The sequence below is a fragment of the Cryptomeria japonica genome, chromosome 3, assembly GCF_030272615.1.
Source record: "Cryptomeria japonica chromosome 3, Sugi_1.0, whole genome shotgun sequence".
Classification (NCBI taxonomy): Eukaryota; Viridiplantae; Streptophyta; class Pinopsida; order Cupressales; family Cupressaceae; genus Cryptomeria; species Cryptomeria japonica.
This window is the reverse complement of record NC_081407.1, coordinates 661737649-661809737: the sequence shown is the minus strand read 5'-3', so window position 1 is coordinate 661809737 and position 72089 is coordinate 661737649. Positions and strand designations below refer to the sequence as shown.

The 72089-nt window shown below is 34.9% G+C and overlaps 1 protein-coding gene across 2 annotated transcripts; it reads right to left on the bottom strand.

Moving 5' to 3' along the window:
• Nucleotides 1-38045: 38045 nt before the first annotated feature.
• Nucleotides 38046-48608, bottom strand: LOC131068418 (UPF0014 membrane protein STAR2). Of its 2 annotated transcripts, XM_058003606.2 has the most exons (4): nt 47901-48607; nt 38956-39201; nt 38455-38802; nt 38046-38368 (listed from the first exon to the last, which is right to left on the bottom strand). In XM_058003606.2, exons 1-3 carry the CDS (start codon nt 48174-48176, stop codon nt 38488-38490), a joined length of 837 nt encoding a protein of 278 aa, XP_057859589.1. In that variant the 5' UTR covers nt 48177-48607; the 3' UTR covers nt 38046-38368; nt 38455-38487. The 2 variants fall into 2 exon arrangements, with proteins under 2 accessions (XP_057859589.1, XP_057859590.1); XM_058003607.2 differs by having other exon boundaries at nt 38359-38802; nt 47901-48608.
• Between the last annotated feature and the right edge of the window lie 23481 nt (nt 48609-72089).

Sequence of the window (72089 nt, the reverse complement as noted above, 5' to 3'; positions counted from 1 at the left end):
GAAAAACAAAGTAAATATCTACCAAAAATCTATATACACTCCCCCTTAGCTTATTTCTCCCAATTTGACATCAAGAAAAAGGGCATAGTATTTACAGTGAACAAAAATAGAACTATAAATATTCCCCTGAATAAAGTATCCTCCTATAAACTATACATAAGTACTCTTGAAAGGAAAAACACTTCTCTGCAACACTTATACAACTCCTCATGTCTAATCAAAATTATCTTACCGGTAATGCAACTCACTTAGGTTGAGATAAGATACCCTTATAGATATCTATGAGTTTTTTTGAGGTGGATTTTCATTCATCTGATGCAGAGGTAACAAAGTGACTCTGACATTTAAGAAATAGAACCTCTACTACTCCAATATCATCCAACTCTTTCATCTTTTGTTCAACTTGTACCACATCACTCAAAATTGTAGACAAGGCCACCAACCTCAGATCAATAGTCTCCCTTAATAAAACAAATTTTTTTCTTTATTTGATTCCCCTCTTCCTGTAGTAAATCCAATTTCAGATGAAGTTGACCAATCTACAATGTTGGAAGTGTGTATTTCTATGGTTGTCATTTATGTCAAACTTGTTGTTCCAAATAGATGTCGGTTTGGAAGTCTATGGTGCAAAGATATCTTACTATGTTGGTGTTGAAGTTATTCTATTTGTTGTTCTACAAATGTTTTGGTTCGAAAATTGTTATTGATGTTGTTTGATGTGGTTATCTTCATTGTATATGTTTTGGTATTATGGATATGTGAGTTTTGTTGTCCAAAAATATTTTTGTGTTCTCCAGATGCTGTGGTATGTTTCTTAGTTGGATATGATATTCTGCATTAATCCTATCTTTTGGTCCAGATAAGAATTGTGAAAGGCAATTCAATGTATTATGGGTCTCACCATAGCATGTGGAGATCAGGACAAAATTTATTTGAATTGAAAAATATTTTTCAGCTCATTTATTGTCTATATGGACATGTTACACTATGGGTTACATTCCAATGTTTTCATATCAATGGATTGGACTTAAGAAGATGTGTTTTAGTTCCCTCTTTCTCCTAGAATGGATTTCAACATGTGTATTTTTGGTCCAAAAGGTTTATATTTCTTTTGGCAGACTTGGTTCAAGCCTTGATGATCTATCTTGTATAAAAAAAATGTATGTGATTGAGTTGTGTAGATGGCATCTAGAGTGTGATGTGGAGATAGTCAACAAAATTCAATGAAGAGAAGAGAAGAGAAGAGCCATTGTCTTCGAATGATATGCAGATTGTTTGAGATTGTAGTAGAAATATGAGACAGTGTGTTGATAGATGAGGTCTGCATTGTGTGTGGTTATGTTGGTCGCTTGATGCAAAGTTCAAGGACAACTTCATGATTAGGAGATCCTTCTTTTCAAATAAATTTGTTTTATCTTGCCCTATTGTAGTTAGCATCAGGTTTGCAAGTCATTTTTTTTCTATCTTGTCCCAAGAGCAGTTAGTCTTGGATAGAAATTCTGGACCAATGAGCTCCTTCATTGTAATCTGATATACATAGTGGATATATTTTGTGAGTAGGTGCTCACCATGGTTTTTCCCTATTTTGAGTTTTCCACATACAAAATTTGGGTGTCGATGTGTTGATTATGTGTTGTTGTATAAATATTATGAGTTATTGCATTAATTTTGGTTTAGACTAATTAAGCCCCCCTCACAGTCCTTTCTTGGGTTCAATAATTGGTATTAGAGCAAGATTCCTCTTGAGTAAGCTTAACCACTTGAGGTAGATCCGTAATGGCATAGGACTTACATTACAAAGTTCCGATATTTTATGGCACAAACTTTCCATATTGGAAGGACAGAATGGAAGAATATTTGGAGACATTATAGAATGGAATATAGAGCATCATTTGAACCAGATATACATATAAGGAAACTTGCAGCCAACTTTATGACAAATTTCACATAGCCCAATTTAAATTTCAACTAAATAAACACATAGAATCCACATGCAAACAATAAACAACATACCCATCAAAGATGACACAAGATATACCCTAGGAAAACCCTCATGAGGGAAAAACCCAACCTCCAAAGGAATCCATCACCGTGTATTATTTAGCAATGTAACACTACAATACAATTGTGAAAGCTTATGAAACCCATCCATCATCAAGCCATCAACAAGCACTCCATTTGAACAAACATGTAACCTCACATCTCATCCCATGCTTCCAACCTCCACAAATGCTAAACTTGGCTAGCCTGACTAACTCAAACAACTACCCTTGTTGTTGCTTTTATAAACACATGCTTCCACAAAACCACCAAGTGGTATTACATCAAAACCATGTACAAATACCATGGGCTACCTACCCCCTTGGCCTGACATCTAATATTAGGTACTTTATCAAATTATCTTCCCCAATATTAAATAAATACAATATAATATCCCAATGTTACAATACAACTCATCAAGTGGTTCCAAGAATATTCCCAAGGAATCTCTACATGTTACATGTGCATGTGCAACATCAATTAAATAAATATTACATTACATGTCCATGGGAAACTCACATAATAAATAAATATTAAAATTATAAAAATTATTATGCAAGGTGTAAAACAACTATTTTCCCAACAATACACCCTCGTAGGGTGGTCCTCAAACTCTAGATGAGATAAAGTTACAAGAGACTAATGCAAAATCTAGAGCTATAATTTTTAGTTGTATAAGTGATTCAGTGTTTGGAAGAGTAAGAGGACTAAAATAAGCCAAAGCTACATGGAACAAACTATGTTTGGAATTCAAAGGAGATCCAAAGACAAAACATGCTATGTTGAAGAATTTAAAGCAAAAGTATGAATATATGAGAATTCTTGAAGATGAAAGTGTTGAAAACTATATACATAGAGTGACTAAACTTGATGATGGTATTAGAGCTTCTAGTGGACATTTGGAAGAAGGTGATGTTATGCAAAATATCTTGCTAACCCTTCCAAAATCCTAAAAAGCAACAAGGTGTACCATACATGAAAGAAATGATGTAAGCAAGTATACCATTATTTAGATTACCAGTACATTGGCATCTTTTGAAATTTCAGAAATGGAAGAATAGAAAAGAGAAAAGAAAGAAGTAGAATTTAATGTTTCAATGATCCAGAATACAGTAGAGATATGGATGAAGCTGAGGTAAACTTTGTGAGAATATTGCAACAAGGCACTAGAAGATACAAAGGTAAGTTAACTTTGAAATATTTTTATTTTGATAGAATTGGACATTAGGCTTCTCACGACACTTACAACGAGGACTATAAGAGACTGAATGATGATGACAAGAAAAATAAAACTAGAAGACGCAACTATAATAGAAGAGAGAAAAAGAGCTTATGTTATATAAATAAAAACTCATCTAAAGATGATCTTGATGATGACTCAAATGAAGAATCCTTATTTTTGGAAATTGAAGAAAAGAAGAATGCATTAGAGAAACCAGAAGAGGAGAAAACATTCAAGACTTTGCATGAAAAAATAGAAGCAAATAAATGGATCATTCACTCTGGATGTTCAAAACATATGACCAATGACGAAGACAAGTTTAATAATCTCAAGAGATGTGATGGTGGATCAATGAAATTTGTCAGAGAAGATGGTGCTAATATTTGAGTTATTAGAAGTGTTTCTATTTATGGTAATAATAAAACTAGTGATGTTTATTATGTTTAAGGATCAAGACATAGTTTGGTAAGTGTTAGTCAGATGTGTACAAGTGGCTATGAAGTTGTGTTTAGTAGTACCGCATGTGTTATCTGAAAAGAAAAGACTATTAAACGGGTTGCAGAAGGGATTAGAACAAGTGGAAATGTATACTACATCAAGGATAAAAGAGAAAGCAAATGTTTTCTAACACAAATTAATGAATGTTGTTATGGCACAAAAGGGTGTGGCATATCAATTTTGATAATATGATTAAGATTTGTAGATCTAAAGCAGTTAGAGACTTACCTAGACTTGTGAAGTCTACTGATGCAGTGTGTAGAGAATGTCAATTAGGGAACCAAAAAAAGAGAAGATTCAATAATAAGGAGTATTCCTTTATGAAGCCACTAGAGTTGATTCATACAGATTTGTGTGGGCTTACAAGAACAAGACCTAGTTAAACGTAGAGGTATTTCATGTTACTTATGGATGATTACTCTAGTATGACTTGGGTTACATTTCTAAAAGATAAATCTAAGGCTTTTGATAGATTCAAATTTTTCAAATCCATGGTTGAAAATCAAGTAGATGCTAAGATTAAGTTCTTAAGATCAAATAGAGGAGGAGAATTCACTTCATTGGAGTTTGATAATTTGTTTGAAATACATGGGATTATAAGGCACTTTTCTACTTCGAGGACTCCTCAACAGAATGGTGTTGTGGAAAGAAATAATAGAATAATTATAGATATGGATAGGACTTTGTTAAAGGATTCTAATCAAGCTAATGTGTATGGAAAGACACAGTACATACTACTGTATATCTTCGTAATAGGGTGCAGATCAAAATAAACCATAATAAAACACCTTATAAACTATGAAATGGAAGACCGCCTATGGTGATATACTTTAATAAATTTGGAAGAAAATGTTATATTAGAAGAGATGATGATAACCTTGGGAAGTTTGACACTAGAGCAGATGAAGGGATATTTCTTGGATATGCTACAAATAGAAAGGCTTGCTGGTGTTTCAACAAAATCCTAAAAAGAATAGTACAAAGTACAAATGTAAAAGTATGCGAAGAGTGGAATCAAATTAAACCTAATATTGAAACCGAGGTGGAGATTATTCAAACAATTGCAGAGAAGACAAGTGATTCAGAAGAGAACAAGGAGAAGAAAACAACTAAAGAAGAAGAAGAAGAGGAAGACACAGCAAAAAAACCTGCTTAGTATGTCTAGAAGCATCATTTAGAAAATTAGATAATTGGATATAAGGCAAAAGGTGTTCAGACAACAAGGAAAATTGCAAAAGTGCAAGAGGTCCAACTACTATTTTCTATTAGTGAATCAGTTTAAGACTTATGAGGAAGCAAGTAAAGATGAAAGTTAGGTAAAATAAATGGAAGAAGAACTAAACCAAATACAAAAGAAAAAAACTTGGGAGCTGGTACCAAGAGCAGTGGACATGAATGTGATTGGAACCAAATGGATATAAAGAAACAAACTAAATGAGCAAGGATAAATCACAAGAAATAAAGCAAGACTAGTATATAAAGGAAATTCACAAGTGGAAGGCATAGATTTTGAAGAAACTTTTTCTCTAGTAGCAAGGATGGAATCTATATGCATGTTTCTTACATTTTTTGTCTACAAGAACTTTAAAGTTTACTAAATGAATGTCAATTTAGCATTTTTGAATGTAGACCTAGAAGAAGAAGTATACATTGTGCAACTAGAAGGGTTTAGACTATCAAAAGATCCGAATATGTTGTACAGATTGAAGATAGCATTGTATGGGCTTAAACAGGCACCCAAGTCCTAGTATGCAAGATTAATCAGGTATTTACTATGACAAAATTTTAGGAAAGGTAGGGCAAATAGAAATCTTTATTTCAAGATTGATGAAGATAAGTTACTAATTGTTATATTTTATGTTGATGACATTATATTTGAAGGAAATGATAACTTATGTAAAGAAATTGCTAAAGAGATACAGAAAGAGTTTGAAATGTCAATGATTAGTGAGTTAACTTTCTTTCTTGGATTACAAGTTATTCAATCTAAAAAATGGAATTTTTATCTCACAAAGAAAATATGTTAAGAAATGTTGAAAAAAATTGAGTGGGATGGATATTAAACTTTTACAACACCTTTGAATGTTGGATTCAAGATAATTAATTATGATGAGTCTTCGAAGGTTGATTAGAAGAAGTACAAATAAATGGTTGGTGTAAATTGTATTTGATAGGGTCTACACTAGATATCATGCAGGATGTTTGTTTGGTGGCTAGACTTCAAGGTAATTCAAAAGTGACACATGAGAAGGATATAAAAATAATTTTCAGATATTTGAAAGGGATTGTAAATTTTGGACTCTGGTACAAAAAGGGTGAATATTTCATGTTAAAGTCTTATACTGATGTAGATTGGGTTGGAAGTATTGGTGACTAGAAGAGTGCTAGTGGTGGTGCTTTCTTTTTAGGAGATAGATTGGTCTTGTGGTTTAGTAAGAAATAGGTTTTAGTTTCTCTATCTAGTGCTAAAGTAGAATACATTGCAGCAGTAGCATGTTGTGCTTAGGCAATGTGGATGAGACAAACACTTAAAGATATCAAGGTAACATATGATGAAGCAATTCCTATTATTTGTAACAATAAAAGTGCAATAAACATTTTTAAAAATCTAGTTATGCATTCAAGAAGAAAAAAATTTTCAATCAAATATCATTTCTTAAGGGAGAAGGTTGTTGAGAAGAAAGTTTGGTTGGAATATGTTTTTACAAAAGAAGAGGTTGCAGATATTTTCACTAAGGAAATGGAAAAGGATACATTTTAGTTTCTTCGGGAGAAGCTTGGGGTTGTTGCCCCCCTTCTAACTAGGTGCATTATGGAGGTGGATCTTTCTAGGGGGAGCCTTCATGACTATTTATTTTCCTAGATTGATGTTGTGGTTGTTTTCAAGGGGAGCAGTGGAGTGTGTGTTGGTGTTGTGGCCTTTGACTTTGATGGCAAGGGGGGAAAGAAAGAGGAAATTTACTTCAGAGTGAAAGAGAATGTAATTTCTGATAGAGCAGTATGTTTTGTGGTTTGGTCAAGTGTTTCTATCAATGATAAAGGGGATATTGTTGGAAGTGTGTGTTTCTATGGTTGTGATTGATGTCAAGCTTGTTGTTCTAGATAGATGTTGGTCAAAATTCTATGGTGCAGATATATCTTACTGTTTTGGTATTGAAATTATTTTATTTGTTATTTTGGAAGTGTTCAGGTCCAAAAATTGTTATTAGTGTTGTTATCTTCATTGGCTATGTATTGGTATTATAGATATGTGCTTTATGATCCGTAAATATCTTTGTGTTCTCTGGACATTGTGGTATGTTTCTTAGCTGGATTTGATATTATGTGTTAATCCTATCTTTTGGTCTAGATATGATTTGTGGAAGGCAATTTGATGGGTTATGGGTCTCACTGTAGCATGTGGAGGTCCCGATAGGAGTTATTTGCATTAGAGAATATTTTTTGGCTCGTTAATTGTCTATATGGATACATTACGCTATGGGTAATATTCTAGTGTTTGTGGCTTGATGGATTGGACTTAGGAAGATGTTCTTTGGTACCCTCTCTCTCTTAGAGTGGATCGGTGTGTGTGTGTGTGTGTTTTTGGTCCAAGAGGTTTATTTTGGTTTTTGTCAACTTGGTTCAAGCCTTGATGATCTATCTTGTATATAAAGAATGTATGTGATTGAGTTGTGTAGATAGCAGAGAGTGTGATGTGGAGATAGTCAGTGAAATTCAATGAAGAGCATAGAACAAGATTTGTGTTTGAATGATATGCAAGTTGTTTGATACTGTAGCAAAAATATGAGATTGTGTGTTAAGAGATGAGGTCTGATTTATGTGTGTTGATGTTGATCACTTGATAGAGAGTTCAAGGACATCTTCATGATTAAGAGATCCTTCTTTTCAAATAAATTTGTTGTATCTTTCCCTGTTGTAGTTAGTATCAAGTTTGTAAGTCATTTTTTTAATCTTGCCCCAAGAGGAATTAGCCTTGGATAGCAAGTTTGAAGTAGTGAGCTCCTTCATTTTAATTTGATATACATAATGGATATATTTTGTGAGCAGGTGCTCACCATGATTTTTCTTTGTTTTGGATTTTCCATGTAAAAATCTTTGGTTTTAATGTGTTGATTATGCATTGCTATTTAAGTGTTGTGAGTTATTGCATTAATTTTGGCTTAGATTGATTCAGCCCCCCTCTTAGTCCTACCTTGGGTATCTTTCTCCATGTCATATGCATTGTTCATCCAAAAAAATTATGACTCAATTGAGTCCATTTGTGCTCTAATATTCTTTATATAATCTAACCATTTAAAACTATATTTGTACAAATCTATAACTTCATCAATACTAACTTTAAGTTTCTCTAGATTCTCCTACACAGCAAAGTGTTAGCATGATTAAACTTATCAATAACCTTGGCTATTCTCTTCTCATTGAATCTTCTAAGTGCCTCCTTCGCTACTTTCTTCTCCAGGTTATCCAAATAATCTTTGAAAGAATTAGTTAGTAGCTTTAATTTTTGCAAAGGATGTTTCAATGTCTACCTTTGTCAATACATCATGGTTTCACGGCATCTTCAATAAGGCTAGACTTCTTCATATGTTCTTGCATATACTCCTTTCTAGCTGATGTACTTAGTATATCACTTATTGGAAATTTTTGGAGGGAAGAAATATCATATAGATCAATCTGCCCCTCATGAGTTAGTACCTTCAATAGTTGCAGAGTCACAACTAGCTCAAATTGTACTTGAAGACAAGCTAGGTCTTTGAATGAATCAGTAACACTTGCACTTCGACTACTAGAAGAATCCTCTTGCTTCTTATCTAACTTTTTAGTAGTATCCTTGGCTTTCCCAAAAGTATCTTCTTCATTCTTTCCTTAATCATAAACCTTTGTTGTAGCAATATTCCCATTCTTCTCTTCATCTTATTTGGTATTCTTCTCATTTCCTTCTTCTTCAACGTTCTCCTCTACACCAATCATCTCTGAATTCTCCTCACTTTCCTTCTTTGTTTCCACATTAAAATTTGTAGACTTCTCTAGAGGAGAATTATTTGTCAAAGGGACTTCAAAAGTATCAATTTGTTCACTAGAACTATATTCTAGACCAACATCCCATGAAGGGACTTTCTCATCTCTTACAGCACCTTCTTCTTTTATTTTTCTTATTATTTATACAGTGTATTCTTTTAGTCTCTCTTGACATTTCATATTTTTCTTATTTTGTCATGCTCAAATGGTTATTAAACCTCTATTTTGTTCTCAATTCTTGTGATTGTCTTTGTATTATTTTGCCAATCTTCTCCTTAGTCATCATGAAACCACTCTGTCTAATAGCTTACTTTCTCATATTTGATTATAACTCCACATCTTCACTTCTTTTAGTCAAAGCATCTACTAGACACTCCTGAAGTTGATCTCTAATGTCCCTCAGTGTATAGTTGTGCTTCATCATATACAATATAATGGGTTGTTCAATAATATCTTGATTGTATGAAGGTATATCAAGATATGGCTCTTCAATTATGTCTAGTGCACCATGGCACTCTATGGTATTTAGGATAGTGTATAAATCATAGGGATCCTCCTCATCTAACTTTAAAAGGAGCGTTCTTTGACCTCTTAGATTCTCTCTTCACTTTTCCCTCTTCCTTATCTATTTTCTTAAAGCTCCCTTCTTCTTCAATCTCCATAGTTCTCTTTTCTCTTCATTTTACCTCAAAATTCTTCATATGTTCTTCTTCATCTTCATCATCACCATCCTCAATGTTTACAATCTTTATCTTTTTTATGCTAGTCTTATTTTTCATTCTAGATTTTTCCTTCTCTTTGGAAGTCTTTGATTTCTCTAGAATGTCATTATTAGTTATTTTTCTTCTTTGGGTAGTAGCTATAGAAGGTGTAGGAAATGCAATGGAAGTAATAGTAACTCTACCAGACCTTCTTTGACGTGATTGTGTGATTATGTAGAAGCAATAGTAGATGGCACACCAAGCTTCTCTTCCAAATCACTTTTTATCTTCTTAAACCATTCATTCACTTCCTTCTTATTTTCAAAATTTTCATCTATTCTCTGCTTGATTATTTTCTTTGTTCAATTTCCTCATAGATGAAAAACATTTCTTCATAGGGATCAACTAGCTTCTTAAGTAATAGGTTTGCATAAGCCACCCATTTAAGTCCGGAGACCTCATATGGTAATTTTGGAATCCAACAAGTTCTAAGTTAAACGTGCCCTCCATGTCACAATTATCCTTATCAACCATGAATATGATTATTTCTTTGTAGGTTTCCACTACTTTAGCAAGTATCCTATATCTACTGTTCATTTCATCTTGAAAGTTTTGATAAAACTCCAGTAAGTAGCATCATTATCTTTCATGGTTGGGTAGTTAAGCATGAGACTCCTAATATGTGACCCAACTGGAACATTTTTTTCCACACTATGTCTTTTCTCTAAGACAACTCTCTCAAGAAATAAAAGATTAATAAAATGATAAGAAAACCATATCAAAATGGATATTTGGATTCTTTGGTTTTCTTTAGATTCTCCAACAATTGTAGTCTCAATAATTCACACAAGTCAAATTTCATTCTCTTTCACCATCTGATAAGCCATGTAGATGGTAGTAGCAGATGTGGAGCCCTCTCTGTTATTTATACATATTTTGTACACAATCCCCATTTATGCATTTCTAACTCCAAAAATTTTGATATCATCAATTGTGAGTGCTTTGTTGTTAAAATACACTTTGGTGAACTTTGTGACTACAACATTGTTGATAGTTTTTAGAGTTGGAACCTCTTTGGTGGAGTACAAACCAATAACCTCTCTAATAGATTCTTTTGTGACCAAGTAAGGTTTTCCAATCCAAATGAAAATTTTGTGGATTTTGCTCAAAACAATTTGTACCCTCTTTGCTTCTCCAAAATAGGGAAAATCACTCCATACATCAAATTCCTTTTCTTTCAAAATGACATATTCATGTTTTAGCTCAAAATTACTAACCACAAAGTTGTTCTCTCTAAAATCCATCAATTTCATGTGATTATATTCTTCCAATGGTGCATGAATATAGATGTGCACATTCTCTCTATGAATTATTTTAATGGGTACTCGTGAAAATGCACCGATAGTATCATTAGCACTAGATTTGTGTGGTCTTTTCTTGAATATTTGTTAGGGTTTTTCTACCACATCAATATCCATAGGAGTGTCCATTATCAATAAAGTTTAGGGTTTGCCAAAAAATATAGAGAAATACCTTAACATAGATGGCTAGGGTTTGCATAAAAGATCACACTTGTAACTTCTTCTTCACTCCAAAAGCTTTTCAATCACTTGTATGCTTTGAATGAGGTAAAAAAATAACCAAATACAACATAAATACAACTCCCATCAACCCTATGAATCTAGCATTGAATGCACTTCACCATCAACAAATTTTTACTCTTTTTTCGGATAGCAACATGTAGAATACTTTGCAATCCTCCGCAATAGAACCATCTTCTCCCAAAATTGCATCAGCTAACTTAGCTTCATCACAACAACATGACAATAGCTTCTTAGATCAACATGCTGACCATTTCAGTAACTATGCTTCACAAGGATATTCTACGAGTAAAGCTCCCCCTTAGGTAATTATCTTGTTTAGTTTTTGGAAGAATTATCTACACCATCCTGGGGTATAGATCCATCACATGTCTTTCTTTCCTCTTTATTTCCATCACTTCATTTTTATTTACCCTATTTTCTTGCTCAATATTAATCTTCCTCTATGGGACAATAGGCCTAGCATTCCTTCCTATGTACAATGCATGCACTTTTTTAATGCAATTGTAACTTGTAGGACCATGTTGCAGACTATTTCCATTCCTTCTAACATTGGATGTGCACTCAATAGCCTTGTGACCAGATTTGTTGCTTGTATAATAGTAACCATTGAAGGATTGAGAATTTCTAGCATTGTTTGCATTCATGAAATCATTCCTAATCATTCTAGTTTTGCATTCATTAGCTTTGTGTCCAAATTTGTTACAATCACATTGTTGGCCATGAAATGGTGAAGGTATTGAGGACCTAAATGAATTCTAATTCATCTTGCTTCTAAATTCAATAGCTCTATGTCCAAACTTATTGCAGGAAAAATATTACCATTAAAATATTGAGAATGCTTGGTTGGTGAAGTTTGATTAGGGACTAACTTCTTAAAATTCTTCTTGTACCTTCTATTTCCCCTTATTATCCATAGACCACTCTCCTTTCTCAAATCCAAGACCACCCTTGTCCTTTGTTGTTTTCTACACACTAAGCATATCATTTATTACTTCACTACTACCTTTGATTTTTAGCCCTTTTTCAATTTGTTCTTTTGCATACTTCAATTCATTTTTCAATGCAACTTGGTTTCTAGATAGTCAATAGTCTTCTTTCCTTCTTCAATTTGAATCTTCAAATTGATTATGTCATCTTCTGCCTTCTTAATCTTATCATCACATTGATTTATTCCTTCCTTTTCATTTTTCATTTTTCCAAATTCATCTTCAACTATCTTAATTTTTTCTTTTCTTTCACTTTTTTCTGCAATCAGAGACTTTAGCCTAGCAATCAACCTTTCTTCTTTTGTAAGCTTGTCCTAGTATTTTCTACATTTATCTCTAACATCATCCAAATCATCAAGAGAAATTTTGATTTCTCCTTCTAGATCTATTTCACAATTAGCAGGATCAACATCTCATCCTTCAGGTTCTTTGGCATCTAAATTTGTTTTCAAACTAAACTCCTTATGTAGGCTTTCTTTGGACCACATGTTAGACAGGATCTACCTCAATTGTTAGATTGTTACTTTAGGAACCTTTCTCTAATACCAATTATTGAATGGACATCGACTGTTAAGAGAGGGATTGAATTAGCATGTGCTAAAACTCATCCCTCCATTACCACTTAATCGTTCATTCATTATCTCTTAAAACAATAAATTCAAATTTGCATAAATAAAGAAAGGAGTGGAGAATTCACCACACAAAGACACTAATAATTTTATGTGAAAAACCCAATGAAGGGAAAACCATATTAAGGATCAACTCACAATATATGAAACAAGTATTACAATGCTTATTTAGGCACACTACCAAGGAAGCTAAGTGCCACCTAGACTTGTAGGCTAAGGCACACTACCCTAGGGCAAGATACAAAGACTTGCAGATTGAAGATCATTTCTTTAGGGAAATATATAATCTCATAATTATCACAATATAACAATGAAAAATATTAGGTGAACTTCTATAGAAGGAGTATCTCAAATGAAAAAAGTGTAGTCTTAATTTTGAATTTGTCACATTGAATTCACACATTTCATCAACAAATATTTGTACACTTTTTATCATCAATGACTACTACAATTTTCTCAAATGATTTGTCCCTTATATATATCCTTCACAACATCTATAACATCTATTAGGTCAGTATAATAGGACCCAATAAGTGAAACGTGTGACAAGGCATTGGTCGGACCTAAAACACAATTCATCGTCACAAAGATAGGTTATGGATCAACCCAAATCATAGTTAGCCTTAACCGGATGATAAAACACCTCCTAAGAATGCTCCAATCCAACAAAAAAATAGGTTAGGATCAACCACTATCATTGGATCATATTGAGTCATCATCATACAAAAAATGCTTATCTAAAGACTTATCCCAACACAAACTAACATCCAAAAATACAATTTGGACCACAAAACAAGATGTGTAACCCATAGACACATGTCCTCCATTTGTCTCCTTAAGTAGCTAATCACAAAAATTTGATGTGCAAGTAATGGATTTTTGGTTTGACAAACTTTGTGTGGAATAGATAGATTGTATATCAACAATAAGCAAGAAATCATTCACCAACACACCAAAAAACCTTAAATTCTTGTCATAGGTCCAAGATCTTATCTTTATCATGTCCCCAAATTGACATAATTATATCTTTTAATGCAGGATAATGTGAAGCATTCTTTCATATGACCTAAAATTGTTCCATTGTCAAATTGGTCCCAAAAGATCAAACATACATAGCTTTTTCAATAGGCAATAAAATCAATTGAAAAATTGATAGCATGTATAACATTCATCACCAAACTAAACTCTAGATCTACACAACCATATGGTTGGACATAGTGAAATGTAGAGAAAATTATTGACCCTTAGTCATAGTGAAGCTCACAAATCCAACACTTAGTCATTTTCTTCAAACCCTCCATAATGAAACTAAACTATGATAGAATCAAGACATCTATAAAATATGTAAAGTCTAGACGAAAGCATCTCCATTATGGACATAAGATATGACATGAGAAATAACACCTATCATATACTCCAAACAAATATGTTGTCCACTAATAAACCTCTGGATTAACTTTTGCAACAATGACCAACTTACCAAAACGTATTCCAACATATTGTCATCTAAAATACCCATACTACTACATGACAACACATATTGTCAGACATTAGTGTTGACATCAATGACAAAATACATTTTCAACAAACTCTCAATAGATAAATAAGTATCCAACATGGTCATATTTGCTACCTCTTCCCTCTCTCATTTTTTGTATATACTCACTCTTATCTAGTCTTAGTATTCTATTTTATTGCATTCTAATTACATTCAACAAATTTTGCTCTTAGATTCTCCTAAAGCTATTTTTCTTCTTTAGAATTTGTAGTTCTGTCTTGGAGGCTAACTTGTGTTGTTATTTTGATCATGTATCATTTACATTCATAGATTTATATTTGTTTGCACTAGTTATTCTAGGTTATTCATCTTTTTTAGATTCTAACATATAGCCCTTATAATTGACCTCATTAAGGTATCATAGAGTGGTTTTTAATGATTTATCTCCTTTATCTTATAAAATTTAACACTTTGTTGTCTTTGGTGGATAAATGCATATGTTTACTTTGTGTTCAACCTCCCATCTCACTAACACATTCAAAACAACTAAAATTAAATCCCTTTTTGTATTGTGTTGGTGTTATTGTCTTTACTTCCATTTATAGATGTGTGCAATATCATTAGGGGTTATCAAATAAATATTTTTAAACTCTTTACATAATTCTCATTGACATTTATGAAGATGCATAATACTTGTATTATCAAACCAACATATAATAATTTAGTGACAAACAAATAGGAGTTTTATATGTGATGGGTTGTTAGAATTGTGTGAATATTGTTGTCATTGATGTCAAATTAGTTATCCTTTTGGACCAGACAACATTTATAGTTTATTATTGTCAATCTAGTTTAGTCTGGATGTTGTATGTAGTTGGCGTATGCATTTTATGCTATGAGCACCTGTTGTGCCTTCTGGTATTGCTATGACATGTCATGCAATAAGATGGAGTTGATATAATGGAGTGACTTCCAGAAAATTCCTATCTTTGAAATTTTGAATTGTGCTTACATTAATTTTGGTGACAATTACTCATCCCGACATTATCTATTTTGGTTATATCAGGTGTATCCTTAGTACGTGTGGAATCTATATTTTGGAGTTTTTGAGATATCATATTTGTGTTTTGTGATAATGGGTCAGTATCTATGGGTCTGAATGACCCCATCCCATTCCAATAATTAAGGTATATGCATCAGAAAAATAATTATGCAAAAGGAAGCATGTAAAGATCTTGTGAAGGCTGGCTCAATTGTCACATTTGTATTCAAGGTTTTATTGGGTAATGTGTTGTGCTAGGCAGACATATTATCTCGATGTGTAAGCTTTCCAGTATATATATATATATATATATATATATATATATATATATATATATATATATATATATATATATATATATATATATATATATATATATATATATAGAAAGTATGAATAGAAGATGAAAGTAACAAAGAAAGGGAAAAGAGTAGTATGAAGTAGTGTGTGAAGTGCAAGGTGCACAACGAAGGCAATTGGTGCAAAGTCAGAGTGCAGATTGTGTTGCAGTATTGCAGTAGTTCTTTATTAGACTTGTTGCAAGTACTCAAGGGAAGTAGTACAAAGATCTTTCACTAGAACTGTTGTAAGATTTGTGTATTATGATCTGAGCCTAATCTTGGAAGTGATCTCATATATTCAGAGATGCAATCCTTTTCAGTTCATTCTTACTTGTCCAGTGAGCATTCCAGTAGTAAGTCATTTTTTAATATCTGTAGTGAGCATTCTAGAAGTGAGATGTTCTTGTAATCTGGCAGTGAGCCACCTGTTGGCAACAACAATGAAGGAAAACTGAGGGGGGGGTGAATCAGTTTTCACCGGATCAAGAAATCTAAGCACAACTACAAATATGATCAACTACATCAAGAACAAAGATAAGCACAATAACAACAACACACAACACCAAGATTTTGACATGGAAAAACTAATTAAGGGAAAACCCATAGTGGGAACCTACCCACAATAACATGATACTTTGTAGTAGTATGTGTAAATATTACAATGGGGAATGTACATGCATTTAGGCACACTTCCTAGAGCTCACTGCTCAAAAATAAGAAGGACTACAACCTTGAGGAAGACTCATTGCCTTACAAATATCAAACAACAATCCAGATTAAATGAATTGAAAGAATAGCATTTCCTAATGCCTGATGACTGTTTCGGTTAAGCACATTCGTCTGCCCTACAACACTCTCTGCTCAATAATTTTCATCGAGAGATGAATTCGCTTGTTCACACATACACCATTCTCTGATAATGCAGACACAACACCTATATATGAATTACATGAATATAACATATATTTATACAAATCATCAACCTTGACTACAAGGTCGACTCAACCCTTAAGACCTAATTACAAAATTACATCGTGCATAATACATAAATTAACCACCAGAACAATACAATGTCGTTTCTAACATAACATGGACCAAATAAAATCCTCGAACATGCAACACCACCAAAAATATCGCCAAGATCATCTACAACACACTACACCACCGAAAATGTCACATAAAATGAAGAACATCACCGGACCCATAAGATCTTCAATAACACGCACAATGATCAATGAGGACCAACAAAACAAATAGGACATGATTAAGAAACATGAACAAGCACATTAAAACCATCCACAATAGCTGCACCAACACCACTTAATCAAATCTTCATCAATCAACGCGCTAATACTCAAGAACACTCAACAACAACAACTCGGACTACAAAGATAACTTGCGGAGCACCAAATCATGAACCATCTAAATTGAAGATACACATGAACATCCCAAAGACTCTCCCAAATCTGCAACCAAAGATATGATCATACTAGCGCACAATGGATCAAATACCTAAACACTGCAACACTGAATCACACTAAATCAACTATAGATACTTCATTACTGAAATCACAAATCCGCACAAGCACATTCGCAACATACCAACTGAAACAACCAAACCAACTCTTTTGTAATACCGTAACATAGGAATATGTTGACATCAATGACAACAACATATTCTAGCAGTAGCAATATTCAACAATCTCCCCCTTTGGCATTGATGGCAACATCTGAATGTAAAAAACAATCAATGCAAAGAAATAAATCAACACCATCAATCTCCCCCTGAGATCATGCACACAAAGCTTCCAAGATAAGGCAATTTTTCACATGCTTCTCTCCCCCCTTGACACAATGCTAAAGAAAAAATACAAATCATTATTCTCTCCCCCTTACCAGATAATCTCTCCCTCAAACACAAACTTTTGAACATCTGATCAAGTGTGTGGTTCAAACACTAACTACTCCCCCAAAGCAGCAACACATACTCATCAATCCGGATAAGATCATAAGACTATGAAGTCCACCAGATTGATGCATATTAATGCATCTAGTTCTTATCAGGAGGGGCAAAGACCCATAACTTATCTCTCAGATATATAAATATATTTGTAGGGAAAGGCTTAGTAAAGAAATATATAATTTTGATCCTTTGTAGATACATACTCCAATTTGACTTCTTCCTCACTAACTTTCTCCCTCAAGAAATGATACTTGATTGAGATATGCTTTGTTTTAGAATGCAGTATCAGATTCTTATAAATATTAATAGCAGTTGAACTATCACTGTATATGGTGAAAATGGATAACAATAATAACGATATTGAAAGGCTAAATGAATTCAACCACAAAACCCTAGCCTAACAACAACAAAGATCCACCATAACATATGAAGATTACCTAAGACAATGCAAATCAAATGAAATCACAAAGATTATACCATCACATGTCCAATAGGGTTTGGATCTCCATTCTTCCTATCTCCATTGATCTTGCTTGATATATTTGCTCTCAGATTTTATGTGTGCACAAGAGCTCAACAAAGAACGGAAATGTGGTTGCAAGTAGGATCACCTATGTTCAAAAACATAGTGTAGTCAAGTAGTCAACGGGGGGTTTGATAATGAAGGAAGCATCTCCTTATATAGAAGACACTATATGAAATGGAGGGATAAGATTGAGAGGTGTAAAAAGAGGTCGGCTATGATTAGAGGGTAGGTAAAAGAAATAATAAAATAATGAAAGGGGTAGGTAGTGTATGAATTAAGAGATGAATGACATGTGTCATGGGTAGAAAAGGTTAATGAATTAATTAAATAAATAAAGATTTATTTAATTAATAGAAGGAGTGAGATCAATTAAATAAATAAGATATTAATTTAATTTAGGAAAAGGATAATTTAAATAAATAAATGTATTTATTTAAATGAGAAATAAGGCTAGAAGAGGATAAATGAATTAATTAAATAAATAAAGATTTATTTAATTAATAGAAGAATTAAGCTTAGATAATTAAATAAATAAAATATTTATTTAATTAGACTGGACAATTTTGGGTGTCTACATTTTGCCCATCTTTGAGACAATGCGGCTTGTCGCGTTGTTTCAAAGAAGATAAGATGAACTGATACAGAGTTACCCCAAGATGGGAATGATATGCCCCCTCGAGAGATTGGATGAAAATGTGTGAAAAGACCACAGACAATCTCTCGATAAGAAAGAAAGGCTAGAATGGACTGACCAGATAAAGTGACAAAGTCATGGGATAACGAAGACTGACACAAGAGACTAGGGCTAGGGTAGTCTATAAGATAGACCACCAAGGGAAAACATCCTCATTGTCATCCACACATCCAAGAGATTAGAGTGCAGAGCGAGATAGAGCAGCAGCAGTCAGCAGGGATGGCAATGGCTCATAGATTCGATCGCATTCGTCGATTTTAGAGGCTAGCAAATGCAGGAGAGCCGGTAAGTACCACAAAACCTCCTTGTACTTTGATGCATTTATTGTTGTCATTAATGCATGCTAGGTAGAGTATTAAATGCGCTTAGAATAGGGTCCAAAAAATGTCAAAAACATGTAGGCGCGTCTGCATTGGTGCCAGGCGCATTTATGCGGTCTAAAAGAGCATTTATGTCATGAAAGCACGTTTGTGTCCAAAAATGTGAATTTGTGTCTTCTAGGTCAAATTGGCAGTTCTGTGATGAACATACGCTATCGATTGGATAAACTGCTGAGAGGATACACTCAAGCAGGTCCTCTAGGGAAGACTAGGATAACAAATAGGGCTAGGATTGACAATTCTGTTATAGAACATACATTGCCAATTAGGAAACTTCTCAAGAGGATTCACTCAAGCAGAGGCCCTAGGATAGGATAGATCAAGGCACTTTGTGATGAACAGTGAGTACCAAGATATAGTACTTTGTGATGAATAGGGAGTACTAAAATATGAGCAACACTTTGTGATGAACAGTGAGTGCAAATGTGAGCAGCACTTTGTGATGAACGAGGAGTGCCAAACACGTAATACTTTGTGATGAACAGGGAGTACCACTAGGATAGAAGCAACACTTTGTGATGAGCAGTGAGTGTCACTAGGACTGAGATGATTGATTTGTGTGACTGCAGGAGTATTTGCCTATGCTAGAGTCACGGGAGAGATTCTCATCGACTCAGAGGTTGCGACCTGAGTTGACAGCCGAGGACCGAGCTGCGATTGAGGCTATGGGATTGAGACATATTCTGTATGTGCCTGAGTTTCGAGCGAACATGGGATTGTTGACTGCACTGGCGGAGAGGTGGCACTCTGAGACTTGCACTTTTCATTTGTCGATGGGTGAGATGACAATCACCTTAGAGGATGTTTACAGGATACTACGGATACCGATTGATGGGGAGCTGATTCTGTATGATCGAGACGAAGACAAGGATGCCCTTAACGAGTGTTCTAGGATCTGGGACTGGAGATGAGGGCTGGACACGTGGCATGGGATACGATGACACAAACAGGATTGGCGCTAGCGGCAGTGCTGGTAGGAGTGATCAGTGGGTTCCTCTGTCCAGATAGGGCGACACGAGGGGTGGTTGCAGAGGACACAGGGGCTAGGAGAGATGATCTTGGGGCGGTTCCTTCTAGGGCTCAAACTCCGTTGAGGCCAGCCGGCTCTAAGGGAGGGAATTCATCATAGCTGTAGAGGGCTCCCTATGTATCAGTATTGTACCATTTTTATATGATGATGTAGACACATGTGGGTGATTGTAGCCATATGATTTTGACATCATTGTATCATGACACTTTATATATATATATATGAGATGATTCCTTTTTGCGGCAGCTATATGCATGTGTACCTATGTGATGAGATGTTCTTATGTGATGCTTATGATATGGATGCAAATATGTATATGATGCAATGCAATATTTTTTTTTTGTTCTTTTATGTTTTATATGTGTATGCATGATGCAAATGTGAATGTATGTAATGCAGATGAATATGATAATGCAAATGTAAATTGTGCTAACAGGTGTTGTGTGCAGGATGTGATGCAGTTGTGATATCTATATGTATGTATGAAATGCTTATATGTGGTAATGCAGGTGCAACTACATGAAATGCAAATGTTTTTGGTGTATCATTATACTCAGTCATGTGATAGCAGGCTACGCAGACTCGAGAAGGACGATGGAAGTCAATCAAGAAAGGGGGATGGAAGACAGAAGATATGAAAGTGAAAGAGCTTCTTGTGCGTTATCATCATTGAGCTTTATTATGGCAAGTAGGTTATGACAATCGAGGCATATGTTTGACCCAGAAAGTCATTGTACCTGTTTGCATGGAGATAAGACAGTCACAAACAAAGAATTCCCCAGTTCATACTAGACTCACAGTGTCCTCATATCCTTGGACAAGTCATAGCATTACTAAAAGACAATCCACATATAGCAAATACAAATAGGTGATGATATCCCATCCTCGCCTTTCTAGTCAAAGACATCCTGGAGATAAAATCTCTAATCAGAGACATCCTAGAAAAGCTAAAAGATATGTCACCAAAAGATAAAATCAAAAGAAAACCAAGACTCGACACCAACATCCACTGTAGTCCTCAAATTTAGTGTCTCTTGTCACTTGTATAAGTCTTATTTGATTGTGGTCACAATGTTTACTTTCACAGAAAGGATAGATAGCACTGAACCATATGTTGTCTGAGTCTGTTGAAAGATTTGATTTGTTAAAGCCCATTATTGTTGTTGTGTCTCATCTGAAACTAACTGAATCCATGAAACTGATACTTTATTGTGGAGAAGATGAAACTTTATTGCGGATTTGTGATGCAAATGTTGCTTTATTGCGGATTGTGCGCGGATAGACTGAAGGAAGCTGGAAGAAACTGTACTCCTTGAAACATGTGATGTTCTCAGTTCCACACCCATCACTAGACGTAGGATTTGCCTTAGCCACATATAGGATCTGATTTATTATGGATGGAAAGGGAGGTGAAAAGGGAGGTTTATTATGAATGGCTAACCAATCTTGCGTAGATCAATAACAAGCCATGATGGGAATGGGTAAGTTTATTATGAACGAATAGGTTGTGAGTGTGTGCAAAGTGAAAGGATGAAAGAGAATCCTGAAGGAGGGAGGAGCAATGTCTCTACGCATGGCGCTGGTGACCCAGTTTTCACCATGGTACTTGCCCAGGGTGCCACCGAAGTGGTTTTCACCGTTGGATGAAATTATTTCTCTTTACTTTTTTCGATTTTTCAATGTTTTTTTTTTTTTTTTGTGTCACAAGGCGCCTGTTTGTCAGGTTTTCAACAAGTAACGATTTTTTTGTTTTATAATTTTTTTTGTATTTTTGAAATTTTTGAATTTTTTTTGTATTTTTTGAATTAGGATACTCTGAAGAGCTATGTGTACAACCTGCGAAGGTGCATGCTGTTGATAGGATCCTCCAAAGGTTCACCTTCTGTAGTTGAGAGCTGATATGCCCCAGATCCATATGCTACTGTAATGATGTAAGGACCAAGCCAATTTGGTTCGAACTTGCCCTTCTTCTCTCTGTCTTGCTGATTTTTAGGATTTTCTCTGAGAACTAAGTCACCTACCTCAAATGTGCGAGGCTTGAATTTTTTATTGTAACTACATCGTTCCTTGACTGAATGATGTGTAGCTCGAGTGACTGTCTTCGTTGATAAAGGAACTAAGATAGAATTACTAGTGTGTGGACTACGTAGGCCTGTATGCATGTCACCTAAAGAAGTTTGGGCATCCTTGACAACAAAGTCCTTCGAGGAAGCTCCATTAAAGGTCCATGATGTATCACCAGAAGGGAAAGGATGTGTGGAACAAGTGGATGAGTGATGAAGGCTTATGATTGTGAAAAGAAGTGAAAGTAGGATAGCATGACGGAGACTTAGGATCAACAAGTGTGCTTTTTGACTTAAAATTTTAGAACTTTTGCCCCCAGTTATTTTGGTATTAGGGGAGACGAACTCTTGTTCTTTTTCTTTTATAGGAGTTTTATCCTTGACTTTGATTTTTTCAGAGTCCAATAGATTTTGATTTTGATTTGGACTAAATGACTTTTCTTTAGTTTTGACTTTTAGTTTTTTCTGTTCATAGCTTGATTTTTCATCCCTAATGAGTAAGGGCTTTTGTAATTCTTGTTGATCCAAGTTTGGGAGAGGAGTGAAAATGGAATGAGTGGATGATATGGTAAGGCTATGTGAGTTCTCAAGAGGGATGGCAATATGCTCAATAGATTCTTTGCTAGAACCACTCTTAGGACTATTGATATCAAGAGCTACTTGCACCACTAGAGGAGATTTGCATTCACACTTAGTAGCCACAAGACTAGGTGGTTCACATCCAATTCCTTGCAAATTGTTTGTAGATTGTTCATGTTGGTTGAATACCTTAGGAGATAGTGGGAGTTGATCAACATGAAAGATATACTCACCACATCCCATGTCTTTAAACTTGAATTTTTCTTTGAGCTATGCTTTCTTTGATGTTGAAGCTTTCAATGATTCTAGATCCACATATGCTGACGAAGGAACAACTTCTCGATTGATTGGGATTGTTATTTCAGATCTAAGTCACAGATTGTTGCAATATATGAATGGATTTGGATCGCCTTTGATGGTCACTTCAACTCCATTGTGTGGAAACTTGATACATCGATGATATGTAGATGGGACTGTGCTCATCTCATGAATCCATGGACGTCCTAGCAATATGTTGTATGTGAGATCTAGGTTTAGGACTTGACAAACCACATCCTTTGTAAATGGCCCAACTTTGAGAGGTAGGGTGACTATGCCCTTGGATGAGCGCTCTTCATCATCATATGCCTTGATGGTAATTTTGTTTGTAGAATTCACAGCTTTATCAGAATATCCCAATTGTTTAAAAGTGCTCAATGTACAAATGTTTAGACCAGCTCCTCCATCTATCAGGACTCGTTTTATTCGATGTTTGTGTATGAAGGCTTCAATGTGTAAAGGTGCAATATTTGGCTGACTTACGGAGGCATCATCGGCTTCTGTGAATGTAAGGGAGTGTGGAATGGAAAGGTATCCCACCATGGCTTGAAACTGGTCCACGTTCAGATCAGTAGGGACAAGAGTGTCTCTCAAGATTTTATCAAGAATGGATTTATGAGCGGGGGATATGCGTAGGAGCTCAAGAATGGAGATGAGCATGGGTGTCTTCCCTAATTGTTCTACAAGGTCATAGTCAGGTTTGGTTGATGAGGAAGCGGTGTTCTTGGCTGGAGAACCTTGCAAAGTGATTTTACCTCGATGGGTTGTAACATGACATTCAGAGGTAGGTTCGGAAGAAGATCCAACGCCTTTTAAGACAATCTTGGGTCTCTGGGTAGAATTCTCAGGGTTTTTGTCCTTGATGATAATGGTAGAGACGTAATTGTCCATCGAGATGTGATTGATAGTTGAATCATAGTTGTAGGATGCTCTAGTATAGTTGGTTTTATCATCTGTGACTTTAGTTTTTCCTTTGTCATGTTTTGGGAATGGTTCCTTAAACATCTCATGTTCTTGATTGGATGAGTGCCCTTCAATCTCAATGTCACCCCTATCAATGAGATCTTGTATGATGTTCTTCAATCGATGGCAATTTCCTGTCTTATGACCCTTTCTCTTATGAAATTCACAATATTCATCATCATTCAACCAATTTGGTTTAACCTTTGGTTCATATGGAGGAAAATTTGGAATAGTGATTACCTTGTTTGCCACTAGCTTTTTGAAAACTGACTCAAGTGGTTCTCCCAATGGAGTGTACTTCCTTCGTGATTTAGAAGTTGTTTGAGTATTCACCTGATTTGATCCGGCAAAAATGAATTTGGGTCGCACTGTATTGGCATCAACAACACCATCATTGACTGTGTTCTTGTTTTTATTCCAAAATCATGGCTTGTCTTTTCCTTTAAAGTCATCTTTGTTTTCCTTGAATATCTTAATGACTCCTTGTTCAATTAGGACCTTTTCTGTCGCTAAGCCTTTTTCAATGACGTCCTTGAAGGTGGAAAAACAAACTTTCCTTAGATCATAGCCAATGTCTTTGTTAACATTTTGGGTGAACATTTCTACCATTTGTTTTTGTGGAATTTCACAAGAGCATCTGCTGGCTAGATTCTTCCATCTTTGTAAAAATGATGCAAAAGACTCTCCCTCTTTTTGCTTGGTGTTGCACAAAGTAGTGACTGATATGTCTGTCTCTATATTGTAGGAGAAATGTTGAATAAATGCCTCTGCTAAGTCACCCCATGACTTAATTCCAGGTGGAAGCTGGGAGAACCATTCCATAGCTTGATCGCCTAGGCTCTGTGGGAATAATCTCATCAAATATGTCTCTTCTGCTGCTATCTCAATGCAAGTTGTGAAAAATTGTCTTATGTCTACCTTAGGATCCCCTTTTTCTCTATACTTATCAAATTTAGGCGTCACAAAGTATGTAGGAAAAGGAGGCATTGGAATGCTCTTTTCAAATGGATAAGGACATATGTCTCTCATTGTGTATGTTGGCTTCGGTGTATTTATGTCCTCCATTTTCTTTTGTAAGTCCCTAATTTGTTGCTCCAAATTGTTCTTAGGTGGAGATCGACTTCTTGGACCATACCCTATGCTTGAGGCACCAATTAGAGGCGGAGCATGTTGCATATATGGATGATATTGATCATACACATGTTCATATGGAGGAGGTCTATAGTGATGCTGCATATATGGACCACTTGGTATAGATTCATGTTGAGGAACAAAATATCTATTTTGTCCATGTATACCATACTCTACAGGCATGTCATGTTCTAATGTGTTGCCCCCAAATTTGACACGGGATTTCCTTGTGTCCAAATTTTGAGCATACCTTTGAATATCCAATTGCTTTGGTGGTTGATCCGTAGCATTGATATGTGATTGAGCATATTTCTCTGCATAAGACTTCCATAATGGTCTACGAAGGTGAGTATCATATGCTTGACCATGTGTATGTGGGACCTCTGGTTTTTGAAACAAAGATGATGGTGATTCAGGCACAAGATGTGGTCTTCTATTGCCTCCACTCTTAGGCCTCCTTTGATCCATGTTGGAGTGAGGTTGTTGCAAAGGCCGATTTTCCATTATTTGAGACATGTCAAAATCATGAGGTATCTTGGCTCCACTTTGTGCCATCATTTGTAAGAAGTATTATCTATCCCTCCTCATTATTTCCTCAACCAATCGATTGAAACGGGGATCCATAATGGATTCTTCCACATCTGCTGAATGTACTAAAAAGTTGTCCATATCATCATTGTGTGTATCATTGTTGTTTGTAGTGTCCATGTTCTCAACATTTGGAATGTTTCTATAGGCATCCATGTCAGGTAATGTAGTATGATCAGAATTGAAAAAGATATCATTGTCATACTCGTAAGAACTCATGTTTGCGGACTCTTGAGCCTCTTTAGTTTCTCTCCTAGATTTTTGGGAACGGGTTTCAACCATGAACTAGGTATTGATCAAGATGTGTGAGACTAGATGAAAATGGAAAAAGTATGGAAGACCAAGGGTTGGATGGAATGTAAATGAATCTGAAGTGTACTTGCAATGTCCAAAGTGTAAGACCAAGTATGTATGTAGTAGAGTAGGTGTGACTTCCAAAGAGAGGATAGTTTCTCTTGATGAGGTAAGTTGACCTTGACTCTAAGTAAGACCAAATGAGACCCAAAGGTGATAGACCTTGATGAGGAACCACTTAGCAAAATGTTGTTGTATGTAGTGTGTTGACAAAGTATGATGAGGACAAGCAAGTGACCTTTTGACTCAAGTTTAGACAAATGTAAATTTAATGCAAGATGTAAAGCAATGATGGACTTTGTGAGACCCAAAGACAAGTTGAATCCTAGATGAAAACTTGGAGAAACAACCTAGGAAGCTCAAGAATTCCGAAACTGATTGCTCTTGTTTGCTGGACTGTAAAATTTTTCCAATTTGTGAAGTTGTTGGTTGTGACCAAATCTGAATGTTTGACTGTTTTTCGTGACAAGAGGACACAATGTTGATGAGGACTCAATGTTTGCAAGTGTTTAGACTCAAAATGACTCCAAGAAAAGTGTGTTGTTTGATGTAAAAATGTTTTGCATACACTTGAAGACACAAAAGACACAATGTTTTGCTGTTTGGTCTTGAATGTTTTGAATGTTTAAAATAAGTCAAGCACAATTCTTATGGCTAGCCAAGACAATAGTTGTTGATCCCACATGAGGTTTTACCCCCGAGGCTACGCTATTCAGAGCGGATACTTAGATGCTTGACCTCACTAGCTCCACCCTCGGCACTCACTTCTCGGGTCAGCCAAGCATCAGTCCCCATGAAAACTCCCCGTGGCGAACTTTGTATCTCTACTAAGAACCGTATGTGTGTGGGCCGCTACCAGAGGTTCGACCTCCTGCCTCAACAACTAGAAGGATTTTGGCTTCTAAAACAAAAAGGTGCTAGTAAGGGCATCCGCTCGTGTGGCCATACATACGACACTTTCAACTCTGTAAATACAGAAGGCTCCCAGCCGGTAGGGGTTACGCCCTACAACTGATCAAATAAATTTGATCAAATGGGTTTATGGGGAGACATAGTGTCGGTATGAACTAATCAACACATGTTATCCATAGTTTTCACCATGAATACAGTTGTTTATAGTGGTTCGGAAGAGGTGGGTTTTCCTCGCTACCACTTGGGTCGTTCTCTTCTCACTAGTAGTCCTAATGACCATACGAGAAGACAGACCCTCTAAAGATTAAACAAAAAGAGCCTATTGCTCAAGACACAAAAGACAATGATTCAATTTTAGTGCACCAATTGAAGTGTTTACTAGTCTATGAAAACAAGGCACACAATAAAAATCTAAAAACCCTTGCCAAGGACCTGCAACAAAGATTTATTAGTAGTTTGGATTGTTTGAAATAATCACCCCTTCCTGCAAGCACACAAGTTAGGTAAATTTTAGATCCAAAAGACTTTGTGAAATAGGGACCTTCAACAATACATTTTGTTGACCAATTCAAAGATCTGATTCATCATAAAAAAAGAACACCTATAAAATTTCAAGAGATTTCCAGAAATGTAAGAAAATCCAAAAAATTTGCTAATTTTCTCCAAAAATTAATTTTTTATGAAAAATCATAAAAAATTCATATAAAATAAAAAATCGATCCAAAAACTGTGAAATTTTTACTGGAGAGTCTTGATGGTCTTCCAAACGTGCATAAAAAAATTTCTACAACAAATCCAAGCAGTTTGTGAGATATGAGTAAAATAATGCAAAACCCTAATTTTCAAAGATCTGATTTTTGAGGAATGATTTTGCATCAAATTTAAAATCACAAAGAACAGATCATAGGTATAATTCTGAGATATTTCCAAAAATGTAAGAAAATCCAAAAAATTCGCTAATTTTCTCTCAAAATTAATTTTTTATGAAAAATCATAACAAATTCATATAAATTAAACAAGTGATCCAAAAAATCTGAAATTTTTATTGAATCCTTTTGATACTTTTCTTGAGCTGCACAAAAAATTTGATACCAAAAGTCGAAGCTGTTTGTGAGATCTGATCAAAATAAGGAAAAAACCTAATTTTTAAAGATCCAATTTTTAGGGAAATATTTTGCATCAAAATTAAAATCACAAAGAATAGATCCTGTGTATAATTATGAGTTATTTCCAAAAATGTAAGAAAATCTGAAAAAATTTCTCATTTGCTCTCAAAATTAATTTTTTATGAAAAATTATAAAAAATTCATAGAAAATGAAAATGTGCTCCAAAAATTCCGAATTTTGTATTGAGAGCTCCTGATACTTTCTTCAATCTGCAAAAAACATTTGGTGCAAAATATCCAAGCCGTTTGTGAGATAAGATCAAATCTCTCCAAGATCTTGATTTTGTGTCCAAAACCCTAGCTGCACAAGGTTATTCTCCAAATTGTTTTACAAAACAGCAATATAGGGTTAGAAAAATCTGCAAAAAGCATAGATCTAACAAAAATCCATGTCCCACGGGGCGTGCCAAAATGTATATGGTGAAAATGGATAACAATAATAACGATATTGAAAGGCTAAATGAATTCAACCACAAAACCCTAACCTAACAACAACAAAGATCCACCATAACATATGAAGATTACCTAAGACAATGCAAATCAAATGAAATCACAAAGATTATACCATCACATGTCCAATAGGGTTTGGATCTCCATTCTTTCTATCTCCATTGATCTTGCTTGATATATTTGCTCTCAGATTTTATGTGTGCACAAGAGCTCAACAAAGAACGGAAATGTGGTTGCAAGTAGGATAGCCTATGTTCAAAAGCGTAGTGTAGTCAAGTAGTCAATGGGGGGTTTGATAATGAAGGAAGTATCTCCTTATATAGAAGACACTATATGAAATGGAGGGATAAGATTGAGAGGTGTAAAAGGAGGTCGGCTATGATTAGAGGGTAGGTAAAAGAAATAATAAAATAATGAAAGGGGTAGGTAGTGTATGAATTAAGAGATGAATGACATGTGTCATGGGTAGAAAAGGTTAATGAATTAATTAAATAAATAAAGATTTATTTAATTAATAGGAGTGAGATCAATTAAATAAATAAGATATTTATTTAATTTAGGAAAAGGATAATTTAAATAAATAAATGTATTTATTTAAATGAGAAATAAGGCTAGAAGAGGATAAATGAATTAATTAAATAAATAAAGATTTATTTAATTAGTAGAAGAATTAAGCTTAGATAATTAAATAAATATTTATTTAATTAGACTGGACAATTTTGGGTGTCTACAATCACAATATTTAATAGTGGGCTCATCACAAACAACTCTAATATCCTTCAATATCTACTTCATCCAAACTACCTGAGTACAGTTGCTAGTAGCATTAATGTATTCAACTTTTGTAGTAGATAGAGATATAACATCTTGTTTCTTACTCAACCAAGAAACCAACTTATTTCCCAGAAAGAATGCTCTGCCTATAGTGCTCTTCCAGTCATCACCATCACCTGCCCAATAAGAATCAGCATAAGCACATAACATGAAATCATCATTTTTTCGATACCACAAACCATAGTCAACTGACCCCTTCAAGTATCTGAAAATCCTTTTCACAATAGCAACATGCTTTTCTTTAGGATCAGCTTGAAATCTTGCACAAAGACAAATAGTATGCATAATATCTGGTCTAGTCTGAGCCAAATATAGCAGTCCACCAACCATGGATTTATACAAGGTCTGATTAACTTTCAGAGATTCATTATGCTTAGACAACTTGTATCTAGTCACCATAGGAGTTCCAATAGGTTTAGAGTCATCTAACCCAAACCTCTTCAATAATTTCTTCACATACTTAGATTAAGAAATGAAAATACCTTTATCAGTCTGTGTAATATACAATCCTAAGAAGAATTTCATCTCACCTATCATAGACATCTCAAACTCTTTTTAAACATCATCAACAAACCTCATACTCAAATCATCATCTCCTCCAAAAATAATGTTATCAACAAAAACTTCAACAATCAAAATGTTACCATTATCAACCTTAAAGTATAAATTACTATTAGCAGTACCTTTATAGAATGCCAACTTCATCAAATACCTGCCCAATCTAGCATACCAAGCTCTAGGGGCTTGTTTAAGTCCATATGGTGCTTTCTTCAATGTTCACACCATGTCTCCTTCATTCGATAATGAAAACCCATCTGGTTTCTCAATGTAGACTTCCTCTTCCAGATCACCATTCAAAAAGGCTAACTTAACATCCATCTAATATACCTTGAAGTTCTTATAATCAGCATATGCTAGAAGTAATCTAACAACTTCAATTCTAGCAACCAGAGAAAAGGTCTCCTCATAATCAATTCCTTCCATCTGTGAGCATCCTTTACATACCGATGTTGCTTTGTTTCTTACCACTTCACCAGCTTCATTCAATTTATTTATGATCACCCATTTTGTACCAATCACATTCATGTCTTTTGGTCTCAAAACAAGTTCCCATGTATTGTTATTCTAAATCCGATTCAACTCTTCTTCCATTGCTTTTATCCAATTCTCATCTTTACAAGCTTCATCAACATATTTTGGTTCAATCTTGGAAATCAAACATATCTCTTCAGCAGCATTCCTTCTCCTAGTCATCACACCTTTATTTTTGTCAACAATAATCTGATTTTCTGAATGATTTAATCTCACATACCTCAGAGTCTTCTGATTATTCTGATTCTTAGGTTCTTGAACTTCTTCACCGGTAGAAGCAATATCTAGATCAACTGTCTCTACTAGATCATTTTGTTTTAGGCTCTCAATCTACATTTGCTTTGAAATAACATTCTGATCATCAAACACATATCTACATGTTCTGATCTTCTTTCCATGGCATTCATCAACCTTCACATTTGCACTTTCCACTATCTTCTTCAACCTCTTATTGTAACACTGGTAGGCCTTTCTGTTAGTAGAATAACCCAAGAAAATTCATTCATCACATCTTGCATCAAAGTTTCCTATATCCTCATCTCTTTTGATATAACATTTGCTTCCAAAAATTTTGAAATATATAACTGTAGGAACATGACCAAACCATAACTCATAAGGAGTCTTACCGGAATCACCTTTTATATGCACCCAGCTGAATGTGTATACAACAGTGCTAACAACTTCTCTCCAAAAGGTCTTTGGAACATCTCCTTCAATCAACATAGTCCTAGCATCATCCAAAATAGTTTTTTTCTTCCTTTCCACAACTCCATTATGTTGAGGGGTTCTAGGAGCAAATAAATGTCTTCTGATTCCATGCTTTTCACAAAATGAATCAAACTCATCGAATATGAATTATCCTCCTCTATTAGATCTCAAGCACTTCAGCTTCAACTCTGTCTCTGTCTCCACCTTAGCTTTCAATATCTTGAATTTCTCCAGTGCTTTTGATTTCTCCCTTAGAAAAGTAACCCACATCATTCTAGAATAGTCATCAATCAACAACATGAAATATTTGTCACCCTGCACACTTCTTACTCTTGTAGGACCGCACAGGTCAGTATGCACAAGATCCAATACACTATTACATGTATACAGTTTACTCTTGAATGAAATTCTTGTTTTCTTTCCCAACTGACATTATTTACATATCGGATTAGAAGTTTTCACAATCTTAGGAAAATCTCTAACAGCTTGAGTAGAACTTATCTTAATCATGTAGTAAACATTAACATGACACATCCTTCTATGCTACAACCAACTTTCATCTATCTGAGCAATCAAACAACTTTACTCACTAGCATTCAAATGAAAGATATTACCTTTAGTCTTAGTTCCTGATGCAATCTCTATACTGGAGGCATTTAGAATCTTGCATTTACCATTCTTGAATTGCAAATCATATGCCTTATCAACCATTTGTCCAACACTCAAAAGATTATGCTTCAAACCTTCAACATATAAGACATCATCAGTATTATGCTTACCATCAAAATAAATAGAACCTCTACCACGAATCACACAAGCTTTATCATCTCCAAATCTTAGTATACCACCATCATACCTCTCGATATTCACAAATTTAATTTTATCACATGTCATATGATGTGAACAACCACTGTCAATTACCCATTCATCTTTCTCTTCAATCTTAGTAGCCAAAGCTTTCTCCTCAGCAATGCAGCTTGTAGAATTCACTAGTACCGGATCATCTTCCTTGATAGCAATAAATACAAATTCATCTTCTGAATTCCTATTCTCTAACTCTTCATCTATCACACTATCATAGCAATAATAACATCTCTTCTGATATTTGTACTTCCGGTTAGGCTTATAAGGCTTATCATACTTATCATGCTTCTCATATCTATCATTCTTATCAAATTTATCATGCTTATCATACTTTGACATTCTTTTAGGACACCTAGAAGAAAAATGTCACTCTTTCATATCTAGAAACCCTAGATGAACTTTCTCCCGGATCATACTTTTGCTTCTCGAATATAGAGGCTTTAAATGCAGTCTCAGATTTAGCATGTGATTCTCCAAATTCACTCAACTCAAAAGCAACAAGTTTACCAACCAACATATATCTTGTCACAGTAGTCACAGTTTGGATCTCATTAATAGCAACAACTTTAGATTTGTAAGTAGGAGGCAAAGATCTCAGCACTTTAGCAACAATCTCATCTTCTTCAAGAGTTCCACTGACACATCTAATGTTCATGACAAGTTTATTCACTTTAGCCATAAAGGATGATATGTTCTCATCTTCTCCCATCTTTAGAATCTCATACTTTCCCTTCAAACTCTATAGTTTAGCAACTTTGACATGCTAAAGAATTAGATTATGTATTAAACTTGCTGGAGTTGGTTGGTAGCTCTGATGGAATCAAGAAAATTGGCAAGATGTGGTTGACCTCAGTCGAGTCTGATAGAATTGAAGATTTTTTGTTGAATCACTTGATCCAGAATAGTATGAGCATTGAGGATATCAGTAATTTGCTTCTGGAATATTTGAATGAAAGTCTTAAAGAGAAGTTATCTGAGCAATTTGTTGAGGCTAGAGAATATAAGAATCTGTTGAAAGAATGTGTTGATGTGTAGAAAGTCCCATTAGTGTGTCTTGAGGAATTGAAAGATTGTATTCCTAGTGCCAATAGATTCTATAGGTATTGTATCTCTTGGCCTGTAGCTATAGTGAAGCACAAAGCCAAAATTAATGCCATTGAAGATGAGTTGAGTGCTTTAGGAAAATCTTTTGATTTTCTGGAAGATAAGGACGGTGAGCAGAGGAAAAGAATAAACTCTTTTCAAGTTGAACTCTTGCTCTTAAAGAGGTAGATGCAAGACTTTGTAAACATGTTTAAGAAAGTAAAAGAAATTGTTGAGTCAAAGTTGGAGCATTTCTCAGTATTGCTTGGCAGTGTTGTTGAGTATGAGCAGAACCCATCTACTCTAGATAGTTTCTCCCATGTTGTTGATCTATTGGTGGAATATAGAAGCCTTTCAGTTAGCATTAAATGGGCCATAAATTATTGGGAAGTTCTTCTTCCAAAACTGAAAGAGAAATACAAGCTTATCTTTCCGAAGAAGAGTAGCTGAAGGTTCTATCTGGTTTAATATTCAGTTTTTGATATCATGTACATACTTTGTTTTTATTTCTTTTCTTTTTTCATCAGAGGCATCCTTTGTCCTTGATGTCAAAAGGGGGAGAAAGGAATGTGGATTTTGGATATAAGGAGATGTATGAGTTAAGGGGAGTTGAGATATATGTAGATACGTTTTGGATATGTTTTGCCATCAATGACAAAAGGGGAGATTGTTAGAATTGTGTGAATATTGTTGTCATTTTTGTCAAATCAGTTATTCAATTTGGATTAGACATCATTTACATTTCCTTGTTGTCAATCCAGTTATTTGATTTGGTCTAGATGTTGTATGTAGTCAGTGTGTGCAATTTTTTCTATGAGTAGGTGTTGTGCCTTTTGGTATTGTTCTAAGATATGATGTAGTAAGATAAAGTTGATATAATGGAGTGACTTCCACAAGATTCCTATCTTCAAAAGTCTGAATTGTGCTTACATTAGTTCTGGTGATAGTTAGGTGTCCCGATATCAGCTATTTTGGTTATATCAAGTGTATCCTTAGCACGTGTGGAATCTATCTTATAGAGTTTTTGAGATATCATGTTTGAGTTTTGTGATAATGGGTTAGTATCTATGGGTCCACATGACCCTATCTCATTCCAGTAATTAAGGTATATGCATCGGAAAAAGAATTGTGCAAAAGGAAGCATGTAAATATCATGCGGAGGCCGACTCAATTGTCACATTTATGTTCAAGGTTTTATTGGGTAACGTGTTGTGCTAGGCCAATATATTATCCCAGTGTGTAAGCTTTATGGTATATATATATAGAAAATATGGATAGAAGATGAAAGTAACAAAGAAAGGGAAAAGAGAAGTCTGAAGTAGTGTGTGAAGTGTAAGGTGTGGATATAGCGAAGGTAGTTGGTGCAAATTCATAATGCAGATTGTGTTGTAGTATTGCAGTAGTTCTTTATTGGACTTGTTGCAAGTACTTGAGGGAAGTAGTACAGAGATATTTCACCAGATCTATTGTAAGGTTTGTGTATTGTGATCTGAGCTTAATCTTGGAATTGATCTCATGCATTCAGAGATGCAATCCTTTTCAATTCATTCTTACTTGTTGTAGTGAGCATTCCAACAGTAAGCCATTTTTGTATTTTTGCAATGAGCATTCTGGTAGCGAGTCGTTCTTGTAATCTAGCAGTGAGCCACCTCTTTTGTAAAACATCATATAACTAGTTATATTTACTTGAGAGTTAACACTTTCAGTGGTTTTTCCCATTTGGGTTTTCCACGTATAAATTCTAGTGTTTCTCTTGTGGTCGTGTTCTTATGATTAATTGTTGTTCTATGTGAGTTAAGTATAATTGATGAGTTTAATATTTCGAAAAAAAGGTTTAAGTTTGGAGAGAGTTTCAGAATCTGTGGGAATACTGATTCACCCCCCTCTCTCAGTATTTTGGTCCCTTCAACCAACCCAACATGGGTATGGTTTGTCTTAGGGTTTCTTATCATTTACTATTATCAATATTTAATATAGCACCTCATATAATACCCACTTGGCTAAGAAGAGACTAAAAATGAAGAAGGTGTTACCCACCCTAGCAAATTTGTCCATCATTTCCCTTGCCTAATCACAAGTCAATTTCTTTTTTCCCTAAACTTGACATGTCTAGCACTCAAGAATGTCCTACCTTTAAAGATTTAGAAGTCTACAACTTTGAGCACCAATACCCCTCATCGCTCACTCTCAGAAATCAACTTCAATTTAGACCTTCCATCTACCACCCTAGATTAGATTTACAAGTGACTAATTAACATAAGCCATTTTTCCATATACAAATCTAAATCCTTAACTTTAAAAATTCAAATTTTTAAATTTGAACATTATGCCATTTTTAGTAACTATAATGAGCCAAATTAGAGTACATTTGTGTTAACATGTGTGCTATGTTATTGTATTTAAGAAAATTCATTATTTATTTTGGAACCAAGAACATATGTGGTTACATTCAAGCAACAAAGCATCATTATCAGTCATTGCAAATGTGAGGTATATCTTTCCATCATTTATTTCAATATTTGCAATATTTCATTCAAGGTTAATTCCTAAACTAGGGTTTGACTTAGGCAAGCCCCTATTCCTGACCTATTTCCCCTTCTTTTTGTGTGTAGGAAACAGGTACAAAGATGTAATCTTCAAAATAAGCATTATTTATAGTGACGAATCGATCCCCCATTGGAGTATGAAAAGTTCGGAGGACTAGGGAAATGAGCATGAGGGTCCCAACATTTTAGGAGCTCTTTCTATGAACAAGTTTGAATCCATTTACATTGCTTGGATCCAAGTTCAGGGCTCAATCTGACGACTGTAGCTTACTGTTTATGCATTTCTACTTCAATTTCCAGCACTTTACCCTAATTTCAACAATTTAACTCACAAAAGAGGGTTTATCAACCCCCCCCCCCCCCACTCCTCCAATTCAATCAGAATTCTCAGTCTTAATCGACCCTCTTTTGAAAGTAATGGTCTTTAAGCCACAAAATTAGCAGTTTTCATCCTTCTTGTGGTGGAAACCCTAACTTTTCACCATTACAATTATTTCCAATTAAAACTTTATAGATTCCTAGGGCTCTTTATTCCCTAAGACTAAGCAACAACATTTCTCATTAAAATATTATCAAATATAAAAGTTAGTAACATTGACTTTCTTCCTCGACCACAATAATGATCGTTTGAGATCCAGTCTTGTATCCAAAGATCGCAATCATTACTATATGCATGCTCTAATTTTGTCAAACTATAAAATTTACATATTATATGTGTGTTCTTCAAAATTACACATCCTATTCTCCCACCAACAAAACAGCATTCCATGATTCCAATTTTAGAGGCCACTAGACATTGATCATCACTTGATTGCTTCAAAAAGATAAACCCTTTTATTTCCTTATTCACCTAAATATCAAACTGCGCTAATCTTTAACCTTTAGCAAATGGGTCTAAAAACTACTCTATAATCAAGCAACCATATGGTTGAGACATCTTGTTTACTATTTTATCAAGGCTTTTAGTCCTCTACATGATAAAGAGGCCAGCCACAAATCAAAGTTAATTGCAAAATATTAGGCCTCCACATTTTTCACATGACTTAAATTAAACAAAGTTGTACTACTCAAAACATAGTCTATGAGCTTCGTGAGGATGCCACATTGTATTGCTCAAATTGTCATAAATGGATCTACATAGAAATGGCAATTCATCTAGTACGGGCCTCTTCTTCAGAATTTGCTTCAACAACAACAATGACCATCCTTCTCTGTTTCTTGCTATTGCTTCCCAAATCCTTCATTGGACCTCTAATAATAATTTAGAACTTAATGTAGGATATTAGAGCCGTCAGATACCCACAAACAGAGGAAAGAAAATAAACCAATACTCACACAAATGTGAACCGCTTGCCATTCAACCCAATATAAGACTGATTGTCTTGACAATATGTAATATTTTTTATTGATTATTAAAGCATTTGGTAGGAGAATTCAGTTTACATCTTCAAGATTACAGATAGACTATGAATAGATGAGCTTCCCCTTCCAGAGATTTTCAACCAAGATCAATTTGTCACACCTATAAATTTTGAACAACTAAAGATTTTCCCATTCATAAAATCCCTAAATATCATCTAGTACAAAATGATTACATAAGCACAGGGATTACATAGGGATTACATAGGGTTCAAGCATAGGGATTACATAAGCATCTAAATATCATCTAGTACAAAATGATCAAGAAGATAGATAACCAAGTATGAAGGTAAAGAAATACTCAATTTATTAAAAAATGCTAATGCGTTATTGAAGGGTATAGACAATTAGTAGAATTAGTTTATCTATTTAACAGGATGCTGTCTTCATGCTTCTCCAAAAAGTGTCTTTTGCCAAGCTTCCCAAGGACTTTAGAAACAGGAAATCTATCCAAAAATATGGGAATAGAAAATTGCCTCTACATGTGACATTTCTCATGTGGAGTGTCTCCCTTTTAATAGGAAATCTGTCTTCAAGTTTCTCCAAAGTTGTGTATAACAAAGGCTTCAAAGGGCTCGCCTCTACATTTGACATTTCTTGTGGGAAGTCTTTGCCTCAACTTGCTTACTCCCAAAATTTAATTCTGCCATAATATGTGAAAAGGTTTGTATGTATAATCTCTAGATTTTTCTGTTCTGCCCCCATTATCCTATTAAATGGCCTCTGAAAAATTGTGGTTCATCTCTCCATTAATAAAATATCATCTCTTAAGATCAAAAAACATGAATCAATTTTCAATAAATGAAACACAAAGTTGCTCTTGAAATGCAGATAATTTTTTTCTGTACATAAGGTTTATTATATTTAATTTGACATTGTTTGGGAGTGGAAAGAACTAAAAATTCTAGAATGACTAATTTCACTGGGTTCTTTAATTAAATTAGAATTTAGCAGTATGGAAATGCCTTTCTGACCTATTTATTTTTCAAATACAGTTTGTAAGTGAAAGTAACAAGTTCAAGAATGCTTTTTGGATTACTCCATGCCCAATGGTTATCCACACATGCAGCTTTCGTGAAGTATGTTGTGCCAAACATGAATACTTTACTTGAACATTGCAACAACCTGTAGCAATTATATAAGTTAATATAATTTCATGCATCAGAGCTACAAGAACTTAAGATCTGTAAAAAGTTAGACTTAGCCCATACTTGAGACAGATAAACTGCTCCAAGAGGAATGTTTTATCCTTCCTTAAAGACCTTCGTTTCAAGTTGGTATGCCTTTGTAAAAAACAATGGCCAACAAAGGTATGTTGACAAAATGCTGCTGAATGTTGCAGCACCCATAAGCATATTCATAACAATAATTTGAAGTCGAATTGCTTCAAGGGGAGAAGCACCACCCATAATAAGACCAGTCATAGCACCAGGCAGAGAGATCAACCCAACAGTCTTTGCATTGTCAATAACTGGTGAAAGGGCAATGATCAAAGTCCTTCTCACATGTTGCATTGTTGCTTGCCTTGGAGTTGCCCCTAGTGCAAGAGCAGTCTCTACCTGCATATGGGATTATTACATTTTAATAAAAACAAAATTACATGAAAATGATGTAGAAACTGCCATTACGTCTAATCATCTACTAAACAGTTGAAAAAACATCTTATTTACTAAGGGTGTACAATTCAATGAGTTGAACAAAGTGTACAATACCAGATTTTGCTGAATCCTTATGTCATCTCGAAGCCGCTTCATTGTTACTCCAGTTACGGTCATTGCATTTCCCACCATCATACCTGCTATCGGGATAATATACCTAGGTGTGAAAGGAAAAACATTTAATACTACCAGCAAACACATTGTAAATGAAGTGCCTGCCAAAATGGATGCCCCTGCAACATATGAGCCACGCGGCACATGCTTTGCTCTCTGGCCTGCAGTGTAAGCAGCAACACTGACCTGCAATGGAAGTATTTATCAAATATCAAGTTTTGTCAATTGAAGCCATGAATTATGGGCATAAAATTGAATGTAAAATGCAATATGCACTAAAATGTAAAGATAGTATAGAAAATAATATTGAATAAAACCCATCGAAGATGCACATGTCACCATAAATTCCATTAGTTTCCCATTAATCAAAAGCATGATAATAATAAGAAATTTTTACAAGCTATTAGTTCCCTAAACCAATTTATCACACTATAAATCCAAATTTGATAAAATCTTTAAAATGTCAATAAATTTGATTTAGGAGGAGGGAGAGCTCTGGTGTGCAAGATGAAAAGTCGTCCTCCATTGTTCACCTTTCTCTGCATTCTCAAATTGCTTTTTGCTTCGCAATCTTTGTGGTCCCTTTAGCTGTCATTGGTTTTTTGTTTCGGTTAATGCTTTTTGTTTGTAAAGTTTCTGTAACCTTTATTTTGGTGTTTTGTTTGACATGCCTTTTGTAAGCATCTATTTTCCTGTTGTTGGAGTCTTGTCGACCTAGGTTTAGCCACTCCCTGATGTAGTACACCCCAACAAGGAGTTCTGGGTTTTGATTTTGGAGGCATCTATATGCAGCTGTTATCTCTTCAAATATGGAAACTGGAAGTGATTGAGGTGAGGTTGGAAGTAGTTCAGAGGTCTCAAAATCATTCAAAAGAAGCTCCTGTTTCTGGTGAGAAAGCCATCGTTAGGGAAGGAGCAGAGTTTCTTGTTCAGTTTGATGGAAGGGTCATTCAAGCACAATTGCAAACAGATGGCTTGCAAGGTGAGCAACCTTCTATTGTGACTTTGACTCCAAGTGATGAAATGCTATCGGTTTTAGAAAAAGAAGAAACAAGGTTAAAATATGTTGGTGCTCTTTTCTGCGCCTTACTCCTGAAGCCCTGCTTTCCAAAAGAAAATTTTGATGCTTCAGTTTGGACTAAAAAGCTAGGTTTATAGGTAATTTTCTATCATATAATTTAAAAGGGGCTTTTCTTTGTCTGTTTAAAGAGCAGTGGCATGGCAACAAAAATCATAGCTAAGAGTTTGTGGGAATATTGCGAAGTTAAGTCAGATATCGATTCTAGCCCTTCAGCCCAATGTGGTGACTTGAATGACAATAGTAAGAGACTACATGAATATTCCAATTTACCTGATAGCTCAAATGTCGAAACTTCCTCAGAAGGATCAAAAAATTCTTCTATATGAAAGAAAACTGATACTAATTCAATGTGATAGGTGTTACTGTAGGTGCTCCAGGATAGGTGAGAATGTTATCCTTGTTATTGCTGACAGGCTACATACTAACAGTAGTGAAAATAAGAACAATACTCTTCTCTCTTGTTTTAAAAGGTTTTGTAAGGGTGGTTAAAGTTCGTCTCTCAGCTCAGTAAGGAATTTTTCCTTTTTCCTTGCTTTGGGGAAGGTATGAAGTTGGAATGTTAAGAGGGCTTGGAGCCCATGAAAGAAAAAAGAAATAGATAAAAAACTGTGCAAGACTAGGCAAGGTATTGGAGTGTCTTTTGTTGGAAGAAGTTAACTGATTTTAATTTAAAATTTATTTGCAAAGTTATTTGGCCTAATGTTGTATTTTCATTCTCCTAAACCCTGAGCTTGTATCCAATGTTGTCAACCATGGCGCTTCTGCTTGTAACAGGGTTGTTTAGGTGGAATTAAAAGTTGATTACAAGTGTTTTGATATATGTTGTGTCTATTCATCTAATGGTTATAGAGAAAGAACAAATTTATGGAATTGGTTAACCATTAATCTTGAAGGCATTCTTTGGGAACTTATGAAATTGGTTAGCCATTAATCTTAAAGGTACCCCTTGGGTAATTGGAGGGGCATTTAATATGGTATAGTGTAGTGCGGAAAAAAATGAGGTTGTCAATTTAAATGGAGAGGAAATGAAAAAAAAAGAATGGAGTCAAATATAAAAGGAAAAGAAATCGTTTTGACCTTTTATTTGAGCGTAGGCAGAATAGCAAGGGAACTTGATTTACCTGGTCTAACTTTCGGAAAGCTGGCAAACAGTGTTTTCTAGGTTAGATAGGTTTTTTTTTTAACAAACTCCTCCTTTAATGTATCGCTTGTTGATAACAATGTGGTTGAAGTGGTCGCTGCAACTCTCTCTCATCATTATCATATTGAGAAGGAATTTTACCCCCTATGTAAACTGACAAGGCTTCCTACTTTTAAAGGGTAATACAAGTTTAATGTGTTTCCTTTAAAAGATCCTTCTTGCAATAATTCTCTTTTTGATATCTGGTTTGAACTTTGCCAAATTCTCTCAAGGCTCGAGAATTTGTAGATGAATTCATGTTTTCTTTTGAAAGTTCATGAAGCATTTTGGCAAGGGGCCAAGGATAGGGCAAAAAGAAATAGGAAGTTGCAGAAAGACTTATTGGGGGCTGAAAAGGGTCTTCCAGCTGCTCATTTTGATGTTGATTTGTAAAATAAAGTTATTTTTATGGAGTATACATTGAGTTGTAATCAATTTTACAAGTCAAGGGGTGCCAAATCAAGATCTAGGTAGGTTTGGTTAAGCTAGGGGTAGAGACTTTAGATATTTTTTTTCCTTGTTACAATAAGGTAGAGAAAAGGAAAAACTTAGGCAATTGACATTCAAGGTGATTTAGTGGAGGATGAGGTTGATATTAGAAATGCTTTTCATTCTTTTTACAGTGATTTTTTCACCGCCCTTGGGATTGATCAATCTGTTTCTAAAGCTAGAGATACCGTCTCTAATATTGTTCCTTGTAAATTATATGCAACGGATGCAAATTTTCTTAACAGCGAACTTTCTTTAAAAGAGATAAAAGAGTTCATTTGTCATATGAAAATGAAAAAGCTCCTGGATGTGATGGCTTTTTAGCCAAATTTTATAAAACCAAGACTAAGAGGGTGAGTAAGTTCTTATATTTAGTCTATAATGAAGATGTCACTAATGGCTCTTTGGGCACTGATATTAACTACTAAGAAAGCTGTCATTGACCTTTTGCCCAAACAAGGTGATACTACTCAATTAAGGAATCGAAGGCCTCTAATGTTGCTTGATGCGTCTTATAAACTCTATGTCAAAATTTTAACCAGGACAGTTAAAAAAGTGTTACCCAAAATCATCTCTCATGCAAAACTGTTTATTTAGAGGGGAAATGCATTTTGGGTAACCTTTTAGCAAGTTCGGAAGGTATAAGAAAAAGTTTATAAACAGAATGTTTCAATGGCCTTGATTGATCTAAAAAAGAACCTATCGTCATATTGAATGGTCTTTATTTGGTTATGAAAACTTTTGGGTCAGGTGAAACTTTTCATAAGATGGTCAGTATTTTGTTCAGGTTGCTTCTGCTCAAGTGTAAAAATGGTTATCTTTCAGATTTTTTTCCCTTGTGATGGTTCATGAAGCAAAGATGTCCTCTTGCACTTTTTTTCATAGGTAGTGGGTTAATCTAGGCAAAAGAACCCAATCTTTAAGGAGTGGAGAATTATCTCTGTAATTGTCTCCAACACAATGAAAATAGCTTGAGGCACTTCCTAACAAATATCATATAGGAGCAACTCAATTTATTGTAGGCAGGCATATTTATATAATTGCAGCTCATGGAAGCATTCAATCCATACAGAAGTGCAAAAAGTCAGGCATGTCAACTAATCCAGATATGCAGAAATCCTATGATAGGACTAATTAGTACTTCTTGCATAAGCTTTTGAAGAAGTTCACCTTCCCAAACATGTGGTTCCAATGGGCGAGAAATTTGTACAACATGCACTTCTTGGATTTGCTAAATGAAATCATTGTTGTATTCTTCTTGGTTTCTCAAAGCTTCTGCTAAGTGAACCCCTCTCCACATTTTTCATAATTTTGGCAGAAATTCGGGTCAAGCTTTCAGATCAGCACTAATAGAAGGGTCTATAAAAGGAAACAAAGTATGCTTGGATATTACTCAAGTGCCATTCATTTATGTGAAGTTACTGAGAGAAGATTTACCTATAGAAGAGGAATAAATTCCATCACATGTTAAAAGATTATGAGGTGGCACAAAAGCAAAAGAAAAAGGTATAAAATATACTTAACACGTGGGGGAAAATTCAACACCAAATATTCAAATATCTTGGGTTTTGAGAGTAAGAGGTTGTTTAGAAGATACAAGCAAAGATGTGCACCAGTAAAGGGAAAACAGCTATCTCTAGCTGGCTGAATCCAACTGATCAGAATTTATTTGCAGGCCATACCTATTGGCTATTCACACCATCCTAATATTTTATTTCATTGATTCCATCCTTAATAATATAAGTAACATCAAATGTAGATCCCTGTGAAAAGAAACCCAACAAACAAGAAAAATTTCGCTAACTTATTGGAAGAAGGTATGCACCCTTAAACATTATAATGAATTAGGAGTAAGGGCTTCTAATTCAACTTCACCCACCTTTTCACTCGAGTCAATAATCCAAGATGGGAAGGAGATAAGACAAGGGTAGAATCTGTAAGGGCAGTAATAAAGAAATTTCGGATCCTGTTCCTCAGTCCTACCCATCTTGTTGAAACATATGGACTAATAAGCTATCTCAAAAGCCAATGTATTCCTTTGGTTGGGTAAATTCAGAATCTGAGAAAAATTGGGTTAAACCTGGTATAGAAAGTGGAAGTGCAGACCCCTCATAGTCTTGTGGAATGTCTCTACAGTAATCATATTATGGAAATTGTGATTCGAGAGAAACTGCAGTATCCAAAATCAAAGATCCCCGGTCAACTGACTCTAGAAAAAAATCAGGGAAGCAATAAAAAAATCATGAATATGTGATCACAAAATCTGACAAAATGTTAAGGAATGAAGCTGAATCCTTACTGAAATAGAAGCTGATGCAAGGGCCTCTTGTTGACCCTTAAATCTGGTTGAAGCTTCTCAGAAAGGAGGGGTATAAGGATTGGAAGCATAATCTATTATACAATATTGCCTATGCTTAATAGCCAACTTCCACAGAGCTGCATTTAAGCATAACAAAGACCAAGAACTGAGATGTTGTACATCATTGACAATCAGTGCATGATTTCCAACTGATTATGAGTGTGGGGAGAAATTTTTCTTCCTCCACAGCCATGACACCCTTGCTCTTGCAGCTAACAGTACACAAAAATATTGTCGTGATGAACCTAGGGATACCTAGATCTCTTCAATATTCAGAATTCCCTTTCTATCTTGATCCAATCCTTTCACGCTCTCCATGAATCCTGACTGGAAAAGTGATCATGGTTGGCATGGGAAATCCATCATTTGTTGGCAGGGTAGTACATATGAAGAACCTCTATTATCTCATCTCCCTCTTTCTCCATCATTTTTCTCTTACTTTAGTTCTTTGGTGGAAATCAGTGTGGAGCGTTTTTCTCTATTCTGTGCTTTTCTTGAACAGTATATTTTTGCATGTTTCAGATGGTTATTAAATTATCTGATTCCCTGCTCTGTAATTTTTTTCTTATCTGTGCATGGTTTCCTGTTTTCCAATTAGATAATCATGAAAGAAACAAAGAGAGAGGTTTGAGGCAAAGCATTTGGAAATATGAACATTCTCTAGGAAATTTGATTTAATATGAGTTTGCTTCTTCTATCATGTTTTCTCTTAGAACTGAACACGATTTATTCATCTGAATGAATAAATTTTATCAGGGTCCTCGCCTTCCTATCCTCTAACGTTTTTATGAGTATTCATAAAATAGCTAGTTGCTTGGCCAAGAGTCCAAGACTGAAAAGAATTTAGAAGGCTGCCTGTAGTCTCATTTTTCCAGCGACACCTACATTGATGCGGATAGTGGTTTTACTTTTCAAATGGATTGAATTGTGTACTTTTTGTTAGACCCAATGGATTTCTTATCAAATTATCTCACAACCTCAAAAGTGAAATTAGTTTACTGCCCGCAAGCAGTTTGACAAAACACATGTTTATCTATTTTCCTGAATTCCTGCTTCTCTCATGGCTTATGCTGCAGAGTGGAGGCAAGGACTTTGATCACAGATGTGCAGGAAAATCAATATTTAAATGACTCCTCATAAAGACAATCTAGAGTCTAGGAGGAAAGCAGTAAAAGAATCAAACAATGCAGTAGCAGAGGAAAACAGAGTGTTATCACATCCCACAGAATGCTGAAAGAGAAGTTGAGGAGTTTATTAATCGCATGATACAAGAAGCAGAGTCTGAAATTGGCTAAACGGCACTTAAAGGCTGGTAGAAGAAAAGGAACAGAAAATGGCCAATGAGATGGATGCAATAAAAGAATATGAGAGATGCGGACCCACACTTGAAAGTAAAACGTGTGAAGTCCCAAGAAATTATATATCCAATTAGAAGATTTCTAACACTTAATGAGAATGCATAACTGTTACATGTGGAGTTGTCTTCTCATAACAGAAAATCTTAAGTAAACGCATGGAATCACTCACGAGGAGTTTAAAAAGATAAGAAATATACTCAGAATCCTTCACAGGATACAGACTGAAACAGTCAGAAGACTATTACACATCCATCAACCATGCCACCTACTACTCTCAATTGCATGTCCAAGGATGAGGCAAAATATGTTCTCAATTTAAGTAAAGATGACAAGGAACGATATGAAAAAAATGATATGCTTACACGTGTCAGGTTTCCATGGCTTCTAGATATTTTATAATAATTTGAAATCAAACCTAATATCAATTTTAATATCTCTAGGACAATGGGCCAATGACCTAACCTGACTTCTTTCGAGACTTTGGAATCCATAACAAGATCCAAATCCACCAAAAAGGCTTCAACTCGATACCTGGCAAGCCCCTCAACTATCACCCATCTGTCTAAGTCTCCCACAAAATCTCATTGGATTTACTATCTCTTAACTATAAATTTAGGACAAAGTTAATGATATCATACTAAAACAGGAATGTGCTCTCTTTTTCAAACTCACTTTTAAAACAGAGTTGAAGACAACCCTAAGGATGCATTCCTTTTGGGGTTCCTATTTTTGAATTACAAACTGAGAATTTAGGGTTCTACAAAATGGGTAGGCAACCAGACTGAACCCTAAAACATCCATCAAGATAGAAGAATCCTTGCACCAGTACTTTATATCCACTTATCAAAGGCAGCAGGGTTATATTTTGCTTCATAAAGTGCTAAATCAAGATCGTGCAAAAGAATTTGACTTTGTATAACCCTTTTTCCTTAGCATTGTGGCCTCTTAGATTCCAAGAAAAATCTTCAATTTTCCAAAAGATTTGTCTTTTCCAAGCCACTGCTAACGAGAGTTGATTACCTGATTCTAGAAGCATCTAGCATTCTTTCCTCAGAAATCTGCTCTAGATATTATCTCTTTATCTATCTTGAACTTGCTTCTTGTTTTTAAAAGGGATTCAATGTTTCACCTTCCTTTTATATCCTTTGAATTTAGGCTCAAAACAATCTCCTTCAGCATCCAATACATCAAAATGAAGGGAGCCTGCTCCACCAAGGGAGGTATCCAAAGGGTTTAATCAGGCTAAGAAAATTTAGGAGCCTAAACCGACCCTATCTTCTTCCTCTCTTTATAACCTCCTAGATGATTCCCAAAACATCAAAAATGTTTTGGTCAAACACAGAAGTGTGAGAAGGATTCAAAATCTCCTGAGATTTCTCCTAAGGATCAGGTTCTATGACTGGCCCTTTGTGTGGTATGGTTTCAACTTTCTTCTTAGATCTCTTATAGAGGAAGCCCTTGGAATCACTCCTCTTCTAGGATCTCATGGTCCATCAAAGTTCCGTCAATCAGTCTTGAGCCAGATGGCTACAATCATGATAAAACATACATTAAATGGGCAAACATTATTAGTCCATAGAAACCCTTTTATCACCTTTTAGAAACCACCTTTGAAGGGAGGAGCACAAGGTTGACTCAAATCCATAGCCACAAAAAATCTTGCATACAACGCATTCAACTTCTACCAAGCGATGGAGGATAGACTCACAATTTTTAGTGTAGCTGCCAAACATGGACTGCCTGCAGAAGTTGCTAGGTGAAATCATCTCTCCAATCCTAATTATCCATAGAAATCTTAGAGCTAAAAAACTAGGGATCTCCCTCAAAGATTGTAGCCTGATTCTTCCAAGGAGAAAACAACAGTAGATAAAGCACCAGAGCTAAAGTTCAGGCCCACTTTCCTTTCGTTTCCCAATTCTTATATACTCATTTGGAAAGTACCTGCTGCCTCGGCCAAGCACCGTGAATGCAGCAGATATGTGCTCTGCACAAGAGCTCTGAAATTTACACGTTCTTCATTTAGCTGAAGAAGGTGATTGCCGAGAAGAAATATGGCCAGCAAATGCTAAGCTCCATTGAGGAAAGGAAGTGCCCAGATGAAAAAATCTGAGGAAAGATGTAGGATCAGTTACCAAATATCTCAGTGGCCAACACAGATTCAAAACCATGTAACCATGCAAAGATTCCATCCTGATTCCTATGATTGAGCAAGTAATTGCAAAAAGAATGATGAATATATTTTGTATCTAGTTGTTAACCATCGACAATTGGATTTGAAGGTTAAGCCCCCAAGAAACAGATTTTAAATAGTCCATTACCACCCGCCTAGTTCAATATGGCAAAACCTAGAAAACATAAACATTCAACACACGGTTTTCATGTGAAATTGTTGTTGCAAACCAGAGAATTAGGACTTACCATGAAAACATAAGCCGCTAACATCCAAATTGCATTTTTCTGAGTAAAGATGAACTGCAAAACGAAGCCAATAATGGAAAGCTGCAAGAAGGCCCTTGCTATTGCAATTGTCATTTCCCATTCCAAGCCAAGCTTCTGGTAAATTGAGAGCGTGACTGCCAGTACTATTATTACCAAAGCAGCCACGGGCTTTAACATGCCTGTTAAGAAATCTCTCCATTCTGATGAACCCATTTCAAACAACACGCTCCCTAGATTCTCCATTGCCTTAATCATTGTTACAGAGGAAAAAGCTTGAATGTAATGGCAGAATCACAAAATGCAAGTGAAGCATAAACAGAAATATATCCTTATAATTTGTTCCACCTTGTTTCTGGTACATCCAAATTCAGTGTCTTATAATTTTGAAAAACATGTGAGAGGACAAGTCAGGCCACATGCAAACCAGTTCACTCCCCCGAGTAAATTGTTTTATTAAAAAAAATCAGACACCCAACACTGTCAATCCTGATTGATTTTCATGGACCGGTGTTTTTTGTGTTTTCTATCATTACTACTCTTCACACGTATGGGCCGAATCGTTTTGGGTTCATGTTCAGGTTGTTCTGGTGAAGAGAAATCTCTTGGCTACTATTGTCATAATTTAGGTAGTTCTGGTGACGAAAAACCTTCGGGCGACCATACTCATGGTTTAGCTTCAAAAATGGACCACTACCTAGAGTCATAATTTTGGCTTCAAGATTGGACCACTATCATAATTTTGATTGGCTTTAATAAAAAATAAAAACAATTTAGCTTCATGATTGGACCAAGTATTGTAATTGAATTTAAAGTTTATATTTTTAAGTGAACTTCAAATAACTTTCATAATTATGTTTAATTAATTATTAAGTTTCTAGAATTCTTTATATTATAAGAGAATATTCTTTTGTAATGATATACATTATTTATTTTATGTTAAATTTTTATGTAGTTTTTATTTTTATTTTGAGAGAATGTCTTTATGTAATTATGATAATATAATTTATGTGAAATTAGATTAATATTTTTTCATATATTAACATTCTTACACATTTAATCTTATTTTATTAAAAAATATTAACATTCTTACACATTTAATCTTATTTTATTTTTTTAACACATATTTGTATACTTTCTACATTTATTGCATTTTTTGTGTCTAAGTATTTTTTTCTTTACCTATAACTTACCTTTCCCTCATTTTGGATCAATTATATAAGCATGAATTGGCCTTGTGATTGTAGATTTAATATTCATTTTTTCTAAATTTGAATTCTTTTTTTTGGTGAATTCCACCTACTTGTTTCTCTTTCTCACTCTAGGTTAATTGAACTCACGTATGATTTATCATTACCTCTGTATATTTTTACATTCATTTCACATCTTAGGTCATTCATGTTTATAAGAACATTCAATAACCAATCAATAGCAAAACGATTCTATTAGTGCACTAAAAAGAATGCATAATCATTCTAAGACAAATTTGCAAATTTCCTTCTTGTTTGTCAATCCTTAGCATGACTATAAAACTAGTCTTTTCTAGAGGTTAAGCTAGGAGGGTATTTTATCTAGTGATTCAGTAGCCTATAAAGGTATTCTTAAATATCACTAGTCACTATGTTAAAGAAAGTTATAGTGATTTGGAAAAATCTCAAGACAAAAAAGTGATGTTCCATTTTTTGTTAATATAATTTGTAAACATTAGATTTATTCTTTGTTGCCTAGTATTTTTAGTGATCCATTTTCTATGTTTGTGTTAGTTATCAAATTTTTCCTTCCCAATATGCACATTATGCACAACTTCTCTTTTTCTTTACTTTCTATCAATTTTTTGGACTTACCCACCTTGTCATGCTTTCCATCCATCATCTACTATTGTCCTTGTGTTGTTATAATTTTTGACTTGTCCATCCTAGCATGCATATTACTTGACCTTTGACACCTTAATCAATAGTATAAGTTTTGTGGTATCCTTGAAGCCCAAACTTTGGTATTCTCACCTTTGTTGTGTTTGACTCCAACACATGTTGCAATGTTTTTGATGATATATTTTGGTGCCTTAAGTTATTCCAATTTTTTTTTCTTGCCCGGGAACATTGTTTAAAAGTTAATGATGTGAATTCACATGTGTACATGGCATTAAATGATAAAAGTGGCATTGCTTTCACTGTGAAGTGGTTACTATATGAGATTAATATTTGTAAGATTTGGTATCAACCATTCCTATGGAACATATAAAAATAAATATGTCTACTCAAGGAGGATCATCTATCAATATTTATATGCAAAACACCACCAGACAATGTTTGAGTGTGGATCTAAGGATGAAAAATCACAAATCTATATGAGATTAGAGGATGAAATCATGTTGATTTCAAAGGTTAGAGGATGACAACCCTTTGGTTGAAAGATGATCTCACTCAGATGTCATAATTGAGCTTCATTTGGTTGTGGATTAGTTGCATTGTATGTAATTTTGGTTTTTAGTATGCAAATGATGGTTTATTATTGCTCATTGTTGTTGTAATTTGATATTATTATTGAACATTTGAATATACTTAAATTCTATTCTGATAAAGAAATGATTGGGAGTTACATTAAGTTGAGTTATCGTTTAGAATGTAGCAGTAATAATTTGATCTAACCAATAGTTGAGCTACTTAAATTCTATTCTGATAATATCTAAGTTAATTACTAAAATTGATTATCCCAAATACTTAACATTTCAAAAAGGGTTTAAAATCAATTTAAATTCAATTTTGCATAGTTTTAATAGATCAAGACATTATGGGGAATGTGCACTATTGTAAATCAATTTTACAACTAACATCAAGATCCATACTCCCAAAAATATTTCAAATATATGATCCAAAAAGAACAATTGTTAAAACATATAAATTAATATCACATAAAATTCAACACCCCGCATCAACTGTAAAATTAAAAGGCATATCCTATATATTTACTTTCTCAAAATAATTATAATTATTTAATTTATGACATATCATTAACACTTATCTAATCTACAGTTATTTATATTTAATGATATGGATTTATTTATTTCCCTTTACATATTTGTGAACGTTTAATAGATGTCGATCAATGTGTTTTCAACAATAATTTTTTTAATTCTTATTTAAAAGTTGATGACCCTATAATTAATTTTTCTAATAAAATTTATTTCTATAATAAAATTATAAAGATATTATTTGACATAAGGTTTGTTTTTATCTAATTGACTTTCACTTAACCATACTCTAACTTTTTATAGTTGTGAAAATATTTTGTTATAAAATGTTTCTTTAAAACTCTTCAATTCAATTGATTTGTTTGGCTCATTGGAATGTTCAAATATATAAAATATTATTTGGATTCTCATGTTCACATGGATTTAAATATTTTTTCTTTCACACCATTTTATTTCATTGAACTACAATGTTTCCAAACTCTTGTAGGGGAAGAGCACCAGTTATTGGCCATTTACCAATAACGTTCGCTCCTTGCACACCCAACCCCAATTACTAACTTTAAAGAAACAAAAAAAAACTAATATTCTATTAATAAATTTCACATGTACTAATAGTCACCCATTTTTTAGCATTTTTGGACAATAATTGACCCATTTTGTGTACCTTTGTTGATACTCATATAGCACAATTACAGGGGCATTCGTGTTTAAGTATTGTCAAAATTAAGTGCACAATATTGGGGCATCTTTAAGCAAGTACTGAGTGAAACTTTGAAATGTATGGTTTATAACCCTTGCATGCATAATGAATTCCATGTTGTGCATCGTTACTACCCAGAAGACAAAACAATAGCTATAAGTAGTTAAGTCAAATGCAAAGACAACAAAAAAAAATCAAAATCTGATGTACAATTTAAAATCTATTGATGCACAAAGTTATCTATAATGACTACTGGTACACTTCCCTACTTATTTTTGAATAATATATTTATTATTGAATAATACATTTTTTATTGAAACAAAATGTTTCCAAAATATTGTATTTATTTATTTATTATTTTTGCCTATTTAAATGGCTTTAGACCATCAAAAATTAGATTTTGATGATAATTTTTGTAAAGCGGAAAAATCGAACCCTAGTCGTTCTCCCCTCCCCAACTCCGAGGAGAGAGAAGGGAGAGTCACTAGGGTTGATGGTTTTCACTTAGGGGAGACTTTACATTCAAAAGAGGGATTGAAACCCACAAGATCCAATCCCACGCAATGCAAGATTGGATTCTAAATGAGTTTCAAGGGTTAAGACATCAAGGATACCCTCTTTTGTAAAGAAATGTAGATAGAAAGATTGAACTAGGAATGCATGTAAAGTAGGAAAGATTCACTTATAAACAGAGATAGGAATATGATATGAAGCTGCGGACCTAGAATTAGCAGTGAAATGTCGAGACGGTGTTGTTCTGCAAATTTGAGCGAAATTTGATAGGACGATGGCGCCCGGCGTGCACACGGTCCTCCGAAAAATCCGCGAAATGAAGGTGGATCTGTTCGTCTCTACACAAGGATTCCAGATCTTCAATTACATCCGCGTACCTGCAACCTACACACAGAAAAGAGAGGACGATTGGGGGGTTAGGGATGAGGGGTTTGCCTTTAGGTCAAACCCCGGTTTTGGAATTAACCAAGAAATGAGAATGCTGTCAATGTAAATGTTTGTAATGTAAACAAGTACTGATACCTTGTTGTAAGAATGTTTGTATTCTTACATGCGAAGGTGTATGTTGTATGTTGTATGTTGTAAGTTGTATGTGATCTCCTCTTCAATGGTTGAATCCTTGTCTTGAATGCAACACTTAGCCTTGAATGGAGACTTAGAATAATCCTTGTCTTGAATGCAACACTTAGCCTTGAATGGAGACTTAGAATACTCAATTGCTTGAAGGAATGCTTGAATGCTTGAATGCTTGGATGCTTGAATATCATTTTCGCCTCTTTTTCATCTATGTCCTCCTCCCTTTTGAGAGGGGAAATGTAGTTTATATACTTGTCAATTAGGGCTAAAAGACTGATTTTCCCGACCTTAGGCCGACCAGGAAATGTTATTTTCCAATTTGCAAACTTAAAGACCCGAAGCCCCATAAGAGACCGGGCCCAAAATAGGGCCAGGGACCAGGGCGCTGGGCGCCATCCCACCTCTAGGGGCAGCAGGGTGCAAGGAGGATTAGGCCAGGGTGCTGAGAAATGCAATTTTTGGTGTCATGAACAAGTTTCGGGGTCTCCATCCAGGTTCCGTGTTGCATCGCCATCGTGAAGACCCAAATGTAGTCAAAATTGCAAGTGTCGCAATTTTAGGACGCTACATTTAGCCCCCACTTTAGCGGGAGTATAAGCGTACGCTCATACTTCCGATAAAGTACAAGGAAACAACATTGAAAAACTTTCACCACGTCAAGGAGGCAAGATACACCAAGCCCCCAGTGGACTAAGGATCTTACGACTCCAATTGACAGAGTAAAAGGGAAGATCACGAGGGAGAACCATGACTGTCAGTAGTAAGGTTCCCTCACTATGAGTCATGTAAGAAAGATATCAAAAATTTTCAAGGCAAAGCTAAGTTTGTCAAGAAATTTTCAAGTATCTTGAAAAGATATAGACGGGATGTATGCCCCCCTACGTTAAAGCGATCGCACACGCCTCACCGGGGGTGATTGCTTTAAGGTAGTGATACATATAAGAACTGAGAAAGGAAAGGAGCACGTTATCACAAGGATTTAGCCCCCAAGTGTGAGATAAGCCCAAGGATAATAGACACAAAACACAAAGCACAAGGTGACTTCGCTTTCCTCGGGGTCAGTATGCTGTATGATAATTCATGTATATCATATGTATGTATGCATAATTGTTCTTCATTCCCCAATCAAGGAAGGTCACCTAGAAGAAGGGAACACATGTGTCTTTTGAGTCAACATGAGAGAGACCAAAAGAGATCTCAATGCTTTGCATCGTCCTCAAGTAGACAACACTAAGGACAACAAATAGAAGAATGAGAATAACACATAGAAGAAGTAACGAAAGAGAGGAGGAGAGAATCTGCTACGCTAATGAACTAGTCTAGCACGTCATCTACCCCCCGATCTTGCTGATCAATATTTCGGGAAGGCAGGAAACATGCTAGAGGAGGAACATCCAACACAGCAGATGGAGCTATCACAAGATCCAAACAAGGGCTATGTTCATGTTCCGAGCCACGTTGTTCTTGTCTAGGAGCTAGGATAAGTGCTTTAGAAAATGCGTTAGATAAATGGTTATCAACATCAACATATTCATATTCAGTATCAGAATGAACAGGAGTAACATTTTCATCATGAATAACATTTTCATCTATATCATCATCAAGATTTATAAAAATAGGATCTTTAACTCGCACAGGATCAAGACCATCATGCATCTTATGTTTAGGAGATTTCGGCTCAATCGTCGGCTGAGGAGAAAATGGAATAATACTGACTGAAGGTGTTTTTGGGGATTGCAAAGTTTGAGAAGCAGCTGCCTGAGCTCTAAGACGACGTTTTCGTCAGCGTTCACATGCAGAACGATTTCGTCTAGTCTTAGTAGGAAGTTGCGAAGATTGAGGAGGAGGAATGTTCTCATCCTTTTCAATTGGGTGTTTAGGTTGTGGTCTCTTAGGTTGAACAATAGGAGAAGAGGAAGGTCTCTTCTCTCCATAATAGGAAGGAGGAGGAACTGCTCCATATAAAGGAGGAATATTTGGTTTAGGAAGGAGACCAAGCCCATCATGACGAGGAGGTATAGGTCTACCTTTAGGAAGTTTATTAGATATAGGCATAGTCACATTCATAGGGATGGGTTGGGAATCTTCTTGAGGAAAGACATTGGTTTTATCTTTCAAAGGAAGAACTTCCTTCTCAAGAACAATAGGAATATCAAGTTTGGGTGTTCTAGGTTCACTTAGAGATAGGATCATATCTTTTTTCCACTTTTGATAAGATTTAAAAAGATGATCACTTCGTGGAGGAAGAGATTGAAATTGTTTAGGCCAAAAATAATCAATAGGAACGCTAGAAGTTCTTTTGGCAGGTTTAAAGAGACTATGATTGATAGTAACAACTTCACCATTATGGGGAAATTTCAAACACTTGTGAATAGGAGAAGCAATAGCTTTCATGGAAGATAGCCAAGGATAGCCTAGCTTCACATGAAATTGTTCGGACGATGGAATAATAGCAAAGTCCACATCAAGGGATTTGTTATGGACCTCAATAGGTAATGTAATAGAACCAATTGTAGGAGAAGAAAATGCATCAAATAGTTTCACAACCACATTTGTTTCATCATAGATCACTTGATTCAATTGCAAAGTAAAAAGAAATTCTTCAGTAATGATATTAACCATACAAGAAGGATCAATAAGCACTCCACGACAAGGTGTATTTTTGACTTTTGCAACTATATATAAAGGACCATCAGGTGCCCTGATAGTTTCACTGGAATCAAATGTGATGGAAGGTTCTTTAGGGATTTTCTGCTGCTCCACAAAGTTAATCACATTAGGAGTCATAGACACAAGATCATCAGGTGAGACAGAGGAATCAGTAGTATCAATCGCATTAGAGGTATGAGAAGGCAATGGATCAGTAAAAATCTGAAGATTTTGGTTAGGAGGAGCTACAGATGTATTGCCTTTATCATTCACACCAGAAACAGAGATAGTATTATTATCAATCAAATCTTGAATTTTACCCTTTAAAGCAAAACATTTTTCAGTATCATGCCCAGGATGACGATGAAATTGACAAAAAGATTTGTTATCAAAATAGGGTGAATTAATCTTTGCAGGATCTAATTGCCTTATAGGAGGAAGAGTAAGCACATTTTGTTCCAATAACTTGTTCATAATACTATGCAATGATTCATTCAAAGGAGTAAACTTTCTTTCTTTCTTGAAAAACTTAGAAATAGGAGGCACACCTGATGCTGCATTCACATTGTTGTTGATGATGTTTTCATTGAATTTAATTGACTCTCTGTTCGGTTTAAACTTCCCAAATGGTTGTTGACTACTAACACCCTTATCACTCGGAGCCATAGGATTTGCTTGTTCCATTTGACTCACAGTCAGTTGATAATTGTGAAGAGTTGCGCACAACTGTTGGAAAGAAGTAAACTCAGAAAACATGAGTTTTTCTCTAATGTCTTTTTGTAAATTAGAAATAAAGATTCTTTGAATATCATTGTCAGGCACTGGAAAAGAAATTTGAGCATACAAATGCTTATATCTACCAATGAAATCAGTCACTTTTTCTTTAACGCCTTGTTTACAATGCATTAAATCAATCAAAGTAACCTTAGGACTTATATTGTTTTGAAATTGTTGAATAAAAGCATTTGCAAGTTGTTCAAAAGAAGTAATAGAATAAGAAGGCAACGAGCAATACCATTGTAGGGCTTTATCTCTTAATGTTCTAGTAAACAGTTTTGCAAGCAACCTTTGGTCATAAGCAAAATCGGTACATATTGTTTGAAATGTCTTAACATGTGTTAGAGGATCACCCTTACCATTACAAAGCTCCAAATGTGGAATTTCAACATGTTTAGGGGGGATAGCTCGAACAATGTCAAGAGAAAGTGGGCTCCCAACATCAAATGTGGGCACACTAAACTTAGATTGATTCATAGAGGCAATTTGTTGCTGTAAAGAAGAGACAGTTTGTGCAAGATTGTTAATGGTCGCTTCAGTCGAAGAGTTCATATTAGACGTGTTAGATTGTGATGGAGGTGTTATGTTATTGAAAGAAGGTAGAGAGTAAGGTGGTGGGACACTATGATAGTTAGTCATAGGAGATGATTGGAAAGGAGGAACACTACAAGGAGGAATGGAATGATTAAACGAATTGCCCCCTTGCGTCATGTTCATTTGTGGTGATATAATAGGAACACTTATTGAAGGAATGAATGAAGAATTTGGATTGAATGAAGGAAGAGGATTGATTGAAGAAGAAGGATTGCCCCAATGACTGGTGATCATAGGAGGAATGTCTTGTATTGAAGTAGTCATTATGTTTGATGTAAAAGTAGGTATACTAGCAATAGGAGTTGTCAAAGGAATAGAATGATTAACTTGAGTAGGAGGTTGTGTATAACCTAAAGTTTCGGCACAACTTTTCATAGGCATCACATTCGAATCCACAATGTGTGCGATACCACGCAAAATATCAATTCCATTCTTATCACTTTGAACCATACGTTTTAGACCCTCAATTAAGGAAAGAGCTTCACTATCAGGGTATTCTTGAGACATCCATTGTCGAAAATCATCAAATTGGTTATCCAATTCTGAAAGTTGTTCTATAGAAACCTCATGGAGAGCTTCTTCATCATTGAGAGGATTAGAGTTATTACCCATGTCCTCGTTAAAAAGGCCATTCAAATTAGGTTCCATCTCCTCAGTAATTACACCTTGGAAGGACTTAATTCTAAGGCTTCGTCTAACGGGAATAGTGTAAGTAGGGCTTATTGTTGTAAAACTCATGCACTAAAGAAAGAGAGAAGATTTTGAATTTTAGAGGTAGCAAATTTCAATAAAATTAGCCAATCTCCTAGATTTAAGCTGTTAAATGCAATCAGGACAATCTCTCGAAATTTCGGAAAAAATGTCCGGGACCGTGGCGAACGGAGTGCACACGGTCCTCGCAACTTTTTTCGAAATTTTCAGGGATGAAAGTTATGATGATTTTAAAGCTAATCTGAAAAAATTGAGTGATTTTACGATCTGTAGATAGGCCAAATTAAAGTTGCAATCTCAAAATTGAATCCTACAAAGATTGTTGAAAAATGCAAATTTTGAATTTTGAAAAAGAGAGGGAAACTGAAATTTTGAATTTTATGATTTTAGAGGGAATACTAAAAGCAATGCAGGCTTTGAAATTTAAAAGTTGACTCGATTTCATGCAAAATTCAAATTTGAAAGTGGAAATCAAAGTTGTTGTAATTAAACGCTTAATTTCAAAAGTCACAAACTGCAAAAATTTGAATAAAGCACTGAAATTTTGAATGAATGCTAACACACTTTTCAGATTTAAGACTGTAAGAAACACAATTTTGATAAAAATTTCAATTTCAACAATTTTTGAATGATTAGAAATCTCAATCCAAGCAATCGCTAGACCAACTTTGACTTTAATTTTGAAGGTGTTAGAATTGATAAAATCAGCCAAAATTCTGGATTTTAGCAGAAAAATACAGTAAGATCTAGCTCCCGAAATTTCGGAAAAAATGTCAGAGACGATGGCGCTCGGGGTGCACACGGTCCTCGCAACTTTTTTCCAAATTTTCAGGGATGAAAGATATTGTGATTTTGTTGCGGAATCCAAAATTATAGCCAATTTGGAAGCGTTTTGATTAGTGAAATTATCAGTCAAAGGTTGAATCAAGAGGGTTCTAAAAATTAGGGTTTTGACACTTAACCACTTAATTTTCAGAATTAAAGCACAAATATGAATTAACAATTTGCAATAGAAGGGTAGATCTAAAACAAGCATTAACAATTAAACATTTCACAAGTTTAATTACTTAAAAAGAAAATTTTAGGGTTTTTATGCAATTAGCCTCTAAAATTTGCAAAAGATCAAACATGGAAATGTGATTAAGGAAGCAAATTTTTCAGATCTAACCATGAATAATCAGAATGAGGATGTTCACGTCGGGTTCACCAAAATGTAAAGCGGAAAAATCGAACCCTAGTCATTCTCCCCTCCCCAACTCCAAGGAGAGAGAAGGGAGAGTCACTAGGGTTGATGGTTTTCACTTAGAGGAGACTTTACATTCAAAAGAGGGGTTGAAACCCACAAGATCCAATCCCACGCAATGCAAGATTGGATTCTAAATGAGTTTCAAGGGTTAAGACATCAAGGATACCCTCTTTTGTAAAGAAATGTAGATAGAAAGATTGAACTAGGAATGCATGTAAAGTAGGAAAGATTCACTTATAAACAGAGATAGGAATATGATATGAAGCTGCGGACCTGGAATTAGTAGTGAAATGTTGAGACGGTGCTGTTCTGCAAATTTGAGCGAAAGTTGACAGGAAGATGGCGCCCGGCGTGCACACGGTCCTCCGAAAAATCCGCGAAACGAAGGTGGATCTGTTCGTCTCTGCACAAGGATTCCAGATCTTCAATTACAACCGCGTACTTGCAACCTACACACAGAAAAGAGAGGATGATTGGGGGGTTAGGGATGAGGGGTTTGCCTTTAGGTCAAACCCCGGTTTTGGAATTAACCAAGAAATGAGAATGCTGTCAATGTAAATGTTTGTAATGTAAACAAGTACTGATACCTTGTTATAAGAATGTTTGTATTCTTACATGCGAAGGTGTATGTTGTATATTGTATGTTGTAAGTTGTATGTGATCTCCTCTTCAATGGTTGAATCCTTGTCTTGAATGCAACACTTAGCCTTGAATGGAGACTTAGAATACTCAATTGCTTGAAGGAATGCTTGAATGCTTGAATGCTTGGATGCTTGAATATCGTTTCCGCCTCTTTTTCATCTATGTCCTCCTCCCTTTTGAGAGGGGAAATGTAGTTTATATACTTGTCAATTAGGGCTAAAAGACTGATTTTCCCGACCTTAGGCCGACCAGGAAATGTTATTTTCCAATTTGCAAACTTAAAGACCCGAAGCCCCATAAGAGACCGGGCCCAAAATAGGGCCAGGGACTAGGGCGCTGGGCGCCATGGTCCTGGGGGACCAGGGCGCTAAGCGCCCTAGTCCAGAAGGACCAGGGCACTGGGCACCATGGTCCCACCTCCAGGGGCAGCAGGGTGCAAGGAGGATCAGGCCAGGGTGCTGAGAAATGCAGTTTTTGGTGTCATGAACAAGTTTCGGGGTCTCCATCCAGGTTCCGTGTTGCATCGCCATCGTGAAGACCCAAATGCAGTCGAAATTGCAAGTGTCACAATTTTAGGACGCTACAATTTTGTATATTTAAGAAGTTATCGAAAATGGTTTCTACCCTGGAAGAATTTTGATAGAGATTTTGATATAATTTTATTATTTTAATCAATTTAAAAATTCAATTATAATTAAGTGAATTTTTTTATGAAAGTTATATTGAAGAATATATTTTTTTAGTTATCACGTTCTTAAAAAAATAAAAATGTTAATCAATCTTTTAACCTCCTTTTCCTCCCAAGGCCTCAATTGGATGTTCCCACAAACCACCTTGCATTCCTTGAACTTAAGAAAAAGTGGATTACGTGTTGGACAAGCAACAACAACATCAACTTGGAGATTTCACTCAATAAAATCATAGTCATTTTCTATATAATAATTATTTTATGTTTCGTGTTTGAAATATAAAGATAGCTTTAAACTTTGATATTTTTTAGAATTATTTTTCATGTCCAACATTAAGGGTGTTATAAAATTACTTTATTAGTATTTAGTGTAGAATCTTAAAAAAAGTTTATTAAAATTAAAATTTTATGTTGTGAAGAGATCAATAATTTTGATTTTTTTGGGTTCATTTTGTAGTGTGATGGTTATGAGGTGGTGTTCTTGTTGTGGCCATGAAGGTTCAAATTTATGATGGACTACTATGATCATAGGTTTATGTCTTCATTGATTTAGCATACTTGTGGGTTTGAACCTTAGGGTTAATGTTGTTCGCATTCATGTTAGGTGACTTAGAAAATATTTAATTTTATGTGCCTTACCCTCACTAGATTGGTATGCCCATGGGCTTTGTGGCTTTGATGGCCATCGTGCTCATGGTTTTGGATTGTTGTGCATTCATGTGGAGAATAAGGTCCCCCAATTGTGGTCTCACCTGAAGTTAGGATATTAGTTCTTGCATTCACTGATCTTTTTTTTTATATTTTGCTTAGAATTTTGTTAATTCATATGATTTAATAGGTTTTTCTAATTAGTAATCATGATTAAGGTCATGGAGAAGTTGTCTCTTTAATTTCTCCCAAATGAGATATTGAATGTTCAATAATGTTTCACATTTTTACAAGGCAAATAAACAACATAGATACATTATTTTGATTTAAGGTGCCTTAAACATATATATACTTTTTAAATAACTTTTTAAATGTAGTTTACATACATACATGCATATATGGATGGATGGATATTAAAAAAAATATCATTATTATTTGATTGCTAAAAAAAGAGTTATATAAGCAACTAATTATTTAAAGCAAGTTTCATTTTTTTTCTTTTATGCTTTTACTTATATTATGAATTTGTGATTTTAACAATTTTATTTTTTATCATAATAATTTTGATAAATAATAAATAAATATTTAAGATAAGAAATATTACATTTGTTACTCAATATTTATCACAAATATGCATATGCATATGTATATGTATATTTATATATATGTCTATATATACTTCTAATATATCACAATATTTTTATTTTTTAATATAAATAATATTGTTATATTTATTCAACACTACTAATAATAAAAATATTTAATAAAAGTATATATTTGTAAAGCATTGTTTTCACTTGAAAAAGATGCACTTTAAGACCTAGGAAAATGTATTTTCATTAACATTTTATAAAGGGTTAACAAAGTGGTATAAGACAAAGATGTATGCGTTTTTATTCTCTTCAAAAATAAAAAGAAATTCAATTTAAAAGTTAAAACTAAAAAAGTAAAGTTAGCATTTAGATTGTTTGGGCTTTCATTATCACATATTAATATTTTTTGGGAAAAAATATCAATTAGATCATTTTTATTTGATATTTATTAGAAATAAATCTTCTCTTTATTATATGCTAGATTATGTAATGTGATTTTAAATATTAATAATTAAAAATATACATAATTTAAATAAAAATCATTCATATTCTTTAATATGAATTGTGAAAATATTATATCTCTAATAAATGTTACTTATATTTAATCAAATAAAGTTTGAATACACACAAGTATTTGTGATGAAAGAGTATTGTAATAATGAAATTTACATATCCATGTACATTTTCAATTAGTTTTGAGACCATTTTAGTGGAATGACTTAAATACAATTAAATAAAAAGTGGTGTATTCATTTGCTATACTTGACTCATTCCTAGATCTTTATATGATTTTAATTTATTATTCCCATACATTTTAATTTATCACATCTCTAACCTTACACACATTCTTATGTGTTTGTCATTATTAACCATGTGTTGCCCCTGTGTTCCCACATATCCACACATTCAATCTCCACCTTGAGATCTACACTTTCCTATCTTTGGTTAGTGTTGTAGTGCTTGTTATTGATCTTAAGGGACTTGGATTGGCCCCAAACATTAATTTCATATTCAAAATTTGTCAACTCTTTTCTTTGACACACATTTACACAACTTACTATCATGTCTTGGTATATAAAGGCATTCCTTTGTACAATAAAACTTATACAAAAAAAAGAATATATAATGATAAATCATTTTAAAAATATTTTGATTTGAAACTCTAATAAAATATATCAAAACACTCTTTGCATATAAGCTATCTACACGCTGAGAATATCACCCACAAATATTTCTCAAGACCACAAACTAGTTCATCAAAAGAATCAATAAAAGAAAATTTGACTCTCACAATCCAATAAACTTCTCCTAAGATATTTCTAAATATTGTAGCAATATCATAACCACCGTAAGGCAGGTCTCATGAATTTATATTATTTCAAAAAGACTACAAATTACAAATTGACCTTGTAGATCTCATAAATTTACATTATAGAAAATAATAATCACACAAATTACAAAATAATCTTATAAATCAAATAATTTCCACATTACTCAAAATCAATCCACAAAAAAAATAAAAATAAATAATAATAATAATAATAATAATAAAATTCCTCACTCAAACCCATGGATACTTTATAAACTACATAAAAATCTAAATCATTCTCCTAACTACAACCATGTATCACCCATACTTAAATGATGTGGCACCATACTGATGTGGCAAAAGCATGATGATGTGGCACCATACTTGATGATGTGGTGCTGAAAGCTTAGTTATAAGCAGGGGACTTGCCAAGTAAACTATGTAAAAAAATTGGAAGTAATTTGAAATTTCCAAGTAAGATTTTGAGAAGCGCAAAGTTAGAGTACTCAACCACGGGTACTCTTCCCCTAATACTCACAAAACTAAATGTCTAATGCATCCTTATTTAACTCTTCCAATAATTCAAACTAATTGTTTGATTTGATTTAAATAGCCCATAGAAAGGGATTTTATCCTCTGACAAGTATAAAAAAAAAAATAGTGGCAAAAATGGGCAAACTTTGATCTCTTGGCCTCTTCCTAACTTTTCCGTATCTCTTTGTCTTCAATCCTTCTCTGATGTGAATTCCAGAATTTTCATTTTGTTTTTTATTTTCTTATAAAAATATTGATTAATTACGTGGTCCCGTGAATGTCGTACTGAATACGGAAGTCAAATGCAAACAAAAAGCTTTGATAAGCCCTGCACGAGTTGACCCTCTCCCTGGAAAGGTTGTTCCATACAATTTTTGGCCTTCTCATCTGCAGAAGATAACACATTAATATTATTGATTAATTGGCCCATCTTTTTCACCAAATAAAATGTTCGTTTTTGTACGGCCTGTTCGGTTGTGTTGACAGAGTTACATATGCGTGTCTATCATGTTTTTTAACTAATAATAATTAAAAATAGATAGATTGTTAGGTATAACCGCCTTCGATACAATCGTGGCGTATTTCCCGTCTTCTCCACTTATTTAATTTCAACGTCATTTGTCGTTTAGCGTACTAATTAAGACTTGTTTAGAAAAAGGAGGATTTCTTTGAAAACTTTAAATAGCATATTGAAATTGTCGGCGTCCCCAGAATCAAACTGCAATAATTTTATTCTGCACTATAAAATGCATATTAAATTAATTTAGCACACCCACAAATTCTAAAAGATATAATTTTTTTTTGGTTGTCTTTTTATGCAACTTGACTGTTTATAGCTATTGTTTTGACTTCTAGGTTGTAATGATGCACGCTGTCAAAATGTACACATTTTCCTGATACTTGCTTAAAGAGGTTATTACCATGCACTTAAAATTGCCAGTACTCATGCACAAATGTTCCAGTAGTCGCGTGCTATGGGTACCAATAAAGATACACAAATAGGTCAATTATGTGTTTCTTGATGCTTCTGGATTAGATTGTGTGCATTTTTTCTTTTTATCATCAACGTTTTGAATCACACTCCCTGATTCATCTTTCATCTCCTTGATACTCTTCTCTCATCCTGATGATGAATCAAGGAGTGTGATTCAAAACGTTGATGATAAAAAAATGCACACAATCTAATCCAGAAGCATCAAGAAACATATAGTATGGATTGTGGAAATCTGATGGCTTAAAGGTCAATTATGGTTCAAAAAAGCTAAAAAATGAGCTACTATTGGTACATGTGAAATTTATTAATGGAGTTTTAGTTATTTGTTTCTTGTTTTTCTAAAGTCAAGGATTGAGTGTGCAAGAAATGAACCAATATTGAAACGGGTGCTCTTCCCTTAGCTAATCTGGCTCCAAAAACGCCACGATTTCTGCATAACATGAGGGTAAGTTGAAAATTACAGATCTTGACCGTGCTGGAAAGAACTAGCTACATCTTTTATTTTTCGACTATATATATAACAGGAAGATTAATCAACCATTTTGAAGCCAGATTAGTCACATCCGTCGTCCCTGCACAGCACGATATTGATTTTTGAACTCTTTTGTTCTTACATATTTATAAACTACCCCACAGGATATCAGCTCCGATTCTTCAATACTATCATTCTGTACTTTGTTTGAGCTTGAGTGTGTGTATCTAAATAATATATAATTACCAAAGCAGCCACTACTATATTTATTACCAAAGCAGCCACGAACTTTAACATGCCTGTTAAGAAATATCTTCATTCTAATGAACCCATTTCAAACAACATGCTCTCTCTATTCCCCCGATCATTGTTACACAGGAAAAAGCTTGAATATAATTGCAGAATCAGATAATGCAAGTGAAGCATAAACGTAAATATATCCTTATAATTTGTTCCGTTGGGAAGTGAATTACACCCAAATTCAGTATCTTATAATTTGGAATATCATGTGAGAGGACAAGTCAGCCCACATGCAAACCAGTACATTCCCCTGGGTAAATTGTTTTATTAAAAAAAAATCACACCCAAGACTGTCAATCCTGATTGATTTTCATGGACCGGTGTTTATTGTGTTTTCTATCATTACTACTCTCCACACATATGGGCCGAATGTTTTTGGGTTCATGTTTAGGTTGTTCTGGTGAAGAGAAACCTCTTCGCTACTATTGTCATATATTCAGGTAGTTCTGGTGACAAGAAACCTCATGTGTACCATTGTCATAATTTAGCTTCAAAATTGGACCACTACCTAGAGTTATAATTTGGCTTCAAGATTGGACCTCTATCATAACTTAATTAGCTTTAATCCAAATAAAATATAACAATTTTGTTTCAAGATTGGATCAACTATTGTAATTTTAGAACATATTTCAAATAATAGATTTTTATTATTAAAGATAATTCTGGTGATTTGTTAATGCCCATTAGAATAATTCGCAGGTGTCTAAGCTGTTCTCAACTGGTTCACTTAAATCACACACTAAGTTTTGACTTCTAGGCTTAAAAGTGTTAAACACTCAGAATTGATTGACATTCTCTAAACTTAATATGTTGCTTAGTGTGTGTGGTTTAAAGTTGGCCATTTTCAACAATACTTGAATTTAAAGTTTTGTTTCTTTTTAAGTGAACTTCCTAATAATTTTCTCATAATTATGCTTGATTACCAAGTTCCTAAATTTCTTTATATTATAAGAAGATGCTATTTTTAATGATAAAAAGTATTTATCTTATTATCTTCTTTGTCTAAGTATTTCTTTTCCTTAATGGATCTTACCTTTCCTTCATTGATCAATTATATAAGCATGAGTTGATCCTTTTTTGCAGATTTGATATTAATTTCTTAAATTTAAATTAATTTTTTGGTGAATTCTACTTATTCTTTTCTCCCTCCAAGTTAATTTAATTTACATGTGTGTTATTTATTGTTATGTCTCAATATTTAATTGCATTCATTCCACATTTTAGACCATTCATATCTATAAGAACATTCGGTAACCAATCAATAGAAAACCAATCATATTAGTGGACTAAAAGGACTCAAAATTAGGCATTAATCATTCTAAGCCATTTGCAACTTTCCCTCTTGTTTGTCAATCCATAGCATGACTATAAAATTGTTTTTTTCTAGTGATTGACCTAGGAGAATATTTTCTTGTGTGGGAGAAAAAGTGACACTAAGCAAACATGCCCTAATCTCACTTTCAACCACACACTTGTGGAATACGAAAGAGCCTAGAGGTATCACACAATTGGCTACTTCTTCTTGTGGAAGAGAGAGCCACGAGCTACCTATTAGGATTTCTATTCCTTTGTTGTAATTGAAAGATGAAATGATGCAAGTTCAATCCCTAACCCCAAAGTGCAAGTATGAACTAATAACAAGATTACAGAATTGAACTTAAATGATGGAAAGCTGTAAACACAAGGACAAGACAAGAATGTAAATGCGTACCCGGAGTTAAAATCTGACTGAAAATGTTTGGGATGGGGGCGCGGGCGCCACTGTCCTGATTCTGCCCCTGAAACTGCTCCGGAAACTGCTGTTTTGCACTTTAGAAAAGCTGTCAAAAATGCTGAAAATGCTGTCTGTCAGGAGGACTAGGGCGCCCAGCGCCCCTGTCCCAGGGACCAGGGCGCCCAGCGCCCCTGTCCTGGCAAGACCAGGGCGCCCCACGCCCCTGTCCTGGTCTTTTGCTTTGAGATTTGGTGTGAAGTTCGGTCTCCGTCTGCTTCTTCCGGATCTGTAACTTGCGGCGTCGTCCGAGTCCTGAAACCTGCACTTATATCTGAAAAGGTGTTTGGGCGGCTATATAGGGTTTTGCCTTAGTCAAACCCCCGCTTCGGTGATTTCCACCTCCACGAATAGCCAAGTTGTATTGTAAAATGTATTGTGTGTGCAGACCTAGTGTGTGTGCAAGGTCCTTAAATGCAAGAAAGCAGACTAGAGCAACCTAGAAAGTAAACCCTAATTGCTTGTAAATGATAATGTAAATGCTCTAAATCATGATGCAAAGTGATCTAAAGCATGAATAAAGGATATGTTGAAGCTTATGCAAAGACATGAAAACAACATGAAATCATACCCAACCCTCAAGGGAGGAGTACAAGCCAATCTTCAGTCGGTAATCTCCTATTGTTCTTCAATGTCTTCCAAGCCCTAAATGGATGAATGAAATTGATAAATGCTTGATAGAAGGATGTTGAATGTTGTTGAAGTCTTCAAAGATCTGCTCTTTCGCTGCATATGAGGTTCCTGAAAATGAAAATCGGATCCTTTCAAATGAAGAAAGAGAGCTCTTATGTATGAAACCCTAGGTCTTAATTTCAACTTTAGGCCGACCTAGAGATTGAATATCCCGCCAATTTCTTGGGGTTAAGCTTTATTTTATGATTGGAATGTGCTCCTAAAATTTCGGGAAAAATGTCCGGGACCATGTGCACGCCGGGCGCCATGGTCCCGACAACTTTTCACCAAAATTTCAGGGCCATCGGATATGATGATTTTAGAGCGAATCCGGAAGTTACAGCTGAGTTCGAGATGTTTTGACCCCTGAAATCAAGCCCCCAAGTTCAAAATAGGACCTAATTAGGGTTTTAGATTAAATGATGCATTGGAAGAATAAAATGAAAGGGGCACACTTTAATGAAAAGGGCCCAACTTTATGATATGGGAGATGATAAAATAGAACCTTAGACCTAATTAATTTAATTAATTAAGTGCTAAAGAGGAAATGCGATGCAAAATGCAAAATGTCCCAAGGCGGGTGCTAAACTAGGTGTGAAATTGTACCACCGTAGCAAGTGCGTACAATTTACGACGCTACATTTAGCCCCCACTTTAGTGGTCATATGAACACTAAGTGCATATGCAAGCTAAAGTACAGAAAAGTAAACATTATTTGAAAAAGGATATATCCATAAGTCTGTCGAACAAAGCCCCCAGCGGTATCTGCAGTACACAGTTAGGAACCACACCCTACAAAACACACGTTAGATCACAAAATCACCTAATGCTTACTAAGGAAGGTGATGAAAATTCGAGGGTAGCTATATGCCCCCCCCTGTTTCGGCTTGCTAATTTTAGTGAGTTGAAACAGGGTATCATGTTTACCACTTCGAATTGTTAAAGAATATTGATGACAAGTGCTCACAAGAAGATTTGATATGAGATCAAAAACTAATGGAGAATCATTTGGTAAGAAAGAGGACTAAATCTCAATTCCAACGCAACAAAGAGTGTGAGGTTTTGAGAGTTCTCTAACACAAGATGAAGGATGTAAATGGAAGCAAAATGCATGAATACACACATTGGTGATCCATGAGAAGAATAGTGAGAGAGAAAACATGGACTTCTCACCCCTAGATATTGTCTAGGTGATCCATGGGAAAAGGACATGGAAAACTAGCCCCTAGAGTTTGTCTAGGTGATCCATGTAAGGGAGGAGAGTGAGAAAGTCTAGCCTTATGCCGCTAGTTCCACTCAACCTTGTGCATGTGTTTGTAAGTGAGGTTGGAAGCACCTCATAGGAGTCTATGCTCGAGTATGCTATAACCTGTATATGTATAGTACAAAAGCGTGACATCTCGCTCTAAGAGTCTGTGCTCTGGTTCCGAGAATAATCACCCTGCATAAAAGAAAAATGGAGACATCTCGCTCTAAGAGTCTGTGCTCTGGTTCCGAGAATGACCCATTGCTCAAAAAGTGTAATTTTTATGTCGTAAGTAAAGTAGAACAAGGATACCTACCTTTATTACAAAAGAAGATACCCAAAAAATGCAACAATGTCATAGATCCAAGCAAGAGAGTTTTGCACTCTTTAAGCAAGGATAAGATAGTTGAAAAGGGATATCCTGTAGTATGTGTAAAGGAGATCCTTAGAGGAGAAGAGATCTTTGTACAAAAGACACCTATCCTCGAGAGGAATTGTCTTAGACAAATATAACATCTTCTAGAATAAGACAAAGAAGAGAATAAGAATGCAATACTTCCTTCTTTTGCGAGGTGAAAGTGATTCTTAATGAAGGATGACGCTCTTTTTAACCCAATTGGGAGAGTGAATTCATTATGGATGTATTTTACCAAGTGCAAAAGAGGTTGTAGTCAAGGACTTACACCTCTTGTAAGAGAGAATCCTTGAACAAACAACAACAAATGCGTACAAGGAATAACATCAAGTAATAAAGTTCACACCATCCACGAAATAGGAAAAAGTGGATCCTTAGATAAAATAAGGAAAGATCATTGCCTCCCAAGGATAAGGACAATGAGAAGGACTTACACAATCTTCTAGGGAGAGATTTGGACATAAGCAAAAGAAGAGATGTATGAAATCACTCTTGTCCCCATAGGAACAAGAAAATTAGGCTATTATGTTGCTTCAAAAATATGATTGCACTTGAAATTGTACCATCATGAATGACAATGAGCCCCCAGTATATGAGCTACCAATGTCACATAATGATGAGCAACATAACAGCCATTAATGTTATTTAAAGACATGATAGATTGAATGAGGTATTTGAATATGACATGCTAAATGCTCAACTATAAGTGAGATCAAAAACATGTATAAAATGATAAAAATTGAAGACGAAAAGTCACAAGAAATCTTAGAAGAGGGATGAGTGTAATTTATTAGAGCCTTATCCCTAGAGGAAAGGACTTTATGATGAATAGGAAATAAAGATTCATAAGTGGATTTAGAAATTTGAGGGGAGTCATAAAGAGATTTGTTCATCACCAAGATTTCCTTATGAGGGGAATGAGAGTTGATAGAAGTAGAAGATGATTTAGTTGAAGTGAGATCATCATCACTACTAAATATAGCATTCACATTAAGAGATGGTCTTTTAGATGCTTTAGTGTGTTTGCAGGGATTATAGCCAAGTCCAAAGGCATAATTGTGAAAATTAGTCTCTAGAGGAACTTTTATCCCTTGTTCATGAGCACCACAACCATTTCCATGATACCCATACTTAGCAAAAATACGAAAACCACGACCATAACGATCAGCCATTTTAGGAAGAGAGGGTGGTTTTTCATAAGACAAAGAATCAAACTCTTCATAATTAGAGGTGTGAGGAGAAGAAGTTTGAGAGGTGGCCACAAAATTATTGCTCATAGGTTCAGGTAAGACTGATTGATCTCTAGTTTCTTCCTTCTCTTTAACTTTAAGCACTCTAGGAGGAACCCTATACTCACCTACAAAGGTGGGATTAAAGTCAAGAGATCCCCAATCGTCTTCTGCGAGAACCTTCTCAGTATCAAAAGCCTTTTCATGTGTAGATTCAAGTTGAGAAGGATCTTGTTCAAGCACTTCAGAGGGTGATGATTCATCCATAGGTATCTTGTTTAAAGAGTCATTACTAGAAGAGGAAGGTTTAGAAGAACTCCCTTTGGAAGTAGATGTTTGCAAACAAGCCTGAAGATTAGTATCACCTATCAAGGTATATGTCTTATTGTTATAAATGAATTTAACTTGTCTATGCAATGTAGAGGGGACAGCTTGCATACTGTGAATCCAAGGCCTCCCTAATAACAAGTTGTATGTTAGATTTCGCGACATAACATGAATAGGAGTAGGCAAAGTAATAGGTCCCACTGTGATTGGTAAGGTGATAATACCTAATGAAGACTTAGCCACATTATCAAAGCCTCGAATGGGACGAGAGTCAGGCTCAATAAGGGATGTATCCACATTCATCTTATGCAATAGATTAATGCTACACACATTAAGGCCAGAGCCATTATCTACCAGTGTTCGTCTTATAGCAGTGTCATTTATGATAACCACAATCATCAAGGGATCATATTGATGTTGAATTTCACTAGTAGGCAACTCATCTTGAGTAAACACAATTTGAGCTTTAGGATTCATCATAGAGTTAACCAAAGACACTATATTACTAGATGTATTAGGTGGAGGAACATTCAAATCTTTCAAGGCATCTTGTAACATTCCATGATGAGTGGAAGAAGTTTGGATCAAATCCCAAAGGGATATCTTAGCAGGGGTAGCTTTAAGTTGTTCTATGAGATCATATTCCTTACCAAGAACTTGTGAAATACGTGGAGCTTGAGGAAGAATAGGTTGGGAAGGAGGAAGTGAAGTTGGGATAACTAGAGGAGGATTAGGTTGCCTATTGTTTCTTGTGTTATAGGTATGAGCAACTGCATGATAACTCTCTCTAGTCAGTTGCTTAGCATACTCATAAGGGCTCTTAGTAGAATAACCTCCTTGCACAGTAATAATAGGTTTCTTAGGAGTGCAAAAAGAATCATTAGCATAACCACCTTGAACCACTAAGATAGGCTTATTTAAAGGTTGAGAATTTTGAGAAGGACAAGCACCTTGGACAGTGAAAAGAGGTTTGTTAGGTGTCTCATTCACATGTATCAAATTGATTGAGGATGGTTTAGAGGAATGAACAAAAGTGTTGGAAGGATTATTGATAGTCTTCTCTTGCACTAAAATTTTATCAATTTTAGGAGAGAGACAAGGGATAGGCATTGATGTTCTAGTAGGAAGAGTAATACTAGGAAAGGTCATATCATCCTCTATCACCAAAGGATCTACATGGGGAATAAACTCTCTAGGAGAAGGATCTAAAGTCTCACTTTTGAGAGGGAGATCTTTGAAAGACATGTTAACCATCTTGCTTTGAACTAGGGTTTCCTTATGAGTAGAACCAAGTTGAGGAAAGGGAGAATAATTGAGATTCAAGGAAGGGGAGAAACTATCAAGGGAGTTTCCAATCTTGATTTCATCCCCTTTGGCTAGGGGTAGAGAATAATCTATACCTTCTTCTAATGGTTCATCCCAAATAGTGAGGTTGTTGAAAGGAATGTTTGAAGTATTGTCAATTTAGGGAGAGGAGATAACATTGTTTATTAATTCCTCATCCTTAGGAGGGAGAGCATGAATAGATGTGTTAAACTCATCCTCTTTCCTCAAAATATGTTCAATATGATCTTTAGGGGAGAGAGAATTAAGG

What these genes read in the sequence shown, in the direction of transcription:
- LOC131068418 (XM_058003607.2), bottom strand. Translation starts at nt 48,176, where the DNA reads ATGATTAAGGCAATGGAGAATCTAGGGAGCGTGTTGTTTGAAATGGGT. An exon ending in TAGCGGCTTATGTTTTCATG is followed by an intron (nt 39,202 to 47,900) that starts GTAAGTCCTAAT and finishes CTTCCATTGCAG; the next exon opens with GTCAGTGTTGCTGCTTACAC. An exon ending in TAAGGATTCAGCAAAATCTG is followed by an intron (nt 38,803 to 38,955) that starts GTATTGTACACT and finishes TCCCATATGCAG; the next exon opens with GTAGAGACTGCTCTTGCACT.